The 70,981-nt window shown below is 50.7% G+C and overlaps 1 protein-coding gene across 1 annotated transcript; it reads left to right on the top strand.

Annotated features, from left to right (window-relative positions):
- Positions 1–26,884: 26,884 nt before the first annotated feature.
- QSOX1 (quiescin sulfhydryl oxidase 1) lies at positions 26,885–59,836 on the top strand. Its single transcript, XM_039249507.1, is given in 14 exon segments — positions 26,885–27,065; positions 27,068–27,112; positions 27,115–27,477; positions 34,275–34,375; positions 42,517–42,562; positions 43,120–43,222; positions 45,757–45,847; positions 47,899–48,044; positions 49,623–49,757; positions 51,738–51,867; positions 53,426–53,548; positions 54,355–54,502; positions 55,858–56,037; positions 57,960–59,836. Coding segments are annotated over 14 exon segments (2,520 nt in total). The 5' UTR covers positions 26,885–26,899; the 3' UTR covers positions 58,703–59,836.
- The last annotated feature ends 11,145 nt before the right edge of the window (positions 59,837–70,981 follow it).

Below are 70,981 nucleotides of genomic sequence, written 5' to 3'. Positions count from 1 at the left end.
ACCACTCTCCTGAACGGAAACATTGGAAACCATAAGAAAATACAACAGAATTTTCAAAACTCAAATGAAAACTGTTTTCGTGCAAAAGTCTGCACACAGCCAAATCGTGACTCAAGCATTAGGGTGTAATGTAGACGTGTGTGGGGAAGTCCTTACTTCTCACGCATCCTTTCATGGGAGGCATAAACCCTGAAAGATGAAACCTTGAGATCCAGAAATGGCGGCTCCACCAGGAAGACTGTGAGGGAAATCCCCAGGGTGATGGCCGTCTGGTGCACCCAGGAAGTCATCCAACCAGAGTGGAGCAGAGGGACAGAGAGCTCCGGAAGGAGCATTCCCAGGTGGCAGGGAAGGGGAGGAGAGAGGAGTATGTTTTTTAACAACGTGAAAATTTTAATTGAGAAGCTGCTGGAGGACAAGGAAAGACTGAGTAATGGGTTCAAGGAGTGAGTAATGAAATATGAGGAAAAGCAAAGCATTGTGTGAGTAAGAAACAATCACAATACACTTCTTGGCTCAGCTATGAACAATATTTATAGTTACAATAATGTGAATGCTGTGATATCACTGAATTGAGAGGATGAGGACAGGGAAGGGAGGGAGGTATCAGGGAGCTAAACCTACGTCTACCCATATAAGGAAGTGTGATGGTTAATTTTCTGTGTCAACTTAGCCAGGCCACAGCACCCAGGTATTTGGTCAAACACTGGTCTAGATGTTTCTATGAAGGTATTTTTAATACAAGATTAACATTTAAACCAGTAGGTTTTGAATAAAGCAGGTTACCCTTCATATCTCTCAGAGTGTGGTGGGCCTCATCCAATCAGGCGAAGGCCTTAAAAAGACTGAGGTCCCACAGGGAAGAGAATTAAGTGCCTCCAGACTGCCTTTGGACTTGAGCTGCAACATCAGCTCTTCCCTTGGTCTCCAGCCTGCTCTGTACATTTTGTGCCTGCAAACCCCTGCAATCGCAGGAGCCAATTCCTTCCATGCCTGTCCCTCTGTCTCTCTCTCTCTCATGCCCCTTGCCTTTCTCCTTTATTTTCTCTCTCCATACACAACCCATCTGGGTTCTGTTTCTCTGGAGAGCTTAAGGAATATGGGAAGTCAATAGCTAAAATATAAAACCAGTGATTTAAAATATAGCATATTTTCTTAGATACAGAGGTAAAGACCAGAACAAAGATGCTGGAATGATTGATTCAGAATGGGTGCCTCTGGCTGATGGAGGAGGAGAAAATGGGGCTGAAGACTACTCATGTGTTCCACAAATGTGTGTGTGTGTGTGTGTGTGTGTGTGTGTGTGTTTAATTAATAACTATTTTTTTTGCTACATACAAGTATCATCTTGGTAATAAAAATTAATATTCCCTCTACCCAAAACTAAAGCATCACCAAAAAAGGACCAATTCAGCCTCTCTTCATTGACTTCTCTGCTAAATGTAAAGAGGGCATATTTAGATGGGATTCTAACCCTCTCCCCTTTCTCTTGTAACCTCAAAGCTATTCCAGTACTACTTTCTGTAGAAGCTAAATTTGGGTCACAGCTTGTCAACCTAAATATTTTTCTATTTCAAGTTAGAACTAGATTCAAAGTAATGAAAATATTCAAAGTAATATTTACTTATGTTAAATACATCACAATTTAAGTGATGCATTTAACATTAAGTAAAAGTATTTTAGGGGGGCCGGGGCCACTCAGTCGGTTGAGGGTCTGACTCTTGATTTTGGCTCAGGTCATGATCCCAGGGTGGTGGGATCGAGCCCCACACCGGGCTCCGTGCTGAGCATGGAGCCTGCTTAAGATTTTCTCTCTCTCTCTCTCTCTCTCTCTCCTTCTCTCTGCCCCTCCCCCACTCTCTCTAAAATAGAAAACTTTTAATAATATTTTAGTACTCCTGCATATTAAAAAAGTTCTTTAAAGACACGCATTTGATGGTAGGTAGATGGTGTAGGGAAAGGAATCATTGTATCTTAGCATTAACTAGTGGCCTCGGTGAGTCAACTTGCATGGAGTCGGAGGTCGGCGTTTCTCTTGCATCTATAACTCTATTACCTATTCAAATTTATTTTGTTGACATGACACTGGCACCTTTTACAAGCAGATATCCAACTTCCTTGTGCCTTTGTTTCCAACAAGCACACCACTGAAAAATACATTACATGCAACTTGTCTTCCCACCTGAAGAATGCAGGTCAGGAAACTCAAAACCACTCTTTTAGCTCCAAACACATGCCAGGATTCGGAGTTCCCGCCACACAGAGAGGCATGTGTGATGACCCATTTTAAGTACGGCCAGAATATTTTTTTAAATAATAATCATCTGAATAACTTCCCTGACTGGTCTGTCAGTATGATTGCGTCTATTTTGAGAAAATTAATTCAAACAATTAGATGAGCAAAATGGAATTATAACTCCAAATTCTTACCACGAGTCCCAAGCTTGAGTTTCCTCGGAGAAAAGGGGCAGAAAGGGCTTTAGTCAAGAATTCCTCGGGAGTTGCAATACTGATTAATCTCTGCTTCTGGCCTTCTAGGTCATTACCTTGTTAATTCTACTTTCTGAAAGTAATACTGCCCAAAATATACATAACAAGAGAGTTTGTCTTAAGAAGTTTCTGTGCTATTTTTAGTATTTTGGAGGCCCGGAATAGAAGAGAGGAGAATCTACTAGTTGAACCATTTAAGAGTTTTGTTCTTCTGAGAGGAGCCAGTGAGTGGAAACGAAATCATTTTGGTTTCTACATCCTTACTTATAGAAAGAGCTAAGAATCTCAATGTGTGAAATAACCAATGTGAAAAGTAAATTTTACTAAGAACTGTAGCAGCCAGGATGCACTTGACTGCAAGGAACAGAACACTTAATGAAAAGTAGTTTGACAGTTGGAGCTCATACTTGTCACATCACAAGGAATCCAGAGGCAGACAAAGTCAGGGTTCGTCAATGCCTCAGAGCTCTCTGTCAGCGACCCCTTGACTCTCTTGATCAGGATGGCTAGAGGGCTGGAACAGCTCCAGGTACCCTGTAAATTTTAACTATTTACCCTTCCTAAAATTTACCATTTTAATATGTGAATTGTAAAAATAGTTTAAAAATTATTTCCATAAGTCTTCAGCGAACTTGCCTCTGGTGTTGTTGGCAAAAATGTCCTCCTCGAGTTGTAAGAGAAACTCAGAAAGCAAGCATCGAGAATTTTCAGCTTCTGAAGGCAGGTCCCATGAATAAAGAAGAGTGGGAATATGGCTCTTTATTTCACAACCACCAGTGTCTGCGAATGTATTTGTGCTGAGCTGTTGACTTCCTTGGAGAAATTCTGAGTTTGTGACTAAAGAGAGGTGTAACTGAGGAACACTGATGGCCTGTTCCATCACCACGCCGACGCCCTTCCGTGGGCTCTGTTATGACCTGAAGTACGTGAGGAGTCATCTTCCCCGTCCCTCCACCCTCGGGCACAACCATGTGCCCAACAGCCAAATGGGACTATTTCTCCAGCTTTAAAAATGCTCAAGAAGGAGCCATCATTCTTGATCTCATTCCTTAGCTAGAAGGTCTTCAAATTTCCCTTGTACGACTTCAGATGAGGATGTGGAGACAAAACACACACAGGCAAATAGGTGAGGGGCACCAGGAGGCAATATCCATCCAGGGCTGGGTTCAGCCCTCCGTTCATTCATTTATTCATTCATTCATTCGTTCATTCATTCACAAATATCTACTTTCAACCACATTAGCAGATGATTCCTCTTGCCAGTTCCTGAGCAGCCACAGGGTGATGGTTATCGGCTGGGGGAGGGTGCCGGGGGGAGGGCAGGGGGGAATGTGAAGGGGGACCCAGTAATTTACTACAACCAGGGCTCTGTTCCCCAGCCTGAGAGATTGAGCAACTGGGAGGTGCCAGGTCTCCCAGGGGTGCACAGGAACTCTGGAGAAGTGAGAGTAAGTCTCATAAATTGGAAGAAAAAACCAGAAAGCCTTCTGACTAACTTGAAGTGGAGGCATCATTTTCTCAAGACCCACACGCTCCCATTTTCTATCTATAGCTACACCCCCTCCCCTTGTCTCTGCCCAGAGGTTGTTTCGTTAATGGAAAGCAAGTTTGATGAACATGTTAAGGAGTCTAAGTCTTTTTCCCACTCCTCTCCCTCTGATGCTTTACCTACATTATTGTATTTAACTGTTATAAAAATCGGTGAAGCAAGCACTTTAATTCGCGATCGAGAAACAAGAGACTCAGACGTGGTAAAAGTCAGATGAGTAGCAGACAAAACTCCCGCATCCTGTTTCTGACCCAACCCTTTCTCTTGTTTCCCTGTTTCTGTTTTACTGAGGTATGATTGACACACAACGTTATATTAGTTTCAGGTGTACAACATAATGACTCGACATTTGTGGATGTCTGGAAATGACCACCACAGGAAGGCTGTCACCACACAAAGTTACAAAAACTATGGGGTTTGTGTGTGTGCGTGTGGGATGGGAACTTTTAAGCATCTTCTTAGCGTCTTTCAAATCTGTAATACAGGATTATCAACTCTAGTCAGCATGCTGTCCCCTGCATCCTGTGACTTTACTGGAAGTTTGTGCCTCTCCATCCCCTTCACCCATGTTGCCTACCCTCTACTCAGCCTCCCCTCTGGCAACTACAAATCTGTTCTTGGTATCTGTGGCATCTTGTTTCCCCTTGGATGATTTATAATAATGATAAACAACACGACTGAGTATTTACTCGTTAGTAGCCATTCTAAACACTACGCATCTAAGTGTTTACACGTGTTAATGTACACTAATTTACTTAATCTGAAATTACACTATGAAACCGGTACTATTAGTAGAGCCATCTCATAGATGAGATGATTGAGGCACAGGTTGAGTAATTCACTTGCCCAATCTCAGCCAGCCAGCCAGTGGTGGTGCTGGCCTGGGATCCCAATAATCGAATTAAAGAGCTCTGTGCTGCGTCTGCCTGCAGACGCCCACTGCCATTAGCTCCCAGATCCTGAATGTGGTTGCTTATTTTCTTCTGAATACAGGCTGCTGCAGCCTGACTTCTGGGTATCGGTGCAAAGAGAGAAAACCATGTGGGCGTGGGGCCAGCACTTTGACCAGGCCCTTCAGAGAGTCTCTGGGCCCCGGTTAGGACCACACAGGTTCAATTTCTAGGGATTCAGATGCCACCTTTGCCCACACAGGGCAAAGGAAGGAATGTCAGCTTTAGCATCCTATTCTATGGAAACGCCTGGTGCTTTCCTCCCCAGCCCCACCCTTAGTGACATCTTACTTGCGGAGGGCTTCATGATGAGTTAAAAGGAAGCCTTCCTTTCTCAATAAGAACATTAAATTCTTGTCAAATGATGATCTATATTTAGCAACTAAGAATGACTTCACCTAAAACGGTTTGATGTCTATGGATGTGTGCGTGTGTGCGTGCGTGTGTGCGTGAGTGTGTGTGTGTGTGTGTGTGTGTGTGTGTGTGTGGTTCAATCATTCTTAGTAAAGGAGAAGGCCAGAGACCTTCGCAGTTCACAGGAAGGAACATTAAAGGGGAAAAGAGAGATCTGAAGGGGAGGTGAGGCCCGAGAGCCCCACAGGATGCTACTTGCGAGCACTGCAGCGGACCACACCCCACACCACTTCCAGCTCAGCTGTGCCCAGGCCCCAGACCTAACCATGAGGGGTCTCTGTTGCCTGTTACTTGGGTTCCTTGCCAGCTCGGTGCTGGGGATGGGTTGGGAGAGCCTCCCGGAGAGGCCGCTGAGCTCTATCCCCTGGGCCTCTGAGCAAAGGGTAAGAGGGGATGACGGTGATGAGAAACATTACCGAGTGTGTAGACTTTCCCATTTCATCTTTGAAGGTAGAACACAGAACAGGCCAAGGGTGACATAATTCGCCCAAGGTCACACAGCTTATAAATGGCAGAGCTGGGATTTGAACCCAAGGCATATGCAGCACCAGGACACCAGCCAGAGCCGGCCTCCCTAAGCCTTCAGCCTCGGGGGGCACCAGTGGGAGTATCACAAGTTTTGCGGATACAGTGATGGCCGATATTGGAGCTCCCTGGGGAGGAGCAGCTGGAGGACAGGACTGGACAGACTGGGCCAAGCTTCCCTGGAGCTGAGGGTCCAGACTCTGGACGGTGCACGGGCTCAGAGCACAGAGGCTTCCCAGTTACACCTTGGGATGCAAGCCCCAAGCCAGACTGTCTGGGGTCCACTCAGACCCACCCCCAACACTTGTGCGGCCCAGGCAGGAGGACAAATGGAGGCATGGACCACATGTCTCAGTACTTCTGATATTTTAAAGTTATCAATCCAGTCAACAAACTGTTAAGTAAAATACGTTCTCTCCTCCCATCTTGACACAGGAAGCTTCACAAAGACCCAGAGGCCGGTTTGGCTTTCGCACACTCGAAGTGCACTCAGACTCTGACTGGGTGAGGAGCTGTGGGGAAAGCGGCCCCCTCTCTTTGAGGCCCTGCTCTGCCGCACCCCCTAAGGGCCCTTCCCCAAAGCATGTGGATGCTGAGCCTACATGTTTGAGCTCTGCCCATGCTTCATACAACAAGCCTCCACTTGGCCACCATTTGGGCCCGCTCAGGGGCGCCGTCCACCCTCAGGAAGATGGAGCCAGGAAAGGGGCATCTGGGCGGGCAATTCCACAGTCCCAGGTGCCCAAGCGTGGGGTGCAAGGCAGGGGGTGGGCTCTCCCCTTGGCCCCCAGGGTTCTGTGCCCCGGGAGGCAGGGATGGTTCCAGAGCAGGGCCTTCTAAAGCCTGAGGCCCAGGGAAGAGGTCCCTCCAGTCTGGGTCAAAGGATGTTGCGGCTGCCAGTCCTTATTGTGAAACTTTGAGCGTGTTAATTAATTTCTCTGCACCTTGTTTTCCATGTCTGGAGAATGGAAATAATGTCAGTAAGGGATAACAGGAATAAGTGAGCTTCTGCAGGGGTAAAGTGCTTAAACAGTAAGTGTTAATTAGGTACTGCCCACTAAGTGTAATTAGTATGTGGACTCAAGCATCCTCAAAGTTGTTACCAGATTAAGTGCTGCAAGAAACCCTTATTTCCTGACTGGTGATGGGCAAAAGCTATTTTGGAGACCTGGAGTATTCCAAGAACCAGGTAGTCTGGTTACCTGATCTGGCCTCAGGCCAGAGCTTGTGAGTAGAACGGAAACTGTGGAGACGGGGAACAGAGGAGAATGGGACAGAAAGAAGGGCAGAGTTTTTGCTGCCAGTTTATTCAGAGTTTCTTGGGCAGATACTTTTCCAGGCACCAGATAACAGGAGTGAGCGAGACAGGGTCCCTGCCTCCATTCATCCTACCTCCTTGGGGTTGGGTGGGCAGGGGGGATAGACGGAAGATGTGTAACAAGCAGCAAAGAAATAAACATGTGCCTTACAGAGATAAGGGGAGTGAAAGAAATCAAATAGGATAAATTGAGAGTGGACGTCTGGTGAGGGGAGATGGTGAGGGTGAACTACATGCAGTAGGATGCTCCCCGATGGCCTCTGATGAGGTGACATTAAAACTAAGACCTGAATAATTAGGAGGAACCAGTGGTATAAAGAATCAGGGAAAGGATGTGCCAAGAAACAAAATCGGCTAGTGCAAGGGCCCTGAGGTGGTTGTGTGCTTGACATAATATGAGAAACGGAGAGAAGGCCTATGTCCCTTGAAGGCAGTCACTTAGCAAGGGAAAGAGTGACAGGAAACAGAAGACAGAAAAGTAGAGAGAGACCCAGTCATGCACTTCTCACAGTTTAAGATGCCCACAAAGCGTCTGGGGTCCTGGTAAAGTACAGATTCAGATTCAGAAGGTCTGCGGTGGGGGCCTGAAATCCTGTGCTCCTAACATGCTCCCAGGTTGGGCCAATGCCGCTGGCCCGTGGACCACACTTGGACTAGCCGGGCTTTAGGCAACAGATAGTAAGCAGAGATGTGACTCGGTCTGGCTATATTTTTAAAGCCTGCTCTGGCTGCAGTGTGGAGAATGGGCTGGGGGTACGAGAAAAGGCTGGACACCAGCAGAAGAGCAATGACAGTGGCCCTGGTGAAAGGGAGAAGCAGCTTGCATCGGCGGCGGGAGGCAGTGAGCCAGAGAGAAGTGGTGGAGAACAAGTCAATGAGCCTGGCTACTTGACTGCATGAAGGGGTAGAGTTAAACACTGAGATCCAGGGGCGCCCGGGTGGCTGCCGGTTAAGCTTCCAACTCTTGATTTCGACTCAGGTCATGATCTCATGGTTCGTGAGTTTGAGCCCTGCATTAGGCTCTGCACTGACAGTGTGGAGCCTGCTTGGGATTCTCTCTCTCTCTCTCTCTCTCTCTCTCTTTCTCTCTCTCTCCCCTTTCCCCCCACTAGTACTCTCTCTCAAAAAACAAAACAAAGCATTAAAACACAGAGAGAGAGAGAGAGAGAGAAATCCAGCATGACTCCTAGGTTTAGGCCCTGAGCTAGAAGCTAAGTCAATGCCTTCAGTGGTGTGGCCAAGGCTACAGCATTAAAAAAAAAAAAAAATACCCAGAGTTTCAGTTTGAGATGGTAGTCACATACTCAACTGAAAATGTTGAGTCAGATAGATAAATCTTTATTTTTAATTTCCCTTTTTAATGTTTATTCACTTGTGAGAGACAGATTGAGCAGGGCAGGGGCAGAGAGAGGGAGACACAGAATCTGAAGCAGGCTCCAGGCTGAGCTGTTAGCACAGAGCCTGGTGTGGGGCTCGAACCCACAAACCACGAGATCATGACCTAAGCCAAAGTCAGATGCTCAGCCAACTGAGCCACCCAGGCACCCCCAGATAGATGAGTCTTGGACTCAAGAGTGAATCTGGGGCTGAAATGGCACTGAAAATAAGCATTTAGGAGCATTGGTTTTCAGATGGTATTTTAAAGCCACAGGACTGGAAGGGCTTGCTTATGGAGAGCAGGTAGCAGATAAGAAGATCTGAGAGCTTAAGCTGCAGGTTGCTAACATTTCGGGGTCACAGGGTGAAGAGGAGCCAGGAAAGGAGAGTGAGAATGCGCTGGTGATGTAGGAGAACAGGCGAGTGGCCTGGTGGGCTTAACAGTGGACATCCCCTCCCTAGTCCACGGAACCTATGAATATATTATCTTACATGGCAAAAGGCACTATGCAGAGCAATGACAGACAAGGAATTAGAGGTGAGAGATTATCCTGGATTATCCAGATGGGCCCAATCTAACCACCACAGCCTTTAAAAATAAAATGGGGGGCGCCTGGGTGGCTAAGCGTCCGACTTCGGCTCAGGTCATGATCTCACAGTTTGTGGGTGCTGACAGCTAGCTCAGAGTCTGGAGCCTGTTTCAGATTCTGTGTCTCCCTCTCTCTCTGACCTTCCCCTGCTCACACTGTCTCTCTCTCTCTCAGAAATAAATAAAAAACATTAAAAATAAATAAAAAATAAAAATAAAATGGAAGGCAGGAAAGGGGGTCAGAGATATGTGAAGATGGAAGAAGACACACAAGAGATTTGAAACACGAGAAAAACTTGACCTATGGCTGCAGGCTTTGAAGACGGAGAAGCCAATTCCGGAACATAGGAATGGCCTTCAGTGGGCAGCTAGCAAAGACATCGAACCCGAGTCCCCCAACAGCAAGGGATGAATTCTGCCAACGACCTGAATGAGCAAGGCAAGGGTCTCCTCTAGAACTCCCGGAAGGGAACATGGCACCACCAGCACCTCATGTCAGCCAGTGAGACCTGCGCTGGGCTCTAACCTACAGAATTGTCAAGATAAATTTACATTGTTTTAAGACACTCAGTTTGTGGTCACTTGGTACTGCAGCAATAGAAAATGAATCCATGTGGTTTAGAAGCCTAAGGAGAAATGGTTTCGAGGAAGAGGGAGCCATCAGCCGTGTCAAAGGCTGTGTGAGGTTGAGTCAGAGGAAGACAGGTGTGAGCTTTGGATGGGGTAACACCGAGCTTGCTGGCAGCCTGGACAAGCAGTTTCAGTGGCATGGTGAGGTCAGAGACCAGGCTGGAGTGGGTTGAGGAATAAAGGGCAGGGCAGTGAACACAGACGACTCTGTTGTAAAGTTTGGTTGCAAAGAGAAGGAAGGAAATAGGATGGTATCTGGAGAAGGGTGTGTCCATCAGGTTTTGTTTTCTTGGTTTTAGTGGGAGCCAGAGAACATGTCTGTTTGCTGAAGGAATCGACTGAGCGAGAGTAGTTAGGTTTGCGGAGGGTGTGGGTGAGGGTCAAGAGTCCCTGAGTGATAAGAAGGGCCTGACCCAAGGTACATGTGGAGAGAAGAAGCAGCAGGAAGGAAAACAAAGAAGGCAAGCACAGGTGCGTGGGGGGTGGGGGGTTGTAGTTTGGTGGAGGGGGAAAGGAGTTCTTGTCTGATGGCTTCTACTTCGTCACCAAAATGACTGAAGTGAGGTCTCCTGTGAGGGTGTGAGGAGAGGAAGGTGTGCCGGAGGTTTGAGGAGAGAAAAAAAGACATGGTCTCTCGTGAAATGTGGGAAACCACCTGATGACAAAGTGGAGCAGCATTGCTCCAGGAAGGAAGTGCCTCTGTCACCTCCCTTCGGGACCTGATGCTCGGCCTGGGGGGGTGGGGGGCATCTGTTGGATCTACTTTGGGCCCCAGGGGATGTTACTTAATACACAAATAACCCTCAGCAACTTTCTTAGCTGCTGGGGCCTCCGTGTTTTCAGCTTCACGCTTGCCCTGCCTACTTTCATCAAAGGAAACAGCAGGTGCCAAAGTGTTTCATGGCCTGTCAAGCCCTGTCTTCCTTTATGGGCGGGGTCTATCTTACACTGCCCGGCCACTGAAGGCGGAGATTCCCAGAAGGCTGGAGATGAGTGTAAGGGGGGGATGTCTGTCCAGCAACAGCTCTGCATTCCGAGATCACTCCCTTCCAAGGCATGAGCAATTCCTTCCACCTCCACCCAGTCCCAAGAAAAACTCAGGCTTGAGTTTGCTGTCCTGGTACCTGGAACAAAGGGAGTAATAATCTGTGTTGGGGCTTGCTCTCCTTGGGGAGCTCCTCCAGCTATAATGTCTGCAGCTGTCCCCTGGCTGGCCGCTTGCTCAATGTCTGCTCCCTGGAACTGCCCCAGCGTGGCAATATGTAGTCTAACTAAGCTTCCCTGTGAAAGCTCTCTGGTAGATTAGGACTCGTTGTGTGGGGGGTTTGGAGAAGGGCTACTTTAGAAAACTTAAATAAGCCTCACCGATGAGAGAGAGAGCGGGTTCTCCCGGTGGAAAGCAGGGATCAGAGAGCAAGGGGACACCATCCAGGGTCAGACACAGCTCAGGTGAGGACCTGGGAGTCCAGATGAAGTCTATTTGACTCCAAGCTCATGTTTCCCCCCCACCATATACCACTGCCTTCCTGGATCCAACAAACCTGCCTGCTTCCAGGGAAGGGGGGTGATGGGTAAGCACCAGCATTTACAGAGTGCTTGCATACCAGGGGTCAGGCTTCTGTTCTGGCTCTCTCTGCAGGAGGGCAGGGGGAAGGCACAACTCCGGGTGGCTGAGAGTCTCTGTGTAACACAGACAGAGGTCGTTTTGTGACTACCCCCCGGCAACTGGAGGCCTATGGGAAACTTATGCTCTGGCACAGAAGCCATGCCGAGCTCAACATCTGGTCCTCGTCACCTAAGACAGAAGAACCAGGAACAACAACAGGGCACCATGTTCTTTTCTGCAACCACCTTCTCTACCCCTCCCATCTGCCCTCCTAATGCCATAAAAATGACCCATTTTTTCCCTCCAAAGTAGGAAGAAGTAGACAAAAGAACATTTTTCAGGGGAATGAAGATGGGATGGGACGCCTTCAAAACTCACAGAGACATTCAAGTGGTAGAGATGAATGTAAAACTGATTTTGAGCTGATTCCCAAGATAAAGTGTCTGTAGTTTGTGTCTGGCCAAGTTGATGACTTGCTAAAACCCAGAGTGTCAATAAAAAAAAAAAAAAAATCAACTCTTTGGAGGAATACATTAGAATCCAGAGTCTCTAAAGCATGATATTCACAATGTACAGAAGATAATCCAAAACTTTTGACTTGTGAAGAGATAAGGAAATGTAGCCTATTCTCAGTAGAAAATGACCACAAAGGACTCAGCTGCTGGAATCAGGAAACAAGACTTCAAAGCAACTATATATTTGTGTTCAATGATGTAAGGAAAAATACGCTTGCAACTAAGAGAAAAGCAGGGAACCCAGATATCATAAAATGTAATAAAATGGTAATTCTAGAACAAAAAAATGCAATCTATGAAATAAACTAAAATTACAGTATCTGGAACAAAAACAAATTATGGAATGAGTTTAACAGCAGAATGGAGAGGACTAAAGAAAAATTCAGTGAACTCAACACAAGATCAACAGAAATTAATCTAAGAACAGAGAAGAAAAACAAATTTAAAAAGAAATCAGAAGACTTTCAGAGATCTGTGGAACTCATGGAGCACATGTCTAACATACTTATAAGTGGAGTCACAGCAAGAAAAGAATGAGAGAGTGGAGCAGAACAAAAATATTTGAAGAAATAATGGCTGAACCTTCCCCAAATATGGTGAAAGACATAAATCTATAGACTTAAGAAGCTCAGTGAGCCTGAGGCAAGATAAACATGAAGAAAACTATGCCTGCGCACATCAAACTGTTGAAAAGCAGAGAAAGAGAAAACAGTCAGAGAAAAACAATATGTTACATACAGAGGAACAGTGATATAAACTACTGCTAACTTCTTGCCAGAAGCCATGGAAACATCTTTAAAGTGCTGAAAAGAAAAGAAAAAAAAGTAGATTCTAGAGCTAGTGAAAATATCCTTCAAGAATGAGGGCAAAGACAATTTCAGATAAAATTAAGAGAAGGACCTGAGTGGCTTGGTCAGTTAAGGGTCCCATTCTTGATCTCAGCTCAGGTCTTGATCTCAAGGTCATGAGTTCAAGCCCCACAGTGGGCTCTGCATTAGACATGAAGCCTACTTTTAAAAAAAATACTAAAATGAAATAAAAAATAAAAATAAAGTAAAAATAAAATTAAGAAGACTCATTGACAGCAGAGCTCCACTCTAAGAAATGATAAAATTCTTCATGCTAAAGGAAAACAATACCAGATTGATATTCAGATCTTCTCGAAGGAATGCAGTGCTCTGGAAATGTAACTAACTAGACAAATAGAAAAGCCTATTTTTCCTCTTAATTTCTTTAAAATATGTATGACTATTTGGGGCACCTGGGTGGCTTAGTCGGTTGAGCGTCCGACTTTCGCTTGGGTCATGATCTCACGGTTCGTGGGTTCGAGCCCCGCGTCAGGCTCTGTGCTGACTGCCAGCTCAGAGCCTGGAGCCTGTTTCGGAGTCTGTGACTCCCTCTCTCTCTGACCCTCCCCTGCTCACGCTGTCTCTCTCTCTCCTAGAAATAAATAAAACATTAAAAAAATTATAAAAAAAAATATGTATGACTATTTGAAGCAAAGAAATATTTTCTTGTGGATTTTATGATATAAGTAGATATAAATAATACCCATCAATACAACATAAAGCAGGAGATGGCACACTTCTCCTGTAAAGGGCAAGAGAGTAAGTATCATCGATTTGAGGGCCATGGGATCTCTGTCACAAGTGCTCAACTCCACACTGGAGTGTGAAAGCAGCTGCAGATAAACATAAGCGAATAGGGGTGGCTATGTTCCAATCAAACTTTATGTACAAAAATAGGCAGCAGGCTGGATCTGGCTCACTAACCACAGGTTTGTCAACTCCTATAAAGGAACATGGCAGTAGGATGGTAAAAAGACATATACAATGGTAAAGTTTCTGCATTTAAATGAAATGGTACAATATTAATCCTAAGTGAACACTGAAAAGTCAAGTGTTTCTCAATAGTGGCAATATTGACCTTTCTGGACAGATCATACTTCATGATGAAGTGTCCAACTCTTGATCTCAGCTTAGGTCTTGATCTCAGACTCATGAGTTCAAGCCCCAAGTTGGCCTCCATGCTGGGCACAGAACCTACTTAAAAAAATAAAGACTACCAAAAAAATAATAAAAGGAAAATGAAAGACCTGTACCACCAAAACTATACAATATGATGAAGCTGAAGACAACACAAACAAATGAAAAGATATTAATTCCATGCTCATGACTGAAATAACCAATAGTGTTAAAATGTCCATACAACCCAAAGCAAAATATAGAATTAATGAAATCCCTATCAAAATATCAACATTTTTAGGGGTGCCTGGGTGGCCCAGTTGGCTAAGTGTCTGAAGCTTGGTTTTGGTTCAGGTCACGATCTCATGGTTTTGTGAGTTCGAGCCCTGTGTCAGGTTCTGTGCTGCCAGCACAGAGACTTGCTTGGAATTCTCTCTCTCCCTTTCTCTTTGTCCCTCCACCACTCACACTGTCTCTCTCTCAACATAAATAAATAAACTTAAAAAAAAGAAAGGATATTAAAAAATGTTTCAACATTTTTCACAGAATGAGGCCAAATAATACTAAAATTTTTATGTAACCACAACAGACCACAGATAGCCAAACCAATCTTGAGAAAGAACAAAGCCGGAGGTATCACAATCCCAGATTTCAAGATATACTACAAAGATGTAGTAATCAAAACAGCGTGCTATTGGCACAAAAAACAGACACATAGGCCAACAGAATAGGCTAGAGAGCCCAGAAATAAACCCATGCATATATGGTCAATTAATCTATGACAAAGGAGGCAAGAATATACAATAAGGAAAACACAGTCTCTTCAACAGTGTTGGGGAAACTGGACAGCTACATGCAAAAGAATGAAACTTCACTAATTTCTCACACCATATACAAAAATATAAAATGGATTAAAGACCTAACTGTGAGCCCTGAAACCGTAAAATTCCTAGAAGGCAGCAATTTCCTTGACATCAGCCATAGAAACATTTTTCTAGATGTTTCCTCAGGCAAGGGAAACAAAAACAAAATTAAACTACTGAGACTACGCCAAAATAAAAAGCTTTTGTACAGTGAAGGAAACCATCAACAAATAATGAGGCAGCCTACTAAATGGAAGAAGATATTTGCAAATGATGTATCCGATAAGGGGTTAATAACCAATATATGTGAAGAATTTCTACAACTCAACACCAAAAAACCAGACAACTCAGTTAGAAAATGGACAGAGGACCCAAATAGACATTTTTTCCAAAGAAGACATATAAACGACCAACAGACACATGAAAAGAAGTTCAACATCACTCATCATCAGGGAAATGCAAATAAAAATCTCAGTAAGTTACTACCTCACACCTGTCAGAATGGCTAAAATAAAAAAGACAAGAAATAACAAGTGTTGGTAAGGATATAGAGAAAAAGGAACCCTGTGCACTGTTGATGGGAATGTAAATTGAGGCCACTGCTGTGGAAAACAGTATGGAGTGTCCTTTAAAAAAATAAAAAATAGAGGGATGCCTGGGTGGCTCAGTCGGTTAAGCATCTGACTTTGGCTCAGGTCATGAGCTCACAGTTCATAGGTTCAAGCCCTGCATTGGGCTCTGTGCTGACAGCAGCTCAGAGCCTAGAGTCTGTTTTAGATTTTGTATCTCCCTCTCTCTCTGACCCTCCTCTGCTCACGCTCGCGCTCTCTCTTCTCTCTCTCTCAGAAATAAATAAAACATTAAAATTTTTTAAAAAATAAAATAAAATAAAAATTAAAAAATAGAATTACCATATGATCCAGTAATTCTGCTTCTGGATATTTACCCAAAGAAAATGAAAACACTAACTTGAAAAGATATATGCACCCCTATATGTTTACTGCAGCAATATTTACAGTAGCCGAGACAGAAGCACCCGAACTGTACACTGACTGATGAATGGATAAAGAAGATATGGTGTGCATACACAATGGAATATTACTCAGTCCTAAAAAGAATGAGATCTTGCTATTTGCAATAGTATGGATGGGGCTACAGGATATAATGCTAAGTGAAAAAATCAGAGAAAGACAAACACCAAATGATTTCACTCATATGTGAATTTAAGAAATAAAACAAATGAAAAAAGGGGGAGAAGAAAACAAATGAACCACAGAGGGGAAGTGGCGGGGGATGGGTGAAATAGGTGAAGGGGATCAAGAGAACACTTATCATGATGAGCTCTGAGTAACTACAGAATTGTTGAATCAAGTATTGTACGCTTGAAACTAATATAACACTGTGTGTTAACTATGCTGGATTTAAACTTAAAAAAGAAAACTGCATCAGTGAGCACAGACTCGTGGCATGGCCAATGAGGGGCACAGCAGTAGGGGTGGGAGATGGGGTCTGAGCCACACGTAGTGCCTTTAAGCTGAGGTACAGATGTGGATTTCCTAAGTGGATGGGAAGTCACTGGAAGGTGTCAAGCAGGGAATGAGGCGCTGTGGGAAAGGTCCAGAGGACAGAGTCTGGGAAGAAGTCTGAAACACCCTCTCTGCCTCTGTCCACAGTATTTGCTGACAGCAATACCATCATGAAATAAGAATGTATAAAATAACAGTTGGATGCTGATAGGGTCACCTGGGAACATAAGAACACTCAATATTTCATTTCGGTGACTCGTACAACAAGCACTGAGAGCCCCCTGTGGGCTAGGCAGATTCTTGCAAGATATTCGTTCTTCTTTACATAAGTTTCTCCTCATTTTTGCACCTAAATGCTTGAGCCAAGTTTATCTGGACACCTGAAAATCCCTGGGACATTCAGGATACACCTTGACATAGGTATTGTGATCTCCAGGTGTACGCAGACTTCAGCCTTCCCGACTATTTTTAAAAACAACAATTAGTTGACCCCTACTGTCCCAGGCACTGTGCTAGACCCTCACATTCTCCCAGGTGATCCTTACACTCTTACCTCCTAGCGATGGCCATCGTCTGCCTTGGTCTACACAGCCCCATCTGACCTCTTTCCCACATGGCAGTAATCCGTTTTCTCTAGAAAACTCCTTTCTTACTCCAGACACGTAGTTCTGGTTGGGGCTGCCAATTAATTACTGTGCTCACCCCGCTACCTACAGGAATGGATACACTGCCTGGGATGAGCCAGAGGTGATACCCCATCTCCCTGATCACAGCGACTGACCGGGGATGAACACATAACCCAAGCCTGGCCAGAGTTTTGCCCCAGTATTTTTCAAACTAGGGTCAGGAGAAAAGTGTTGTCTTTTCCTCCCGCCCCCAAAGATGAAAGCATATGACTATAGTTCTAGACTTTTGGAAGCAGCCAGGCTAAGAGAATAAAGCCAATGTGGAGACCAGAAGTACAGAGAGAAGGATGGAGCTGTGGTAGCTCTGGGGCCAGATAGACCCTTGCCCTACTCTCGATTTGGTTCCTCCAGGCAATCGGTTCCCCTTTCCTGCTTTTGCAGTTCAGGTAAGGATTTCATTCAATGTAACCAAGAGTCTTCTGAAGGTGTTCTTTGTTCAGACAAATCCCAGAATCTCAGGCAGCCCCTGCAGTTGACCAAGAGTCTTAGATCTTGTTCCTGTTGAGTTTTGACATGCTTTTGAAATCCTCCTGCTTCCTTGAAAAGAGCTACCCCCACCACACTGGCTAAGCTCGCAGCCCTGGCTTCAGCTCATAGCACTGCTAAGATACGCTTTTTCAAAGACTTGACTAAAATTCTGAGAGGTAACAGCAAGCAAATAAATAACATGAGTAATAAGTGCACAAAACAGACATGATTACAGAGCAGAAGTCTGCAGCTAGTTGCTTCAGGGCCCGCAGACCTATTCTGTTGCATGAGCTATACTGAGATTGCTTCAGTCTCACCCTCACGGTGTGGCAAAAGGCTTTAGCAATCCAGCCTGGGATCCCTGCTTCTTAGTCTGATTACATATAGAGCATTGCTTAAAACATTAGCTAATTTAAAAAATTAAAATGTGGCAGACCAAATTGATTTATAGATGCAATGCAATCCTAATGAAAATCCCAGCAGGCTTTTAAAAATTTTAGAATTGACAAGCTGATTCTAAAATTCCCATTGAACAGGAGAAACTTAACAGAGGACCATAGGGGAGGGGATGGGGGGAAAACAGTTGAGAGAGAAGGAAGCAAACCACGAGAGACTCTTAAATACTGAGAACAAATTGAGGGTTGATGGGGGATGGGGGAGAGGGGAAAATGGGTAATGGGCATGGAGGAGGGCACTTGTTGGGATGGGCACTGGGTGTTATATGGAAACCAATGTGACAATAAACTATATTTAAAAAAAATAAAATCCCTATAGAAATGTAAAGAATTAGAATACCCAAAATAATTTAAAAAAAAAAGAAAGAAAATCAGGACTTCTCCTAATTAAAGAATTCCACAAAAAGTTAAATATATGTAAACAAATGTAAAAGCTAAAACTACAAAACTTCTAAAAGAAATTCAGAAGGAAACATAAGAAAATCTTTGTGACTCTGAGGTAGGCAAAGATTTCTTAGGACACTATCAAGAAGACGAATAGGTGAGCTATTGGTTGAGAGAAAATGCGTGTAAGGTATATATCTGCAAGGATTTGCATCTAGCAAATATGCATATATATATATATGCAGAACTCTTACAACTCAGTAATAAGTCAACCCAAGCTTTAAAAAGGTCTACAAAACTTCAATACTTCATACACACAAAAAGATTTAAGAACCACTATGTCCAACCATGAGTTACCAGGGAAATGCAAATGAAAACAAAATGAGATGCCACTACCCACCTACCAAATAGCTACCATTAAAAAAGGCGGATACCACCAAATATTGGCAAGAATGCGTGCAGGCTGGACTCTCATGTTGTTGGTGGGACTATCAAATGGCACACCACTTTGAGAAAAGGTCTGGAAACCCCCAATCTGCCCCCCATTTCTGCAGGGGATTTATTCCAAGACCCTCAGTGGATGCCAAAACCACTGTACTCCATATATGCCATGTTCTTCCTATACATACACATCTATGATAGTTTAATTTAGAAATTAGGCACAGTAAGAGATGAACAATAATATTAGATAGAACAATTGTAATAATATACTATAATAAAAGTTATGTAAATGTCTTTCTCTTACTGTACTGTACTACTCACCCTTCTTCCTGTGATGACATGAGGTGATAAAACGCCTACGTGATGAGTTGAAGGGAGGGGACAACCCAGGCCTTGTGATGTAGCGTTAGGCTACTACTGACCTTCTGACCATCAGTCAGAAGGAGGATGATCTGCTCCTGGCTCCTCTTGATTGCAGGTAACTGAAACCATGGAGAGGAAAACTGTGGATGGGGGCTTGGGCCACTGTGTGTACACCGACCCCATGACACAGAAATTCCTCTCCCCATGTGGAGGTTTCTTGTGCCAAGAGGCTGAGTCTCCTCTGAGATCTGCCAGCCTGTGGGAGGGTATCTTCTCATCCACCTGGTCAGCTTACTAGACAGGCTCAGCCCCTGTAGAGAGGGCCTGGGGTTGGGAGACAGCTTTAATTCTAAGGTGAAGTATAAGGAACACTTTACGGACACGGCAAGCACGCAATGATCGCCAACAGGGAGATTACTACTGTTAGCTTTCTGCTGAGATCCGTGCATAAGATTATGCCTTTCTCTACAGCTCACCAGGCTGCTTTCTCCAAGCTCCAAATTCCAGATTGGGGAAAATGTCTTTTTGCAGGTGGGTAATTGGCACCAGAAATGCCCTCACCCTGATGGCGAGACGGGGCCTCTTACCTTTACCCATTCAACAGCAAGTCGATCACATAAGGTGATCACATGAGGTTTTTATGGGCCACCAAAATTCCCAAATTATTTGAGGGACCAAAATATGGTGACAACAGGACACCTGGGTGGCTCAGGTGGTTGGGTGTCCGACTTCAGCTCAGGTCACCATCTCCCTATTCATGAGTTTGAGCCCTGCGAGCCCTGCCTTGGGCTCTGTGCTGGCAGCTTGGAGCCTGCTTCTGATTATGTGTCTCCCTCTCTCTCTCTCTGCTTTTCCCCTACTGGTGCTCTATCTCTCTCTCAAAAATAAATAAACACTAAAAAAAATTTTTTTTAAATAGGGTGCCAACTTAAAATTTTTCCATTAAGGATACATTTTTTTAGTTATCCATCTGCTATATCATTTTATTCATTAAAAAATTTTTTAATTTATTTTTGAGAGACAGAGAATGAGTGGGGGAGGGGTAGAAAAAGAGGGAAACACAGAATCCAAAGCAGGCTCCAGGCTCTGAGCTGTCAGTACAGAGCCCAACGTGGGGCTTGAACTCATGAACCACAAGATCATGACTTGAACCGAAGTCAGACACTTAACCCATTGAACCACCCATACACCCCTCATCATTTCATTAAAAAAAAACCAGATAGTATCTTATTGAGCATTTTAGCTTCACAGAAGAATTCAGCAGAAAGTACAGAGAGTTCTCACATACCCCCTGTCACCATGCATACCACCCCCACCCCCATCAACTTCCTGCTTCCTGGGTGGTACATGTGTTAAGACCTATGAAACCCCTACAGCACATCATTATCACCCTAAGTCTACGGTTTACCTTAGGGTTCCCTCTTGGTGTTGGGCATTCTGTGGTTTTTGACAAATGTAAAAAGACAAATATCCACCCCTACCATATCACACGGAATAGTTTTACTGCCCTCATAGTACTCTGTGCTCATCTATTCAGCCCTTATTCATTTCATTAAAAAAAAAAAAAGCACTTAAGAAATTGAAAATTGGAAAGGTATTTCAAAATAGAAACTTTTACCACTTGGACTGGTGAAACTAGTCTGAGGAGCGGTGGAACCACAGCTGAGTAAGAAAATCACAACGGGGGGTGGGGGTCTCAGTTGGTTAAGCATCTTACTCTCAATTTTGGCTCAGGTCACGGTTCAGGAAATTGAGCCCCGAGTCAGGTTCTGTACTCAGTGTGGAGCCTGCTTAGGATTCTCTCTCTCTCTCTCTCTCTCTCTCTCTCTCCTCCAACTTGAGTTCTCTTTCTAAAAAGAGAAAAGAAAAAAAAAAAGGAAAGAAAAGAGACAATCACCACCACATTCATAGACAAGAACTCCAAAACTCAGGTACTCTCTACGCCCATTTTACAGATGAGGAAACTGAAGCTCAGAGAGGTGAGGGCAGTTGCCAAGGATTGAAAGCAAGTATCTTCACTCCAAAGACCAGGTGCTTATCTGTCATACCCAGTATCTTCCAAAAGAGTTCCCAAACTAGTAGCTTTGAGGTAGAAGGAGGGTGTCCCCACGCTAGCCTCAGGTGACTGCGGTCGTCCAGCCTGTGCCTGCTCTTCCTGTTCCTCCCTCTCCACATGCACATACAGCATTCAGCTTCCAACATGTACGATATGTATTTGTCCTCTCATCAGGCAAATTCTGCAAAGGCTTTTGTTATAAACACAGTTTATAAATTCTGCCCCTTCCCAGGACTAGTGTTTTACTTTATCATTATTTATATTTATCTGTTATACAAAAACTATAGGACACACCCTTAAGCCACAGCAGATAATATTTTTTTTAATTTTTTAATGTTTCTTATTTATTTCTGAGAGAGAGAGACAGCTGAGCAGAGTAGGGTCAAAGAGAGAGGGAGACACAGAATCTGAAGCAGGCTCCAGGCTCTGAGCTGGCAGTCAGCACAGAGCCCGACGCGGGGCTCGAACCCACGAACTGTGAGATCGTGACCTGAGCCGAAGCCAGACGCTTAACTGACTGAGCCACCCAGGCGCCCCAACAGCAGATAATATTTTAAATTAGGTCACCTACTCCAGAAACCTAAAGTTCCCCGCAAATAAATCTCACAGTATTACAAAGTTGGCCAAATCTCCAGAAGCCTTGTAGGGGGAAGACTGGGCAGTCTCCTTCCCAGCACTCAGGATATGATCTTCTGGTCTTCTTGCCTTTGACCTCAGGTCTCATTTGATGACTTGCAGGTTCCCAAAATGTTTCATTCCTGATATTAGTCAGAGAACCCAAATAAGGTCTTGAGTTTATAGACTTTCATCTCCATTCCACTTTAAATAGTTTCCTTCTGGGGGGGGGGGAGGGGAGGGCCATGTGTGTGTGAAAAGGCTGGGGCTGCCTGTTCCTTTTGATTGCTATCAAGTGACCTAAGGACCGGGGAAGCTCTACATGAACACTGGGTTCTAGCCGAGGTATACCATTCACACCTGTCCTCTTCTCAATACTCCACCAGCCATGTTGGAAAGCCCAACACAAGTGGACTCTACCATTACCGTGCTGTTGAGGAAGGTCATCAAAAAGATGTGACTGTCGATTGCCTCATAATCTGGACCCGGGCACTGAGAGGTTCCTCATCCCCCACCCCCGTCCTTGGAATGTGGGTTCTGCTTGCCTTTCCGACTCCGAGGGGCTCCCCTAAGGACATAGTCTTGAGATAGTGATACGGTGTGAAGAACACCGACGTGGTTTATGTGACTGAACCCAGTTAGAGGCTCTTAAGATTTGGCAGGCGAGCGCCAGAATCCATTAGTCATGCTGCCGCCCAAGACAAGCCTCCTATGTAGGTTCCCTTTGCTTATTAGAACGGCCAGCTGCCAACCTGGAGTGGCCGCCTCTTTCTTCGGTCTCTCCCTGCCCTCCAAGTATAGGGGCCAGTTTCAGAGTACTTCAGGGAAGCTCCCGGGAGGGTTATGAACCCGTATCGCTGTGTGGCCTTGAGCAAATCCCTTCACTTTTCTGAGCCTCTGTCTCCTCTACAGATGAGAATAAGACAACAGGACTAAGTGGGGACAGGGTGAACGGGGAGCCGGGAAGGAACTGCTTAGCAGCCTTCTTCCAATGGCTTTCTCTCCCCAGCGGTCAGGTGGGTCTCTAGCCTTCTGCTCCCACCCAAGAGTCTCACAGAAGGACAGTCAGGCATTTGTGTGTTTTCCATTCGCATTTCTAAGGCCTGAGAGACCCACATTTAGGGACCCTGTACTAGGGCATCCTCTACTAGTGGTATTCTGTCCACTCTCCACCCTCTTTCAACCTGCCTTTTATCTTGGAAACCAACTTCCATGGACCATTGCCAGGGCCTCCTTCCACTTCTGGCTTGGATTGGGTTTGGCCAACGGGAGGCACTGTGAGAGGACTAGAAGAGAAAGAGGTAGTAGAGGTGAGGCTCTCCTGGTGCCTCGCTGCTCCCCTCCACACTTCCCTGTGTTCCTGACATGTTGCAGTTACGGCTGTGGTTGGGTGGCTCCTCTTCCTCCCACAGGTTTCCCTCACAAGGTTCCTTCACCTTATCTCCCCCAGAGGAGGGGGACTAAAAAGCTTTCTGCTAGTTGTTAGTCTCTAGGGACCTCACAGGCCTTGTCAGTTCCCTTCACCCTGCACACACCTCTGTAAAGTCCTTCCGTTAATGAACCCTTCAAATGTGCTTTCTCTCTCCTGCCATACCTATCTGACAGACTCTTATAGGTATATAAGAGTATATAAAACTCTTATAGGTTCATCTGTAAGACCAAGAGGTGTCTCAGAGGGACCAAGCAAAGGTCCCTGGGCAGCTGGGTACTTGCCTTCCAGCTGCACACACCCTTTCTCATCCTCGGTGCAAATGAGTGAGTGGGAAGTCATCTAATGGTCTGCTACCGGGTGACATGTTTTGCCAGACACAATCCTGTTGCTCACCATAATTATCTGTATTTGTGTGTAAGCTGCATTCCTCTGACCATCTGTCTTATTTTTGGTTGACAGACTCCCAAATTCCCTCTCTTTTATTCATGCATAATACATGAATGATTCACAAGTGGGAAAGTCAACAGGGCTCCTTCTACCTCAGTCTCCTCATCTGTATAAATGGGATAATAATACTATCAACCTCATAGAGTTGGTGTCAGGATTCAATGAGTAATGTCTGTGTCTAGAAAAGCAGGTGCAGAGTATTGTCTAATACTATTACGATACTCTCTCAACTGGTTCCTTTTGGCTCACTTTCCTACAGCTTGTATGTAGGAAGGGGAGCAGGGGACCTGGGTAGAAATTCCTAAGCCCCCCCTGACTTTCAACATTTTCCTCATCTTTCCCCTCCCCCTCCATACCCCACTTCCGAGTAGATCTCCTTCTTTACTATCTATTTATCCCAGGAAGTTTCTGGAAGGGCAATCAGGGCAAGTTGTGATTCTTATGTTTTCTGCTTCCACTTCTAGACAGGAGGTTTAGATGGTGGTCCAGAGAGCCCTGGGGCTCCCAAGAAGCCCCACAGACCACAGAAAGTGGGTTTTGCTCTAGGTCACACCCCTTAGCTTGCTTTTTTATCTGTTTCCTTTCAAGATTCTGTTTGAACATAGGCTTCCAAGATGTTAAAAAGTTGAAAATCCCTATTCTGAGATAGCGAAGCCTTAGATATGACAACTCTCACTCTTAACTTCTTTGACCCCCATTGCCAAGAAACTTTCTCTACGTCATTCAAGTAGTTTGGATTCTTTTCCACTTCTGATGCTCTGAAACAGAGATGTCAACAAGCAAATCTTTGTGTACTCATCTGCAGTGTTCCTGCCAGGTGCTCACCATGTTTAGCAGACATTGTCTCCTTAATTCTCAGGCCTCTGGGGGAAGATAACTACAGCGCTGTTTAACAATAGACACATTTAAAGGCACTTGGCTTTTACTGGCACCTGATGTAGCCACTGGAATACTTCCAACCCCAGGAATCGAAAGACGATTAGGACTCTATCCTGATGACCCTGGGCCAGGCCTGGTCCTCACGGCTGTGAGGAGTGAGGGAAGTGGGGAAGCAAAAGCTGGTTCAGGGACGGGCAGGGAGGAGTACTCAGCATCTGGAACTGGCTGTGGGAGTTTGGGGAGGTACTACCACTCCAAGCGGTCAACATATAATTTCTTTATGCAGTTCAAGACGTTGGGCATTGAGACTATGCATACAGGAAAGGAGCAAAAGCCTTTACCTCCAGATCTCCGCCTGGAATGCTCTTAGCCCAGATTGCCACAAGGCTGCCTCTCATAAGTCATTTGGCTCAAATGTTACCTCATTAAAACTCCTTAAGAAGAGGGCAAGGGGCGCCTGAGTGGCTCAGTCAGTTAAGCGTCCGACTTCAGTTCAGGTCATGATCTCAAGCTCGTGAATTCGAGTCCTGCACTGGGCTCTGTGCTGTCAGCGTGGACCTGGCTTTGGATCCTCTGTCTCCCTCTCTCTCTGCCCCTCCCCTACTGGCACTCTCTCTCAAAAATAAGTAAACATTAAAAAAAAAAAAAAAGAGGAGGGCAAGAGAAGCCTCTACCCTGGGTTCTGAGCTCTTTGGCCTGCTTCTTTTTCTTTCTTTTTAAATATTTATTTATTTTTGAGAGAGAGAGAGAGAGCACAAGCAGCGGAGGGACAGAAAGAGAGACAGAGACACAGAATCTGAGCTCCAGGCTCTGAGCTGTCAGCACACAGCCCAATGAGGAGCTCGAACCCACGAACTAGGAGCTCATGACCTGGACCAAAGTTGGACGTTCAACCAACTGAGCCACCCAGGCGCCCCTCTCTGGCCCTCATCTAAGCACACCCCTTTCCACAGAGCAAGAAGTCCACACACCAAGGGGCTGTGCCCACCCAAAGCTTCTGCTCCTCACCTCTTCTCAGTCAATACTGTGCATACCTGAGACCCTAGAATTCTCTGTCCCCATAGCACCGGGCCAGCTTCTAGAGACTGTGTCAGCTTTTCTGTCCTCTGGAGGAGCGAAGAACAGCTATTTGTAGGTGTGGGTGCACAGACCCAGATATTATAGGTGTGGGCACACGGCCCCTTGACGTACGGGACAGAGCTGGAGTGCAGAGTAGGAGGGCTAGGGACTGGTTACCACCTAGGCCACCCCAGTCCAGTGCACATCTTGGGGGAGTCAAAGAATCCTAAACCTAAATTTGGTCTTCCAAATTATGATGAAGGTATACTTGGCACAATGAGAGGATAGGAATTTTACCTACCAGTTTAACTTGGTTTATACTTTTTCAAAACGTATGCATTCGACATGTGGGCCTCCATTTGTGCTGCTGCCCATGGCCCTGTGCATATTAGGGGTAGGCCCATCCCTGACCACACTGTCTAAAATAAAATAGCACTTCCTCTGTCACTCTATTCCCACCCTGGTTCTTCACAGCACTTGTCACCATCACATCTACATCTACTTTTGTCTCATCTGTCTGTCCCTATCCCCACTAGAATGTAAGCCCCTGACTGCAGAATCTCGGTTTTGTTTACGGTCTTACTTTTAGTACCTAGAGCAGTGCCTGGCACAAAGAAACCACTCAATAAATGTTAAATGAATAATGAGTCCAGTCTGACGCGGCTCACAGATGAGTGGGCTAACCCCACAAATAAAGGAAAAAGATGATATGTGACAACTCTCCCAGGAGTTCTTCCTCCCGTAAAATAACTCAGTCTAGGAGGTGTCTACAAAAGGTGAGCAGGGGGGGAAATTAACCATTAACACCTTAGGACACACGAACACAAATTCAGTTATCAGGTTATTTTCCAGACGGACACTTGAGTAGCGGGGGCTTCCAGAAGGCTGGGGAGTTAGATGTGGGGGGGTCCCCGGTGGCTGGCAGCCCCCACTGGAGAAACCCCCTCACCAGGGTGGCCAGGCCTATGTGCTGAGGATATAGCCCGATTCCACCGCAATGGCCACGCCAATCCAGCCTGGCGAAGTGTGGAGAGGGGGGCTTCTCATCCACGACTAGGAAGCCCTCAAATACGGTTTCCCTTGGACGGTCACAGATCTCAGGAGTGTGGGCACATCTCATCCCTGTGGGGTCATGATGATCACAGACTCAGAGACCTTCCCTCTTCTCTCTCACCTGCTTCTAATTCACGTCATTTTGCGTGGAGGGATCCCCAGAACTTTCTTGGTACAGCATAAACCGATCCAATCTATTCCAACTTACTCCTTTTCCGTTAGATACGGGGCTCGTGAGAAGCCAAATGACCTCCTCGAGTCCCCAGCAGCGACGGGAACACCGGTCGGGGCCTCTGTAGGGCAAACACCCCTCTCATTTGGGGCTGGGGAAGGGGGACTCGAGGGCCGGGGATTGCGCTCCCTGCCCCCCAGCCGGCGGAGAACACTCCAGCGCTGACTCGGAGGCCTCTGCGGACACGGGGCGGGGAAAGGGGCGGGGCCTGGCTGCGGGGGCGGGGCCCGTGGCTCCTCCCCACGACGGACGCCGGAGGAGCGGCGGAGCCGCGGCGCGCCGACTCGTCCGAAACTGGTGCGCAGTGGTGGGCGCCGCCGCGGAGGATGGGCTGGTGCGGCCGCCGCTCGGGGCCGCCGCCGTCGCTGCTGCTGCTGTTGCTGCTGCTGCTGGCGGTGGCCGGCGCCGGCGCGGCCCCGCGCTCCGCGCTCTACTCGTCCTCCGACCCGCTGACGCTGCTGCAGGCGGATACGGTGCGCGGCGCCGTGCTGGGCTCCCACAGCGCCTGGGCCGTGGAGTTCTTCGCCTCCTGGTGCGGCCACTGCATCGCCTTCGCCCCGACGTGGAAGGCGCTGGCCAACGACGTCAAAGGTGAGAGGCGGGCCCGAGGGCCTCTCGCGCCACCCCCCACCCCCCTTCCCCCGGGGCCGACCCCTTCCACCTGTCCGGCTGAGGGCCTCTCCCGCCGGGCGCATCGCCGCGCCCACCTCTTTTCTCGGCTCCCTGGCACTTCTCCCCGGGTTCCAGCCTTCAGCTCCGTTTTTGGCTCCCGCGCCTCCTCGCTCCCCTCGGCGGGCGTGCCGAGCTTCTCTCCCCTCCCGGCGGCCTGGGCCCTCACACCTGCTCTCCTTTCTTGCCCGTCCCCTGCCGGCTTACTGCCCCCATCCCTGCGCCGGGGTCCTTTGTTCCTCCTCTTGCTCGGCCGACACCTTAAGGCCTCTTCTCCCGTGGCCGGTGGCAGCCCCCTTCCTCTCGCCCAGGGACCCGTCTTGCCTTCCTGCGGAGTTCCTGGGCTGCTGTGGGATCGGCCCTGGGGTCAAAAGGGACTGACACTCCGTCTGCCGCCCCCGCAGCCCCTTGGCTAGGTGACCCAGCTGCTACATAGACTTCTTCTCGTAGTTCTACTTTGGAGACAAGAGTTTTCCTGCCTGGGTTCCAGGCCTCGCCTGCTGCCTCCGGTTCATTAGCTTCTGGGCCACATCCTTCTCTCTCTTCCCCTTGGCCATGCATCCTTCCACACCCTTCTGCTTTAACCAAACGAACTCAGAGGCCTGACTGAAGACAGCCTCTGGGTGTATGTTTGGCCCTTGCTCCGCGTTCTTGTTGGCTGGGCTGACCACTCGTCCCATATTCCCTTGATTCCCTTGATTCTAAGAGCCCCTCATTCATTTACTAACAGCCTGAGGGGTAGATAACAAAACCACTAAATGTATAGAGATTTAAAGGTGTACTCTGTTGCAGAAATGGTAAATTTTCTAAAAACAAGACTAGAGCTGAAAAAATATGGTAATAATAGTCACTAATATGTACTGAGTGCTTGCCATATGTCTGACACCTTCCTAGGTAAGTACACAACACACATTATCTCAGTTTCCTTTCCACAATTTAAAGATCTCTGTGCGTTCACACATCTGCCCTGCCCAGGGTAGTGGGTGTTTGGTGAATGGGATGGTAGTGATTTGCTGCCTCCGAATGGAGCTACTTCCTGATTGTGGTGCTAGGGCCTCGCAGGGCCCCTGAAGGAAATGGTCACTGAAAGAGGGCATCTTGGGGAATAGGCCTCTTTCTAGAGAGAGAACTAGAACATTTGTTTCCTTGTTGTGTTGTTGGTATTTCTTGATAAACTCAACCATTCGCGGTGGAATGGTGCATTTGTAGGTGCTGGTTTTCAAACCGAGGGCACCACTCCCCTTGAGCAGCTTGCATAGCGGTGACTGAAGTGGCTTGCTGGAGAGGTGCATACATACACCTGTTAGCCATATGGTCGCAGAATGCTATTTTTAATAAAACTGATAAACCGTTTTACCTCCAGTGTACATGTAGTGTACATGCCTCTCTGGTCCCATCAGCGGAATGTGCCATTTCTCAGCAGCTCTTCGCACTCTTTCAGTGATGTCAACACATCTGGTCAGGGCGGGAGGGAGGAAGAAGAATGTTGAACATGCAGCTGGCTGGGACACCTCAGGGGACGTTAGGTGTTCAGGGAACATTGTGGGCTTGAAAATCACAAAAATCCCCAGATCAGTTTCCATCTTGAGGCTGTGAGAGGTCTTTAATGGCTGCAGATGAACCCAACCTAGAAGACTCTTCTATCTTAAGAATGTTGGAGGGAAGGTTTAGCTTCCAGCTGACTCATGTGTTTGGCCTCTTGCAACCTGGAGTTTTCCAATGAATTGCATAGCCAGACACTGACCCAGCTTACTCCTGGATGAGGGTTGCCACTTCCAAAAGGGGTCTTTCCCTAGTGCATAGAGGGACAGCCTTCCCCTTAAAAACGCGAATCAAAACTTAATCCCAGCAAGGAAAATGGAAGCCTCAAAGTGTGTGGAGATGAACCGCAGTCAGTGGGAAGTAGGAAATTGAGGTAGGAACCAGAGTTCTCCCATGAGCCACGGGGATGGGTCACCCCCCCTTAACAAGATCGCGTGGGAGGATAGCAGTGGCCGAATCTGGTGTCAGCCAGCTGCCCCACTCCAGTCCAAGGGGGAGGCCCTGCTGAGAAGCCAGGGTTATTCTCACATCATCTCTGTGTTCCCGAGGTTCCTTGAGAAAATGGTTGTGGGCCAGCAGAGGGCTCAAACACCATCAGGGCCTGTGGGAGTGTGGTCCCTGCCTCCTGCCAATGGGATGAGTATCTGGGGTAGGAGCAGTGAGAGTACGGAAGGTCAAGGGTTGGGGGGAGTTTGCAACCCTGCCCAGCTGGCCTCAGGCATTTCATCTGACTGGCTGGGGCTCCTGTGTTCGATGACTTGTGGGAGAGGTTCTCTGGGGCGGTCATTGCCATGGGCCAGCACACTGGCTTCTAAAGATCCCGCTTGTCCCTTCCTATTCCCAGCAGCTCTTATTGTGTCACCATATGTTTGGGAAACGGACTGTGTTCATTCTAGATCTTCATTACTCTTCACCGGCTAATCAATGAGTAAATATCTGTTGAGTGGCCTCTGTGTGCAAAATGACCTCTGTTGTTTAGTTTGGGTTTGGGAAGTGAGCTACACACAGTAGGAGAACTGGCAACAGTAAGAATCTGTGTTTGAAAAGGGACAGGTAGTGGCTCAGCCATTTGTTGTAGGCATTGATGGAAGGAGGAAGTCACAGAGGCTAATCTGGTTGCCAGAGGCCATGGTTTAAGCAGTTTACAAACTTAATAAGCCTTACACACTTTGCTAAAGGCCGCTATTACCTATAATCTTTATGAGAAAATACTGGAGCAATTGATTGTTTTTCGTTTTTAACAGATCAAGTAACTTGCCCAAGACAGTACAGATGCTGGAGGAGGTTCTTGAGCCCATCGCTCCCTCTCTAGAACCTAGGCAGGGGGAGAGGTGGGTGAAGGAGGAAGGGTACAGGTGGGAAAATGGCCTCTGCAAAGCCACCGAGATGACATTTATAAGGCATGGATGTTTGAGTGACTCTGAACATATTGGTTTGCCTCTTTTTTTCCCCGTGGTGTAGACCACCTCTCTTGCTGTACCCCCGTGATGCCTTAGTGCAGAGCCTGGCACAGGGTCGGAGCCCACTGAACACTCGCGCAGGCCAATGGCAGGATTCCTGTGCAGGCCTCACAGGATTCCAAGTGAGAATGTGGTGACCAGGCCTCCTGCTGATGCCGTGGCTCTTCTGGACTCAGACCTGGAGTGTCAGCCGGGTATGAGGTCTAGGAAAGGCATTTGGTCTATCCCGTGACCTCACTGCCCCAAAGTCTGCAACGGGGAGGCAAGGATGCAGTGGTGACAGCATGGCACTGACTAACTCCCTGTCAAGAGGACTCCCAGAGACTTGGACTTGGATGGGGGGTCCCATTCCAACCACTCGACTTGACTGGCTCTTGGTGGTTTGGGTGGATCTGGCCTCTGTCTTAATAGGGGCTTTCTTAACACTCAGGGGACCCATGGCCATTTTTCTTGGCAAGAGTTGGTTGCTATTGAGCACTTGAACAGCTCTTGAAGCTGGAAAAGAGAGGAGAGACCATCCACCCTGGCCCCGTTTGACCCGTGAGGCTCAGGAAGAAGACATGTGCAGCTCTTGGTGCTTTGCCCACTTATAGCAATAAGCAAGTCATGTGGCTCTGGGTCCATCCCCCTTCCTGGACTGGCGAGTGGGTGCGGGAATACTGCCTAGCACTCCACAAGGAGCCCATGATCCCCTCACTACAGGGTGTCCCTTCACTCACCACCCCAGAGACCATAGCCATCCTAATTAGGCTTGTGTCCCCAACCTCCCCTCTCCATTTGCTCATTTACTCTGTTGTTAATAGAGAAATTACTTTGCCAGGGCAGTAATTGCACCAGGAAACGTTTTTATCCCCAAGAGTGGGGCTGGGCTAATACTGCTAATGTTAGATATTAAGCCTGCAGATTGCCGTGTTTAAGTCACCTGACACTTTAAAAAGCCTCCCTCGCCCAGTTCTGTTCCTCTTTGACAGGAGTGCACTTTACTTAAATGCAGCTCTGCATTACGGGTGGAGCACCCAGATAAGGGTCCTCTGTGTTCCTTGTACTGTTACTAGAATGATGAATGGTCAGGCCTGTGGTGATTAGCATCAAACCAGATCATTATATGTCTTTATGGCTCATTAAGGTATTGACATTGATATTCCTGAGAAACCTGCCTTAGCTGGGACTCTCGCACCTGACTGGCCTCAGCCTACCCCTCCACTTCCCCTATGGCTGAAGAGGTTCCATTTCATGGGGGAGGTAGAGAATCAGGGTGTAAAGAGAAGGAGTCAAAGCCCTGCCTGGGAGCAAGGGGCTGAGAACTCCCAGGCATCACCTGTCCCCCTTGCCTCCACTACTAACACCCCCTCCATACCACCGTCCCTGGGCTTCCTGGTTGGGAGGCCAACAGAGCAGGTCTCTGTTCTGTCTTGGGCCCTCTTGAGATCAGAAGAGAGGCTTGAATCCTGGGTTCAGATCCCAGATCTACCACTGATTCCTGTGTGCCTCGGGCCCAGCTCTCTGATCTTTTCTTACAGTGGATACCTTCTCACTTCCCTCCTGGGGTAGTTGCACATTAACTAGATAAATTAGGCACACAATGAACTCTTCGTAAACTCTGTACGTATGATACCATCTAGGAGGTGAGAGTATGTGATAGTGACTGAGTGTTTGAGTTAAAGAATTTATTCTACTTGAAGACAGCGTTGTTTTTACATTCTCTCTTTCACGGGGAAGGTTGTGATCAGAGCAAAGAGAAAAAATAGAAGGGTCATATGCTGACCCCGGTGAGGTGGAGAGGGAAAGGAAGTGGGTTGGAGGCTGGTAGCCTTTGGACAACTTGGGGACAGCTTCAGTTGCTTTCCTCATTTTTAAAAAAATATTTATTTATTTTTGAGAGAGGCAGAGCATGAACAGGGAAAGAGGAGAGAGAGAGGGAAACACAGAATCCAAAGCAGGCTCCAGGCTCTGAGCTGTCAGCACAGAGCCCAACCTGGGGCTTGAACTCACAAACCACGAGATCATGACCTGAGCTGAAGCCGGACGCTTAACCGAATGAGCCACCCAGGTGCCCCTGCTTTCCTCATTTGTAAACTGGGGGAAATGATGCCCCCCTCCAGTGGCCTTGCTGGAGAGAGGGGGTATCGTGGATGCTCACTGAGCACCAGCTTTCTGTTCTCTCCCTTCCCTGTCCCTTCAGTCTTCGTGTCCCAGGGGCAGTGGGCACTGACTCTGGCCCAAGGGACGGTGGCCTGTACTCTTGGAGAAGAGGGGAGCAGTTGAGGCCTTCAATACCTGCTCAGCCTGCCAGGTGGCTTTGTGAGACCCCTACCAGGGGCCCTCACCGGTGGAAGGACATGAAAGTGCTTCTCTCCCACGCTTTTGTCTGGTTGACTTACTCCTTTGAGAGTAGCCAAGTCTCCCCTGTGGGTCTCCCCGCACAAGGTGAGCAGAGTCCGAGATGCAGAACAGAAGGCGCCAAGCCTTGAGTGTGCGGATGGCCATAGGAGGCCACCGGAACTTCCCACTCTCCCCTGGGCCTCCCTTGGGCAGGGAAGGAGCCGTACGAGGGAGGCCTGGGGTGCTGTCGCCTGTGATCCAGGCAAAACCCTGTACCCGGGGAGCTCTGCTCGTGTGCCTTCTCGGGTGACTGGCATTACGCTCCCCCCACCTGGGCCTGCTCGATTGAGCAGAGAGCGGAGGGCCAGGGCCCATTGTGTAACGCCGTCCGTGCTCCCTGAGCACCTCTTGTGTGCTGCGCAGTGGGGAAGCTGGGCAGCGAGGATACAACGTGAGGAGGCGCTTGGGGCGGATGGGCTTGTGACCATCGTGGAGACACGAGCGGGGCCCTGTGCTTATTGCTCGCACAGGCCCCTGTCAGCCAACTGACAGGCTTCCACTCCATTTCTGCCCTTCCAGCGGAGCCCATGCTTGGTCCCCAGGGCTGGTCTCCCGTGTGTCCAAACCCCGTGAGAGCTCCCTGCCACGTGCCTGGTAGAGAGGTTTGTTTGCTGTTTCACAGATCCTGGGCTGTGGCCCAGAACCGGGCCATTATTTTCTCTGCCTGTAGGTTTCGGCGGAGGGGGGCTTGTGGCCTGGGGCCTGCCGAAGGAGCCGGTGCCCAGGAAGCTTGGGCCTTCCAGACTCTGGCCTCAGGCCTCTTTCCCTGCGGTTCCTGGATTCCAGGTGCCTTTCCCTCCCTCCCCTGGCTTTCCTGCCTCCATGTCTGATGGGGGAGCCGGTTCTCACCACCCCGTGGGCTGCCCAAGCGAGGCGGGCGGACAGCCAGGGCCTCTGGCCTCAGAAGCCTTCTCTGATCGTCCACCAGGGAATTCTAAACCTCCCGGGGCATGCTCTCCGCCCTTCTGGAACGGATGCTCTCTAGAGGGCAACCCGTGTCAGGGCTCTATCCCAGGGGGTTCAAGCTCATCTCACATCTTTCTTCAGCCCCTGCAGCCTCTGTGCCCCTCCCCCACTGCAGAAAATGGAGGAACATAGATGCCATTACAGGACAGTGTCGCGTGTGCTGTTTCACCGTGTCCTAAGCACGGGCTAAGTGCAAAATAACCAGACGATCTCAGAGACCCTTCCTGAGGAAGGGGTGACCTTTCTCATGAGAGCCTTAGGGGCAGGTGCTCTGGGCGTTGGTGAGGGTGGAGGGTTACGTGTGGGAAGTAAGCAGGTGGAGGTGGTGGTCTCTCTTCCTTTACCTGATTTCTTTGCTTTTCCTTTCAGACTGGAAGCCGGCACTGCATCTTGCTGCACTGGACTGTGCTGAGGAGACCAACAATGAAGTCTGCAGGGACTTCAACATCCCCGGCTTCCCAACCGTGAGGGTGCGTGACAGGGAGGGGAGAGAGGGCCTGGCGCTGGCGGCGCGTGCCACCAGCTGCGCCATGCTGCCCCAGCACCCGAGCCCCATGGCATCCTCTGATGCTTCTGGCCTTGATCTGCTTCAATCACGGCCCCCGGAGCACCGTCCCTGTGCTTGAACAGACACCTATTGCAGAGGCAGAAAGGGTGTGAATTGAGAGGTTCGTTTCATCTGGCAAGTTCTGCCCTTTATAAGGAGGCCAGGGACTGATTTCAACCTCTCTGATTTGAGCTGTGAGGTGGTTCTTGCCTAAGCTGGTGAGAACCCTCAGCTCCCAGGAACCTCTTTCCAACTCCTCTCCCTCCCGACCTCCCAGCCTTAGAGGTCTGATCTAACCCTATAAAACCTGACTGGGGCTCTGACCCGCCCATGGGCAGCATCTGCCTCAGGGGGCCTGATGATCCTCCAGAAAATACCAGCAAGCTTCATCCTCATCAGGCCAGTGCCTTGAGTCCAAGTAGCTGAGAAGTGACCCGTCAGGGTAGCCTCACCCCATGGTCAAATGGCGCTGCCTCAGGCCACAGCGATCCCCATCATGGGAGCCAGCGCGTGAGGGCTCCGTCACCCCGGAGCTGGCTGAAAATAGCCTGAGCTCTCCAGCGAGGCCTTGCCTGGCAACCTGCCCACTGTGGGGCAGCAGCAGCTTAATTAACATCTGAACAGCTTCCAAGGCTCTCACGTAGGAGGTTCTGGAAAGCCCAGAACAGCAAGGCTGTGCAGTTATACTTAGTGCCGTCCCCAGGGCTCAGCCCCAGCTGTAATCCAGTTAGTTCGCTTCCACATTAAAGAATCAGAATCTCTCTCCCTACCTCCAGCTATAAGTAATTAGCCTCCTTCTACCAGAATGGCATCTAGAAAAGCATTTCCTCTATAACCATGAAGAAAGATCAGGAAAGGCCTCTCAAGGTTAAAATGCTAAGCATCGTTCCTAGAACAAGATATCCAAACTCAGGCGCCTCAAGTTCCAGGCAGAACCACCAGCCACGCTTCGGCCTAATGACTCCAAGAGAAATGTGTCTAGAAAGCAAGGCTCCAGACTCCATCAAGAATGTCCCACTCGACCCCCATGTGAGCTTTCTGCTCCTCACACCCAGTGAAATCCTCCTAGGTTCAGGGTTTCCACAGCCCAAGCGAGCTCCCCCGCACACTGTTGTTCCCTCTGGGGGTCAGGCCTAAACCCCAGGTGTAGCCGAGGCTAGGCCTGTGTGGGGAACGGCGTGGTGAGCCAGCACCTCCTGCCGTATCATTAGTGACAGTGAAGATAGTGCTTACCAGTCATCCCTTGCAAGTCAAGGACCTCCCTGGCAGGGCCATTGCTTTATCCGTGTCCTGAACCATGTAACTGGAAATACTCAGAATTACTTTGCGGGGGGTCCTCTGTTCCTTTGGCTGAGCCAGGGTGAGCAGCTAGTGTGGAAAGTTGTGGGAAAACGAGTGTGGCTGGAAGCGTCCTCGTTCACAAGGCCCAGCCCCTGCTCAGCCCCTGGGAGAGGGATTGGCATCAGTGCCAGGCCGCGTCAGGACCTCCTGGCAGTCTTCTGTGGGACCTGGCTCCCTTTGTGTTTCTGCCTGGGAGAGGCTGGGGCTCAGTGGGTGTGAGGGAGGCGGCCCAGGCCGTCGGGAGGCCCCCGGGCTCCCAGCGCCCGGCCTCCCCAAGTCACGCAGCACACGCAGCCCGAATACCTCAAGAGATTAATCATCTCCTGCACCGCCCTGCTGGCCGTGGGAGGGGAGCTGCTGGGAGGGAGGGCCCCACGCTGGTCGTCGTGACCTTTCCCAGCCTCCACGCGGGCAGTGCCTGGCTGGGCCCAACAGTCCAGTTGCAGCAGGGAGAGGCACTTAGTGTCCTGTCGTCAGGACTCTGGCCCAGGGGAACAAGTGGTTCCAGCTCCCGGTGGGTCTCTGCTCTGAGGCACCGGCTTTCAAACCTTTTGATGTCATCTACGATAAGACATGTACATTTTCCAGTGAGATCCAGAAGTTGCTTTGTATGTGATCACTAAAATGAAAATTCCATAAAACCGTATATACTCTTCCTAAACACAGTACCTGCTACTATATTCTGTTCCGTTTATTTTTTTTAACTGCTAGCTATGATTCACTGAATCGATGTCCCGTCTTACTACTTACTAGGTTGCTCCAAATGTTTGGAAAATGCTACTCAGACAGATTCCAGATCTCCAGAAACTCTGGCCCGTCTAGAGTCTGGTGTGCCTCTGGGCATCCCAGCTGGACTCCCTAGAAAGCAGAGCAGAGCCTAGAGGTCAGCCTAGCTACCAGCGGGCCAGAGAGATAGCCCTGTGCCCCGCCTGCTGCCCACCCCCCACCCCCCGGGCTGGACCTGTCTACACTCCTACCTCTGGGCTCAGGGCAGAGAGAGAGTATCGCTGGTATGATGGAGGCAGACACACATAAGAGTCTGGCCACCCTCAGTTACATGTGTCATTGTCCCTTTCTTCTGCCTCCTACCCATTTGTCACCATTAGCAAACAGTGAGCTTCTACTAGCCCAGCCTGTTTAGCAAACATCTGGCCCTGCAGGGCAAGCTGGCTGTGTCGGGTGCCCATCCGACTGGAGCCGGAGCCCAGGTGGAAGAAAACAAAGGTGTGGGGGAGGGAGGGACTAGTTGGCAACAGGTTCTGGCTGGCGCTTGGAGACCTAGAGGCTGGATCTGGGGGGACAGGGGCACTGCCATGGGCCACGGGAGTGCCTTCAGGGGTATTCTATCAGGACCCCTTGTAACCTGGGGTCAAGATTACAGAGAGCATCCTCATTAGGGTGGGAGAAGACAAAAGCCTCCCCCTTGCAAGATTCTGAGGAAATACTTGACGTGGGTTCAAATCCTGGTTCCACTGCTTTTTGTCTATGACTCAGAAAGTTGTTTCACCATGCCTCAGTGCCAGGCCTCATTTTCCTTGTCTGTAAGAGATGGGATGCTAATACCTCCACCTAACAGGATCGTGGCCAAGTGTGAAGTGAGGTCTTACACGTGAGAGTGCCAGGGCATCATGGAGGGTCACTTGGAGTTCAGTAAATGTTACTTGGCTTCCTTCCCATCGTCCGACCTCCTTCCTAAATCATCCCATGGAGCTCCCGGTAGCCCCTCCGTGGGCACCGCCTTTAGGCAGCCCGTCCAGCAGCAGCCACTGCGGGACTGTCTGCCGGGCGCACGGCACTGTGCTTGCTGTGGGGGGACACATCGAGCTCACCAGCTAGGTGGCAGGCAGTGGGTGACCTGTGGGCAGCAAACGCCAGAGCGTCCACTGGGCCCCCTGAGAACCTCTGCCTCACACGTCAGAGAGGGTTCATGGAGGAAGGGGACTTCCACTCGGTGTTGAAGGACGCGTGGGGTTCGGCTGGGAGGAGAGCAATGCGGGCAGAGGAGGGGTAGGAGCAGAGGGGGTGGGCAGAACTGTGTGACACGTTGAGAAGGCTGGTCTGGCTGGAGCAGGGGCTCCTGTGTGGGGCTGAGGCAGGGCTGTGGGGCCCAGGAATGGCAGGCGCCTGAATTCGAGGCTGGGAATGTGGACACCCTGGGAGGGGGGAGGGGGTACCGAGTCTGGGCTCTTACCTTACTGGCTCTTGCAGGAGGGTGGGATGTCAGGGAGGGGGACGCCCGGCTCTCTCTGGAAGAAAGATATGGGGCCCCAGTCAGCAGACGCCTGCTCTCCTGCGGCCCCTCCACATCCAGGCCCCAGCGCAGCAGTGGTTAGGCCTGTGGATCCTTCTGGGATCACCGTAAGATATTTGGAGACTGAGTCATTTTCCTTGAAACTTGCTTTAAAAGCTTGGATTCAGTGTTATCGATGGTCACCACTGGAGTGTGTGCTTTCCAGTCAGCCTTATTTGACCCCTAGAAAGGCAGTTACTCCCTGATATTGGTGTTGCTTCTTGACAGATTGGTAAAGACCCACCTGAAGCCACTTGGCCTCCTTCCTTTGGGGAGATGTGGAGGCCTTCCAGGGACACCAGAGTTGGGGAGGGGGCCTGTGCGATGTGAGGGAAGGAAAGGGACCGGGTGCTGACTGCTCCCGGAAAAAAGAAAGCTCCCTGATGATGTCTTAATGACCTGTTTCCAGGAGCTGTGGTGGTTTCCCTTGGGGAGGGCACACGCCTCCTCCAGCAGCTGACTTAAGAAGGATGCGTTTTAATAGGAGCACAGAAATGTGCCCTGACTAGATTTTAATATGATTTTCACATGGGCATCTAAGATGATCAAAGGGCAGAGGTTCTCTGCTCAGCTGCACAGATGTCTTCTGGGTACTTCCATGTTCTTGACACCGTAGGGCTTGCAGAGGTGCCAAAGCACAGTCCTGTCCTCGAGAAAGTTCAGGTTTTGGGTCCGTCGTAGCTCAAGTGTAGGGAGGAAAGTGGGCAGTGGGAGGTAGGTTTGAGTCAGGTCCTGGAAGGTCTCGGACCCAGTGGGTTTAGCCATTATTCATCGGTAATGGGGAGTCATGGAAGGGATTTGAGGGAGAATGACACGATCAGACCAGAACTGTGCCACTAAGCAAAGTGGCAATGAGGAACATAGTTGGGGAACGCAGAGGTTGAGTAGATTAAAATGTCTGAGCTCACAGAGGGACAGGTGAGGACTGTTGCGTTAGTCCAGGAAATAGCGGGTAAGCCCTGGTGTGGACCAGGGCAACTGGCCCAGAGGACTGGTGAAGAATCACAGAGGTCAGAGTCACAGAACTTGTCCACTGACTGGCTGGTGGGGTTTGGAGGAAGACAAGATGCTGGTCTGGATAATGGGGGGAGAAAGATGCACATGGGGTGAAATAGGAAAATAAATGGAGAAACAAGTTGGGGGAGGGGCGACTCAGTCTTAGAGAGTTGGGGGAGGGGTAGCACCTGTGTGGAGGGCTTCGGGAGAAAACCGAAGTCTAGGACAGGTGAGGACCTGAGACAGAGGTTCAGATTGCAAATCATTTAGACCAAGCAGATGACATTGGCAAGGGAGACAAACAGTAGACTTGTTCACTCATTCACTCGCTCTTTCATTCAGAAGTATGGATTAACCCTCTTGTTTATGAGAATGCCTCCCAGGGCTTTTTTTTTTTTTTTTTTTTAATGTTTATTTATTTTTGAGAGACAGAGGAAGGGCAGAGGCAGGGGGTGGGGGACACAGAATCCGAAGCAGGCTCTAGGCTCTGAGCTGTCAGCACAGAACCTGATGCAGAGCTTGAACCCATGAACTGTGAGATCATGACCTGAGCCAAAGTCGGACACTTAACCAGCTGAGCTACCCAGGTGCCCCTCTCCCAGGGCTTTTTAAACAGAAGAGTGTCAAGAGCTGATGCATGGCTGACGACTGGGTACGGGAGTTGGTGAGGGCAGGGGACATGAGAGGGGAGTCCAGGGCGAGGCCAGAACAAGGGTGAGGGGAAGGCTGTGAAAGTGGCGAAGAAGGTCTGGTCAGTGTCAGGCAAACCAAGGGAGGTGGCAACATGAAGGCTAAGAAAGAGGATGTCAGGAATATATGGTACCAAAAAAAAAAAGGCAAAACCTGGCCATGGGGCAAAGCACACACCGCAGAGAAAGCAAGGGGCTAGAGAGGTCATTGGATTGGCCCAAGGGGTCGGCTGAGCAGTGGGGACACATGCCACAGCCAACCAGGCATGGGAGTGAAGCGAGGGGCAGTCAGAGAGGGAGCACAGACCCTGCTTTGAGAGGTTTGGCAGTGCAGGGAAACGGGAAGTGCCATAACGAGGCGGAAGGAGGGCTTCTGTCTATTCTCATCCGACCTCCCTTCCTGTCCTTTTTTAAAAGAAAAATTAGAGGAGGAGGATTGGAATCTATTCGTAGGCATCAAGAAGTTGCTGGCAGGAAAGGGGAAAAAGACGAATTAATAGGAAAAAGTTCCTAAGAGCATGAAGTGTAGGAGCCAGAGCCCCAGTGGTGACATCGTCCTGGAAGGTAGATGGGAGGCAACTGAGGACAGAGGGAAGGCTGTGTGGTGGTACAGGGGCACGTGAAGGGACATGGGAGGTCTTCCTGGGGGTGTGTCCCAAAGTCCCTGTGCATTCCCCTGGGTCAGTCTTGCTGGGGCTCCTGTCTGACTCCCCACTGCCCATGGCCGGCGCCTTCAGAAGGCTCCCCTGGGGTCCAGGGAGGTTGCCTTTTGATGGAGGTAATGTGCCGGCCCCTTTAACTAAGGCACCTGCTCAGACCTGGGCGACCTGGTGGTTGATGAAGGAAAGTTGCCATGCTACTTCTCATAGCTGAAAATAACACCCGTAGCAGTGTTTGTCCATAAATGCCTTCGCATGCTTTCTCTGCTCGATCCCATCACAATTCAGGAACTTTGTGATTGTTTTTACAGGTGTTAGGATAATGTATAATTTCACTCAGAATTTATTCAATAACCGCAAAGAACATTATTATAAATATATGTGGTGGGGGCGCCTGGGTGGCTCAGTCAGTTAAGCGTTCGACTTCAGCTCAGGTCATGATCTCACAGTCCGTGGGTTCGAGCCCAGTGTCAGGCTCTGTGCTGATAGCTCAGGGCCTGGAGCCTGCTTCAGATTCTGTGTCTCCCTTTCTCTCTGCCCCTTGTCCTCACAGTCTGCCTGTCTGTCTCTCAAAAAATAAATAAATAAGCATTAAAAAATAAAAATAGATAAATATATGTAGCACGTCTCCTCGGATGGTCTTCACCCAGAATAAAAGTTCATATTAATGGTCTTGTCTGAAATGAGGGAAAGTAAAGCAGTGAGCAGGAGTTAGGAGCCAGATGAGATCAGAGAAGGAGAAGGGTGTAGGCAGGAAGAAGTGAGTGGCTTCTCCGTATCTTTGTTTTTCCTCATATGGGAGGGTGGGCTGGTGGCCTGTGGATTTTAGCTTTCCGCCTACAAGTGGCTGGAATAAACACCTGCTAGCTGATCAGTGTTTCCTAGCGTTTAAAAGGTGGAACAAGGCAAGGAGACGATAATAATCCTGCAGTTAACATTTATTGATCCCTTACTGTATGCGTTGGACACAAGCACTTGAGGTGTATTATCTTTGACTCCTCACAGCAAGTCTTCAAGGTCATCCTCATCTTGAAAATGAGAAGGGAGAGAGGGGCTAATGGATTGCCCAAGGTCACACAGCAGGAGTAGCAGAGTCAGGTCTTGAACCCGGGTCTCGTAGACCACAGGGCCTGCACTCAACCACCAGCTTGGGGTGAGGCCATATGGCCATGCTGTTGCAGACAGAGGCCCAAAGGCAGCTACAAGTGGCCCCGGAGGTCCTCAGGAAGAGGCCTCTTCCTACCAGCAGGCCCTGTCCCAGGCCTTTAAGTTGCTGTCTGTCTGTCTGTCAGGACAACTGAACTTTGTTCCCTCCTGAGCCCAGGGGGGCACGGGCCAGAGCTCTGCCAGCGGCCTTGGCACTGAGGCAGAGGCCCAGATTCTGAGGACTTGTCCCCTGTTCTCTCTGTCTTCTTGCCCAAGGAGATGATAGACTGAGGCTGCAGTGTCATTCGTATAAATGTGGGGAAGAGAACAAAGTGGTGGGTTAAACTGACCTGTCTGTAACAAGACTTGTTTCTTCAGGGGTCTTGGGCTCGCCCTCCACCAGGACCTGAACTGGAGACCCCTCCCCTCGTGGAGTGTCTGCTGTGCCAGGCTGGGCGTTCCCAGGGGACAGACAGACACCAGCCTCTAAGCACAGACCACCTCAGAGGGTCGCTTACATTTTCTGGAGGAAGTATGAAGGGACTTTGTTTATCCAGTTGGGTTTGCCGCCTCCTTTCATTCACGCAGCGAATGTTTTCTGGTCATGATGTGCTAGGTGCCGGTGTGTTAGGATACCACGCATGGCGAGTACAGTGTGTAAGTGTCCGCTGCTGCCCGTGCGGCCCTGGGTGCATCAGGGCCATGGGGGTAGGGATTGGACACGGAGACGGTGGGGACAGGAATCCGCGGCCAGGTCCAGGGGCAGAAACCCTCCTGTTCCCCTTTTACAGGTGAGGAGACTGAGGCTCAGAAAGGTTAAGTCATTTGCTCCAAGTCAGCCCCTTGAGAAAGTAGCCAGGTCCTAGACACGGATCCATCTGGCACCGCTGTTGTGGTCTGGGCTCTGTGTGGTACTGACTCTTGCCTGTGTGTTTGCTTCCAGTTCTTCAAGGCCTTCAGCAAGAATGGCTCGGGAACAGCACTGCCAGGTGGGTGTCCTGAGCCCAGTTGCCCACGCCTTCCTCTTTTTCTTTCTGCTGGGTTTCGGCTGAGGTGAGGAGAGCCTGGTAAGGTCTACAAGGTGAAGGATGTCCCAGGGGAAAGTGGACTTTGTGTTCTCCTGTGTCCTTCCCAGCCAGCCTGGAAGATACCATCAGGAAAAGGAAGCTGGAGAAGCCCTCTGGTTTGGCCCGTTCGGGATCCTGGGAAGAGGGGAGGGTCACGGTGTATCCACGCTAGCCCTTCATGTCAGAATGGGGTTGGCATCCAGAGGGACAGACATGATAGCCTCCAGGGAAAGCCCTCACGGGTCCCAGGTCTGAGGGACTCTTTCCTGTCCCCTCAGGGATGGGTCTCCTTGCGTAACTTAGGGCCACAGAAGAAGACCTCACCCCCAGTGCAGAGGACTGAGCCATGCTGTGTCTCTCAGAACCAGCCTGTGCCCCGGGCCCTTTGTTTCAGTGAAGCTGGCAAGGGCGCTGGGATTCATTCTCCTTCCCTCCTCATGCCGCCACCTCCCCCCCCCCCCATGTCCGTCTTCATCCAGTGGCTGGTGCTGATGTGGAGACGCTGCGGAAGAGGCTCATCGACGCCCTCGAGTCCCATAGTGACACGTGGCCGCCCGCCTGCCCCCCACTGGAGCCCGCCAGGTATTCTGGGTGGAGCAGACCTGGCGCAGTGTGGGCCAGGATCACAGGCCTGGGAGTGAGAGGGTAGAGGGGACAGCTGGGCAGGGGAGGTAAAGGCCTGTGTCTTAGGGGCAGACACCTCTGTGGGCTAGAGCCACTCCGGGGCAGCTGGGAGAAGATTCCCTGTTGCTGGAGGTCCTCCCCGGCTGCCGGGTGCAAGGGTCCGTCCTGAGGGGCGGGAAGGAAGGGACGAGCAGGAGTTCCCAGGTCCTACCTGCTGCTGCTCTTCATAACCGGACCTCATGATCTGTTCACGTGATCTAAGCTGGAGAGGGCACCGAGAGGGTGGACGTGGGGAGGAAGAAGGTAGGCTCAGAGGAAAAGGGAAAGTGGTTCCTGTTAATGGAAAGTGGTTGTCTCTCTGAGCTGTGGCTGTGACTGGGGGTGGGGCGTGTGCCTATTGTGCCGCAGAGCGTCAGGCATGGTGGCTGGTGGCGCGTATCTGCCTGCCAGGCAGGCTTCCAGGATTGTCTGTTCTAAGAGAGGCAGGTGCACCGTGTTTTGCTCTAGCTCGCCCGCAGAGGGTAAGTTGAGAACGCCGGGTCCCGCCCTCCCCGATAAGCTCTCGAGACCGGATGGAGCCCACCTCAGGGACTCCTGCCAAGAAGGAACAAATCCAGAAAGCAGCAGGCAGTGCTGAGAGGAGCCCAGCCTTAGAGCACGGGGAGGGTTCCAGGGGCTGAGAAGGCCTCGCGAGACGGGTGCTGGTGCTGCGGGCCCTCCATGTTGGTTTCATGATGTTCTTCAAAGCCCTGCTGAGAGGTTGTGCTTCTAAGCGTCAGCCAACCCACGATGACTTTTTGTAATCTCCCCCAGTTGTCCATCCTCCCAGAGGGCCCCGCAGAGACCCTGGACCCAGCATTAGTCTGCCATAGTCGGGGCTGCACAACTCGACTCCATCTCTCCAGGAAACACCCAACCAGCCTGCTCCTTACTTCCATTTCCCAGTGACTGTGTCTGTCTTTCTTACGCACACACATCCCTCACGGTCCATTTTCAGCCCCAAGGGATCGCAAAGGCAGCAAGTCAGATACCCCTGCCAACCTCCCTCAAAGTGACCCTCCTAACGAGCTTTAGGAAGGAGGCAGAGATGTATGATGAAAGGTGAGCTGCCTCTTCCGGAAGTCTGAGTGGGAATGGATGGGCTGGGGGATGTTGGCCACCATGTTGCTCTTCTGCCAGCCGAGGGGAGGTCTGGTGAAGTGGTCTGCAAGGCTGGCGGAATCCACAGCTCTCCTTTTCATTCCCCCGCTGGGGTGTACTCTGGCCCCCCGCCTCTCTAGCATATCCTTTTGTATTGTCGCTGGGCTGGGCTCCCGCATCGGCCCCATTTTGTGTGTTCTGTTTGGGTATGATTGTGCTGCATCTGTCACTGGATCCACTAGAAGGAAATAGGTCATCAGGTTAGGGCTGAAAAGATACAGTCTCCCAGTGCCTTCGTACGTGTTGGCCTCTTAAGCATGTGTGACGATGTGCTGTTTTTAATTGGCATAAGGAAACAAATCACTTTTGTGCAGTTATTTTCTGCCTCCACTTTGAGTTTCTAAAACCATTTGGAGCTAATTCTATGATTTGAGGTGATTATAAAATTTATCTTCTTATCAATTTCCACCTTTGTTCTGGGTCTCAGTTTCTTCAAATTAGAATAAGAAAGTTGGATTAGATAGCTTCTAAGGTCTCCTGCACCTGGGACTTTCTTTAATTCCCTTTGAAGGCCTCCTCCAGGAGAGGAAAAAGCAGGTCTCCCCATTGGTAGTGACTTGCTGCTACCAAGACCAATGCTCATATCTGAATGGTGCTAAACACTGGTCCTTAGGGGACAAATAAAAACCATATTCTCTAAGCCTGGGCCTTGCCCAGAACAGAAAGAGCACTAGTCTCAAAGCAGTGCTTCCCCATCCACATCCTGCTCCCCAGACCACCTCGTAATCACTGTGGATTATTTTTTTATATACAGTTTATTATCAAGTTGGTTTCCATGTAACACTGGATCTTTAAAAGAAACAACAACAAAAAAACAAATCAAGGGGCACGTGAGTGGCTCAGTTGGTTGGGCATCAGACTTGATTTCAGCTCAGGTCACTATCTCATGGTTCATGGGATCAAGCCCCACCTCAGGCTCTGCACTAACAGTGTGGAGCCTGCTTCTCTGTCTCCCTCTCTCTCTGACCTCCCCCCGCACACTCTCATGCTCGCTCACCATCTCTCTCTCTCTCTCAAAAATAAATAAACATTAAAAAAAACAAATCAATAAACAAATGGAGAACCAGTGTGAGGTAGCAGAGGCAGTGTGCTCTGAGCCTAAGGGTTTGGCTTATCTCCCCCCCACCCCCCCAAGGCTGGCGGGGGGAGGCTGCCATGGAGCTGCCTGTGGAAACGGGAGGAGGTTTATGTGGCTGTGCTCACAGTGCTGTGCTGGTCGTACCTGTGTCCCCAGCGGCTCTGCTTTACTGCCACCAGCTGTGGACGGTCACTGCCACTGTTATCTCTTACAGGCTGGAGGAGATTGATGGATTCTTTGCGAGAAACGACGAAGAATACCTGGCCCTGATCTTTGAAAAGCCAGGCTCCTATCTGGGTAGAGAGGTGAGCTGCCCCCAGGGTCCCCGCAGCTCCAGAGGAGCCCAGGGAGTTCAAGGGCAGAGCTGTTCCCGGGAATTCTAGGCTGTCGGCCCCGTACACTTCTTAGCTCAGCACTGGCCTGACCCCTGCTGGGGGACTCAGGAAGTGTGGGAGCTGGACTTTTTTGTTTGAAAACCTTTATGTCTGTTTTTTACCTCCCTCACTGAAACTGCACATATATCACCTCCTGTCTCCTGATTGCTGGCACACGTAGTCGAGTCGCTAATCTTCAAAATTAAGGTACATTAATCAGGTAACACATTGAGGATCCCACGGCCAGTGAACTGGTGGAGTAGGGCTTTGAACCAGGTCTGTGAGGCTGGCGCCTGTAGAATTGGAGTAGAAAACTTGGGTGGAGGGAAGGAACATCAAAGCTCATGCAGTGCCTCCTAAGGGAGTGAGATCCCTTACCAGGTGAACAGGTTACTGAACAGGCAGGTCTGACTTTCCATTTCGTGATGATCTGTGATCAAGTTACTTAGCTTCCCGAAGCCCCATTTCCATCTATAAAGCAGTGATAATTACCTTTCCTCCGAGTATTGCTGGGACAGTCCAATGAGGCAGTTTAGGTAACGGGCCTGGATCGGTAGCTGGCCCAGAATAGTGCTTTTGACAGATCCATGCCCCTGGCCTCATGCAAGGAGCCCTGCATTCTCCCACTGGTGCACAGACTTCTGTAGACCACTTGTGGGCTTTTTCCCAGGTGCAGAGGTGGGATGACGGGCCAGAACATGGGTGAGGTGCAAGGCAGGACAGCGACATAGAGGAGGCATGAGAGTGGGGATGAAATTAAGTATCACTGTTGGCTCTGAATGGCTTTCCTCCTGAAACTCAGCAAGCACAGTCGAGAGGGCTCTGGGCTGTTTCCAGGCCTCTGAGCCATAAGAGGAGAAACAGAGGGAAGCAGGGAGGGGGTACAGAGTTTTGCCAAAGGACTGCCTGACCCTTCTGGGGTCCCAGTCCAGGCCTGGGGTCACGCTTGTCATGAGGAAGTGATTGTTAAATGTTCATTGGAATCAGCTTCTCTTCCAGGTGCCCACACCCTAATCCCCTGGGAAACCAGGGTCAGGGGCCCCTGTGGACTGAGTCTGGCGCCCTGTGTCCACACAGAGGTGCTCAGAGATGGTTCGTGTGAAAAGCAGGAGGACACAGTGACCAAGAGCCCAGGCTCTGGAGCCAACTGACCTGGATTTATTGCCCCATTCAGGCTCTTGCTAGTTAGCAAGGATGCTAGCCAGTGTGCTACATATGACCTGGACGCTTGACTTCACTTCGAAGCCTCAGGTTTTTCATTTGCAATAGGCATTTATTTTTTTAATGAACACTTATGTACCTACTATGCGCTAGTTGCTGTTACAATTCCAATTTTGTTACATTCCAGTTTTGTTAATAATCCAATCGTTGTTTCAATTTTGCAAGTAAGGAAATTGAGTCAGGGGGAGGCTTAGGCCACTGGGATCAGGATGCATGCCTGGACAGCCATAGTAGACTGTGCCTCCTGGCTTGGTCTCCTAACAGTACTTCCTGTTTCTTAGTCTTATTTTGAAGATTGAATGAAGCAATGTGTATACAGCACATCATAACTACTCAGTAAAATTAGCTCATACTATTTTTCCCTTATTTCTTTCTAAAATTAAAATCACATCTAATATGTTTTCTCATTAGGAATATAGATAGAAAGCCTTGTATATATAAGAATAAAAATGAAACCACATTTTATTATGCCTACCACAGATTGTTTTCATGGGAGAGAAAATTATATTATATTGGACTGCTCTAGGAAGTTCAAGGGGTAGGGTGTGCACAGTTCCAAGGCCCCTTCTCCTGGGCAGTGCTTGACTCTTGTCCCCTGTGGGGTAGGTGCGGTTGGTGGCATGAGACTCACTCAGCACACTGGTCCACTCTCTGAAAAGTTGAGAGTCTGGATGGAGCATGGCCGCCGCCAGGTACCCGCCCGGGGCTCCCTCTGCCCAGTGGCTGGACTGCACCCCCAACATGTCTGTCTGTCTCTGCAGGTGACTCTGGACCTGTCCCAGCACCAGGGCATAGCGGTGCGCAGGGTCCTGAGCACGGAGGGTGATGTGGTGAGCAAGTTTGGGGTCACCGACTTCCCGTCTTGCTACCTGCTGTTTCGGAATGGCTCTGCCTCTCAGGTCCACGTGTGAGTGCAGTGCCCTTCTGTCCCCTCCCTCCCGTCTCCCTGTGCCCCTTGTTTCTTCCTGCACAGAGGGGCTGCTGGCCTCTTACAGGGGCTGACAAGCTCTTTCTCCTGCCCTTCTGAGGAGCCCCCTCTGAGACAGGCAAGGAGCACCCTGGTGGAGGGGTGGTAGTCTGCCTGTGGGGTTGGGCAGCACCGTGAACATGGCCCCCGGGCCCGGCTCAGCGGTCCTGCCTCGGGTTCCTGGCCCTGTCACCATCAGTGCTTCTGCACCAAGGCCACCACAGCCCCGGCCCCGCTCCCCGTTCTCCTCTGCTCGCAGACTCGTTGGCAGGCTGCCGGCCTGGCAAGCTCTCAGATATGCCTGACCCTCCCTCCCTTTGGTTTTCTAATTGCAGAAAAGTTCATTAGGAGCTAGACAATAGCCAGTTCCAGAATGCCAAGAGAAAACAATCAGGCCAGCCACAGCCCTCTGTCAGGCTCCTGCTGCTGAATGGCCCGTTAAATGGCGCCAGATGGTGCCGGGATGCCCTCCCCGGGCAGATGATTGATGTGGCCTGGCCCTGCCAGCAGGAACTCGAGGGCCAGGGAGATGGAGACTTGCCCGAGGTGCCCAGTGAGCGGCCCTGCGGGCCCATTAGTGCCATCCTGCGTTGAGGCTGGGCAGGGCAGCCACTCGCCCTTGCGGGCTCCAGTCACTGGACAGCACTGGGCTGGGCCTCGTCAGAGATCTGCTGGGGGAAGGAAGCCTGGTGTCTGCAGGGGGACAGAAAGTGCCAGTCCTAACGGAGAGAGGAGGCATTGTTCCCTCACTTGGAGCTGGTGGAGGGGAAAATTGTTTGTGACGCCGCCACTCCTGAGCCATCTGCTCACCGATAAACATTGGGCCAGGACGGCCGAGTGGCGAACAGGGCTTGCCGATGTCAGGTCCCCTGGGCGTCCCGTCCTGCTGCCGCTGGTCCTCACACCCTCCTCCAGGTGGCCGGGACCAGGAGGTGTCACCTGCCCTGCAGGACTCCCTATCAGAAGAGAGAAAGAAATCAAAAGGATTGTAAAAGCATTTGAGAATGTTCGCGTTTCCGTTGTTGTTGTTACTACCTGCTTTTGAAAAACTGAGTGTCACACTCCCGTGACCTCCCTAGAGTGACGTCCCCTCTGGTCCCTCCGAGCCAGCTTATGAGCAGGCAGCTTCCTCGCTCTCTGGGGAAGAGAGTCAGACCCAGTCCTCGGGCGGGATCAGCAGCGGCCCGCAGACCTCACCTGCTCCTCTGTGCGCTCCATCCCCGCAGCCTCTCCGGGGTGGGCTGAGACCTTCTCGGCCCTGCTGCTTTTCCACATGGGGTTTTAACATCAGGCTGGTGTCCAAGAAACTTTCCATTGCATGAGCAGTGGGTAGAAAGGCTGAAGTGAGGCATGGGTGCCTTGGTTTTGACCTCGCTGAAGGTAAAACCCAACCAGATTCAAATATTTAATAACCAGTTCTGTCAAGTGAGCCACCTACCTCCTCTCCGGACATGAGTTCGCCCAGGGGTCTGTTTCTCCAGACTCACTGCCTCTCCTCTGTGCTTTCTTCCCTCACAGACTAAAGGAATCCAGGTCCTTCTACACCGCTTACCTGCAGAGGTTCTCCAAGACCACCAGGGAGGCTGCCCCCACCACGGTTGCACCAACCACAACTCACACAGTGGCTCCCACTGTGTGGAAGGTCGCAGATCGGTAAGGCCACGCCTACACCCCAGAGTCCTTCCCTCACCCCAGCCTTCCCTCTGTTCACAGAACCCGTGTCTGCCCACCACACTCCTTCCTTGAGCTTAGCACCTGCCTTTCCAATCCCAGACCCATTAGGGCTGACCTTGGCCTTTGGGCCTCCCTGGCTGCTGGCCATACAGGAAAGAGTTTCAGATGTGTGGGAGCAGCACTGGCTGTGGGTGGTGCAAAACAGCATGTACTTGTATCCTTCATGATTGAATGAGTACCTTCCTGTGCCCACATTCCTTAAGCTTGATGCTATTCAAGAACAAGTAGAATCAGCTTAGAAGGATAATCTGTGGCCTTCAAACCAGCTTCCTACCCAAGCATCTATGTCTTCAGCAAGTAGTTTTGAGTACCTGCTATAGACTAGACCCTGTAACACAGGCGTGCGTATGCAGCCCCTTCCCACAGAGAGTTTACATTCCATTCTAGGAAGACATTGACCTCATTTGAGTGCCTCTGGTGCTGGGGAGCTCACTACCGTTTGAGGTCGCCTGGATCTCTGCACAGCTGTAAGCCTGAGGAAGCTGCTCCTGCAGTAGAATGTGTGCATGCTGGGCAGATGAGGTTGTGCACCTTGCACTGGTGCCCAGCAGTGTGCCAGGTAGAAAAGGCTGGCCTGGGAGCTCAGAGCTGCCTTAGGAAGGTGGCCCCTCCACCTGCAATGCAGGGAACTGCATAAGAGAACTGGGGGAAAGGTCTGCTGATTTCTAAAGGATTTTGCATCCCTGCATGAAGGATGTTAAGGGTCAAAAGTGCTAAGGGAGAGATTTTTAGTAAATCAGGCAAGAAGGAAAGAGAGACTGAGAGGTGGGAGTGAATGGTCATTATGGTCATTCAGATTATGATGATTCAACTCATTCAGATTATAATGGCTGACACCTGATGTGCCAAACTGTGCTGGGCACCTTCCATGCATTATCTCCTTCAGTCACCGGTGGGTGGGAGGGGGGGACACGACACTTCTTGAGGCAGACCATGGGAATGGTGAGGTACAGAGGCCCAGGACGTCACAGTGGGGCACAGAGAGGGGACTCTGCTATGAGGGTGAAGTGCAGGTGGTCATAGGCTCACCCCCGTTAGCTGACCTTGCCGGCTCCCTGCAACCTGAGGTGGTGGGTGCGGCAGGAGCCATCAGTCCATCTTACAGGTGAGGTCACTGAGGCCCCAGAGTTAGCTCACTGTAGCACTGAGGCCAGGACCCAGGCCTCAAGAGGCAGGGGGAGGAGGAGCCCTTTGCTTCAGAAGTCCAGGCCCCAAGCCTGATGCAGGGTGCAGGGTAGAGCAGCCATGTTGGAGCCTTCAGCCCTTCCGCTGGGGCCTGAGGCAGCACAAGAGGTGTGAGATGGAGCCCCACCTGCTACCTGAGGTCTGGCAGCTGCAAAGATGTCAGCCCCAAAATAAAAACACACACCGCCTCTCCTCCTAACCCCTCAGCCCCGGCTGTGCCCTGACTTGATGGGCAGCCAGACCCATGGTCTTTCAGAGAGGAGCCAGCTTTTCATTGGTCTGTCTGTTCTTCGGAGTCTTTGTTCAGAACAGAGGATGAAGCTCAGCCTTCCACCAGCAACCTGATCAAAGCACCTTTAAGGAGTCGTGGGTAGGAGGGGCCCTGAACCTACAGAGGGGGATCCCCTCCTCTATACCAGGAGCTGCTGAGGGGTTTACCTTTATGCTTTTGTTAAATCCTCTTAGCAACCTACCCGTGAGCAATTAATTATCTACTTGTTATAATAAATGAAGAATTGAGGCTCAGAGAAGTTAAGTCACATACTCAGGGTTACAGAGTGGGTCAGGGGCAGAGCCCAGCACTAACTTACAATGCTCTGTGACCATCAGAGATGGCCCACCCCTTTTCTCCCTTTAGCCCTGGGCGCTTGTCCTCAGCCGCTGCCCTGTGGCTAACATCCCTTTATCTCGCTCTGCCTCCCCCGGGGTCCTCAGCTCCAAGATCTACATGGCTGACCTGGACTCTGCACTGCACTACATCCTGCGGGTGGAAGTGGGCAAGTTCTCCGTTCTGGAAGGGCAGCGCCTGGTGGCCCTGAGAAAGTTCATGGCAGTGCTGGCCCAGGTGAGTGGGGCCCCGGCCTCCCTTGTCCGTCTTCCCTCCACACCTGCCTCCTCCTCCCCGCCTGCATCCTTCTGTCTGGTTCCAGGTCCACTGCCAGCGCTGCCCTACTTAGAAGTCCAGGGCTGCGGGCTGCTGAGGACCGCTGAGTCAGATGCGGGCTCTGGCCTCCTTCCGAGCCCAACTGCTGACTCAGCCACCCTCAGCTCTGGAGTGCCAGGTCCCCTCCTTCTTGGGGCAGGTCTCTGGGCAGCTGGGGCTGCCTCTGGGGGTGATCTGTGCCTCCCCATCGGGAACTGCTTGCCAGCCTGGTCCCCGGGGCCCCACCCCAGCCACGCCCGGCCTTCACGCCCACCTGGCTCAATCTTGTGCTGGTGTGGTGCTCTTACAGCCTGAGGCCAGAGCCTTGGGTCCCTCCCCAGCGACATCCCTGCCTCCTCCTGTAAGCAGCTGGTGGGACTGGCCACTGGGTGGCGTGCGGTCACCAGCGTTTCCTGCTCCAGCCAGAGGGTGACTCCCTGTAGTCCAGAGCCCTTAATTCATCCTTCTTCCTGACACCAGGGCCTTAGAAGGAGGAAGGGTCTAAGTCAGGATGACAGGCGAAGGTCAGTGAGAAATGCTGACTTAAAGCTGTAAAATCATGTTGGGAGCCCAGAGGCCTGAGTGGGCTGACCCAGAGGGAGCGTGTCAAAGACAGGATTCTTCTGGCCACCTCTGCCTCAGGGGCAGCATCAGCCCTGGAGGGTAGGTGGGAGTCTGTCATGGCTCTCTCCCAGGGCCGGCTCCCCTGGCTGGTTTTTCTGTGTGTGTGGTGATCCCCCTTTTTTCTTTTTCCTCTGAAAATTTCCCAGTGTCGTTGTCCTCTTGACCAGTGTCTCGGTGGCTTTATCTGACCTGCTCTGCTGGCATCCCCCTCTCCTGCCCCCCGCCCCTGGGTGTGTGTGCACGCCCCCGTGCACACACATCTGTCCTCCTCCCCAGAGTCCTGTGGCTTTAAAGTGCTGATACTAATCAGATTTCAGCTGACTTATTGTCAGAGTAGCTTTTCATGCTCCTCAGAGACTCTTGGGAGTTACCATCAAGGTCTGGATCTTGCCCATGCGCCCCAGGGCCACCTTGTCCCCACCAGCAGCCTGTGGAATACAGATGGCGGCTGTTCCCCAGCCTTGCCCGGCAGTCAGTAAGTCAGCAGGTCAGCTGGTCTCTCAGAAGATCACCTGCAAAGAGGACTGTGTGGCCCAGGCGCCCAGCAGCCCCAGGAAGCCACGCAGGTGCCCAGCCTTCCTCCCAGGGGCAGTGTGGGATCAGGGTCAGCCTGGAGAGGGAGCCTCAAGGACTGAGCCTCACTCAGAGCCTCTGTCCTCTCCCCAGCCCTTCCCTCCCCTTACCCGGTGCCCCAGAGCAAAGGTAGTAACAACACACGTTTACATCTAAGGCGGAGTGTTTTCCTGTGGTTTGGGGACACTTCACGAAACTGTTTAGCCCCCTACCCTCCTTGGGCCTGCAGGGCTCTGGGGGGACTTGCTTTTCACTCCCCAGCTTTCCCTTGTGCCTCCCACAGTACTTCCCGGGCCAGCCCTTAGTCCAGAACTTCCTGCACTCCATGAATGACTGGCTCAAGAGGCAGCAGAGAAAGAAAATTCCGTATGGTTTCTTTAAAGCTGCCCTGGACAACAGGAAGGAGGTGAGTGTGGGGACAACTGAAGTCCTTCTCTGTGTCCTCAATAATGTGGGAGTGGAGGGCGTTAACCCCGTGCCTCCGACCTCCTTCCACAACTTGCACTGGGGAAGGAGTCCAGGATCCCGGGTGGGTCCTTCCATTCATGATGAATAAACTGCTACTTACTGAGCTATGTGCATGCCCTGTAGCCCATCTCATCCTCCCAGCTTTAGTGGAAGGTAGCTATTATCCCCATTTAGCAGATGAAGAAACTGAGGTTAAGAGGGATTGTGTAACTTGTCTGAGATCACAGACAATAGGTAGGTAATTGGGCTGGGATTTAAGTCCAAGTGTGAGATACCAGCCGTGAGCGAGTTTGTACCCGCTGCTCCCTGTGGCCCGCAGGCACATCGGGCTTCTCTGGCCCTCTCCAGGGGCACCTTTCTGGGCTCCTGTGCCTGCCGCTCTTTGCAAAGGTGGGCCGCGGCAGCCAGCAGAGGTGCACAGCCGTACAGATCTATAGGGTGCCAAGGCTCAAAGGGACCTCAGAGGCCAGACCCCTCATTTCCCATTTTACAGATGGGGAAGCTGAGGCTAGACTAAGGATGTAACTCAGTCTGTGTCACAGCTTTTCAGACCCGCTCCTCTTTTGATGGGTGTAGCCAGTGGAAGGGAAATACCGCCTTTGAGATGAGCGACTGAGAAAGGGACCTATTATGTTTGTCTTAGGGCTGTGTGCTGACCTTTGAGTCTCCTGGAAGCTTCTTTCCTCACCACCCATCTCATTTTGCTTTTCCGTGTATGCTCTCATACACATGTGTGTTCCTTAGGGCGCCGTGATCATCAAGAAGGTGAACTGGGTTGGCTGCCAGGGGAGCGAGCCGCACTTCCGTGGCTTTCCCTGCTCCTTGTGGCTCCTCTTTCATTTCCTGACCGTGCAGGCAGCCCGGCACAACTTAGAGCCCTCACACGAAGCAGGTGAGTCTGGGGCCCGCACACACCCCGTGCCCCAGCCCTGCCTTGTGCAGCTGGCCGTGCACACTCAGTGCAGAGCCAGGATGGGGAGGACTTGGAGGAGCCGCCCAGTCCTGCTCCCTACCCTGGGGTGTGCAGCATCTGGGCCTCTGACGAGGAACAGGAGCCAGCAAGGGAGACTGGGAAGGAACAGCCACTGGGATTTCAAAATACAGTGTTTGAAGAAAGAGCGTGTAGTCAGCCGAGTGGGGGGCGCGGTGCTCTCCAGCAAGAGCTGTTGCAGTGGAGTCCTGGAGAGAAAGGCCTGGGCCGACTGGGCTGAAGAGAGAAGGAGGCGCAAGAAATTGGAGATAATGGGGAAGTATCAGGGGTCAGAGAAGGGCCGTCTTTACCAGTCAGAGGGATCCCGTATTAAGGGCCAAGTGGATGCTGCAGTAACGGGAATATGTATACAGGAGTGAGATCCTGGCAGAGGGCAGAAGGGGTAAGGCCTGGAGCCCAGAGCGGGAAGAGGCAGCATGGACAGCTTCAGGGTGGGCAGCGGCCGGGAGGGGGCAGGAGAGGGCAGCGCCAAGGGGGCCGAGGACAAAAGCAAGGCCTGGCTTTCAGGGGCGCTCAGGTTGCCAGGAAAGATGGGGGGATTGGTCGAGAACAGGACAGAGTGGCCTGCTGAGGTCCTAGTGGATGGAGGGGTGGGGCCGTGGGTCTGCTTTTGAGTGGCTGGGGCTTTGCAGCAGGACAGAGAGAGAGTTTGGAAGCAACCAGCAGCGAGGAGGGTCCTTCCGCCCCCCGCAGCCCTGACCCCTGAGGTGTGTGGAAGACAGAAGGGTTTAAGAGGGCGTGTTTGGGGGAGCCCAGTGTCAGAGCAGGAAGGGGAGGGGAGTTTTCAGAGGTGGGCACTGATGCCAGCCCCGGGGGCCCGGGGGAAGGGAGTGGGGGGTGAGGGGAGATGGAGACAAAGTGGCGGATGTGCAGAGCCTGATCGCAGGGACCCCTGATGCAGTGCCTGAGGGAGCAGGAAGCCCAAAGTGGGCTGGGCTCAGGAGGGGTGCCGGGGAGGGGTGTGGGCAGCCTGGCCCCTGCCTGCCTCTCCAGACACGTCCCAAAGAGCCTACAGTGTCCTGCTGACAAGTTTGGGCTTTATCCCAAGTGTCAGTAAGTGACAGGGACCTGGATGAGTGGCAGAGAAAGGAAACTGGGAGTTTGGGAGGAGATGGGGTCAACTCTGACGTGACCCCTGGAAGGTGGACAGGGGTGCAAGGAGACCCTGGGCATGAGGAGCGGACAGTGGAGGGTCTGGCGGGCGCGGGCAGCCGGAAGGGCCCCTGCGACGGCAACAGCAGCCCCTCTCCCTGCAGCCAAAGCTCAAGAGGTCCTGCAGGCCATCCGGGGCTACGTGCGCTTCTTCTTCGGCTGCCGAGATTGCGCCAGCCACTTTGAGCAGATGGCGGCGGCCTCCATGCACCGGGTGAAGAGTCTGGACAGCGCCGTGCTCTGGCTCTGGTCCAGCCACAACAAGGTCAATGCCCGCCTCGCCGGTAAGGAAGGGCCCTCTCCAAGGCTGGCGTCACAGACACAGGGCGGTGGGGGAGTTTTAGGGGACCTGGGACAGAGGTAGGGACGGGACACTCATCCTCAAAGTAGCATCCCCACAGTGCTTCACAGTGCACAGTGCCTTTCCACACGCTCTGCCTGCCCTGCTGAGGCAGTCATTGCCCTTAGGCCCATTTTCCAGATGAGGAAGCTGAGGCTTTGACACTCTAGGACTGTGGGCTTCCAGTGTCACTGCTCACTCTTTCCCCTGCACCAGGGCCCCTTCCTCAGAATTCTCAGTGTCCCTCTCCTGCCTTCTTTGTTCTGCTTCCTGGCTCTTGGCTCCTTTCTTACTCACACCAACAGGGAGAAGAGAGCCGGGCTTTTCCACCCACCAGAGGGGTCTAGCAATGAAATGTGCCAGAAGAGAAAGATCTAGTCGTTCCTAGAAGAAACCAGGGACTGATTCCCACAGGGGGAGGCCTTGGCTTCTGAGTTTCCCCATTTGTAGTGTTTTCTGTTCGTGGTACACAGGAGTCTGATGGGTCCAGGAGGCAAAAACATTAAACTAAGGGGTGACCAGAAACTGGCCGGTGGGGAGGGAGCCATCTGTAGTCGGGAGCCTGGGCGTATCTGTGGGGAAAGGGTAGTGGCCGACAGACCTCCTCGGGGTGGGAGCTTTGGGGATGAGGCCTGGGACTGCCAGGGTTCAAGGAAAAGGAGCCGAATAGTGCAGGTGGTGGCACAGGCCACTCGTCTCCTGGGACCTCCTGGTGGACTTTGAAAAGAGGACACATGCCCATCTCTCCTCTCCCTGCTTCCCTCTCTGCTGCACCCCGTCCCCTGCCCCCACATGCTCCATGTGACCAGCTGGCCCCATGACCTGGGCAGGCTCCCCGCTTCCCTGGGGGCCCAGCTGCCGCCAGAGGGTAGATCTGGGGCTTCTCCTGGCGGGGCCCCCAGGAAGGCGTACCCTGCCCTGTGTGGTGGGGTCCTTTCGGATCAAACTAGGAACAGTAGCAAGCAGGTGCCAATCCAGCGCTCGCTGTGCCAGGCTGGTCACTACTACTTCTCGCTGGACCTTTGGAATCGACTTGGTGTCTCCTCCCCACAATAACCATTTCAGCTGTTCCATCCCCTGCCGCTGCTTCGTTCCGGCCAGCACCTTTCCTTCCCCCTCTTAAGCCCCTTAGGAGAGGTGCCTCCTCCGAGAGATCTGGGCTGACTGCCACTCCCTGGGCGACCCTGGCCCTGTAGGGCCCGACCTGGGGCTCTGGCCACCATGCCAGCCATCAGGGTAACTCCCTGACCCTCCTGAGTGCCCTCTTCCCCATCCAGGCCCCCAGGCGCCCCCTTACCTGCCCTTGGAGCCCACCAGGAAGGAAATTCCACCAGCCCCCGCATACCCTGGAGGGCTGCCGTGGCACGAGGAACACCTCTGCATTACCACATGCCACGGACTCTGGTTATAAAAACTATTTTCCCTTGAACTACCAAAGTGATGTTTTCTTCACTGTATAAAACGGGAAAGTTCAGAAAAAGGCCGAGAAGAAGATGACTAGCAGACCAACCAAAGACTGCAAGACAGATAATATTGAGTCTTCTAACCCTTTTCCAGGCCTGGTTGAGGGGTACAGCCCAGCAGCAAAGTTGACGGAGGGGCTGCAGGGGGTGATCACTAGGAGGCTGTGTGGCTGGTGGGGGGATAGTCTTCTTCCTGCCCTGCGCAGCTCCATGCTGGCTCCGCTGGGTTGGGGGGAGCCTCCATGCTAGGTTTTTTTCACCTGGCTTCTCATACCCACCATTGCCAAGGGCAGCAGGGAGCCCCTTTTGCAGATGGGGAAGCTGGCTTTCTGAATGAAGAATGAGCTCTGGGCTTCCAGGCGGGCCCAGGGGTCACAGCCAGCCCGTGTGCTTCCCTCCCCAGGCGCCCCCAGTGAGGACCCTCACTTCCCCAAAGTGCAGTGGCCGCCCGTCGAACTCTGTTCCGCCTGCCACAACGAACTCCGGGGTGCACCTGTGTGGGACCTGGACAACACCCTCAGGTTCCTCAAGACCCACTTCTCCCCAAGCAATGTCGTCCTGGAGCTTCCTTCAGCCGGGCCGGGCCCACGGATGGTTGCCCGGATGATCGCAGCCAGAAATTTTACCGTGGGCCCTGAGAAGGTGGGGATCGTGAGAGGGCCAGGAACCACTGACCCCAGAGTCCCAGCAGAGAGACTCGGGGCAGGTCACCCCCAGGATGTGCTCATTGGCCTCGGTATGACAGCTGAGCCAGACCAGGGACCTCCTGAGCATGTAGCAGAGCTTCACAGGGAGAAGTGGGAGCAGCCACAGGGGCAGGAACACGTAGCCAAGCGAGACACAGGAGCCGTGTTGCTGGCTGAGTTCCTGGCCGAGAAGCACCTCCCCAGAGGCCCTTCAGAGCTGGGCCGGGTGGGCCGCAGCTCAAAGCAGGTGGCCGCCATTCCCGAAGGGGAGCCGGAGGCTGGGCCCATGCGGGGCCGGGACCAGTGGCTACAGGTGCTGGGAGGCGGCTTCTCCCACCTGGACATCAGCCTCTGTGTGGGGCTCTACTCCCTGTCTTTCATGGGCCTCCTGGCTGTGTACACCTACTTCCGGGCCAGGATGAGGGCATTGAAGGGCCACGCTGGTCACCCCGCAGCCTGAACCATTCGCCTTGTGAGCCGTTCACGGCGCTCTGCCAGCCCCCTGCTCCTCTCCCCTTTCCCCTTGTTCCTTGTCCAGGGAAACCCAGGGAAGCCAGTTGCTCCAGTGAACCTTCTCAGGCCTTCTAGGAAGGAGGTTCCATAGCCAGGAAAAGTGTGCATTGGGCCCATGTTCCTCTGGCAGCAGTGGGGGCGAGGCGGGGGGCCATGGCGGACAGCAGTGGCCCTGGGGGTGGGAGGCTCGGTCCCTGGCCTCTCGGCACCACATTCCTTCTGATCACCTTATTTGAAGTCCTGCTCATTCTCACTGAAGCTTCTCTGTCTCCCACCTGGTCTTGGGCCTAAACTGGGGCACGCGAGGCCACGGTCCCCCAGGTCCCCCATCCAGAGGCACGTTCCCAAGGCTGGCACACTAGAGCGGAACTCTTCACTGCGCCTCGGGCCCCGTCCATCCCGCTCCCTTCTGGATGCAAAGAGGCCTTTGTGCCAGAGAAGGCAGGGCTGCTTCTGCCCCTCTGTGGCCTGTCCATCCTCCAGCCCCTCATATCTCTGGAGTGGGGTTTGCTTTGGGGGGGCGGGTTGGTATCTGGAAGCTTCTGAATGTCCTGCTGGTCTCCCAGGTGAGGCTTGGGTCAGGGTTGGAGGGAGGAGAGCTTCTGGCTCCTTCTTCAAACCTCTGCTTCAGGAGGGGTACAGGCTAGAGCTGGTGTGGACCTGGATGGGTGATGGCCACGGGGCTGGGTGGTGAGCGGCTGGCTTGGTGGGACCTGATAAGGGCTAGTGTGGGATTTAGGGAGGGTGCTGCTGTCTTTAGTGCCTTGGCTCTGGGCTTAGCTGGGAGGGTAGAGTGAAGCCAGAGAAGACAGTTGCTTCAAATGTGCTTTGTCTCCTCCCCAGTGCGCTCTACCCCTCCTAGAGCTGGGTCTTCTGTCTTTTGATTTTGGCCTCCGAAATAGATGCTCATGTTTGAATGTGGAGGGTGTTGCAGTGAGGAAGCGTCCTCTCTCAAGGCCCCACCTTCCATCGTGCAGAGGTTAAAAGGGTCTGAGGGGAGGGGGACTCTGCACATGCTTGATTCCCACTCTACCCCACTGCTTGGGAGGGTTGTGGAATAAATTATTTTTGCTAAGGCAAAGCCTTGGTGTGTTCTTGGACTTGCTGTTTGGAGGCCTAGTGTCCAGATCTGGACAGAATCCACAGAATCCAGCCTTGGCGGGGATCCAGCCAGACGCGATTGCCCTCCCCCCCCCCCCAGAGCTTCTGCCCCGCAGGGGACCAGGTGCTCTGGCCGGCCCCCTTCTCCTGGGTGGGCCCTCCTTCTGCCCATGGAGCTCCTGTTCCCAGGCCCCGTCCATCTCCATGTGCACCAGGGACAGGCCTCTTGTTCCCCCAGCCTCCCCGCAGCACCTGCCCCTGCTCCAGGAACCCTCCTCTGCACCAGCCTGGCCACAGCACCCCCCTCTCCCCAGGGAGGAGAGCACTTGTTTGTGAGAGCCCGCCTGCCCTGGCTGCTCGGCAGGGAGGAGCCAGCCGGATTAGAGGGCCTGTCCCTAATCCCGCCTGCCAGGTTTTACAAGGATCAGAGCAGCTGATAATGAACCTCATTAAGGGGGAGCAGGAGCCTCAATCCGATTTGGGGTTTTCTCTTTGACATCTTCACTCTGCTCAGACGGCTTTGGCACCCGGGTGGAGCAGGTGGGATGCCAAGCGCGCTCCCTCTGCCTGGGCAGCTGGGATGGGGACACGGGCTGGGGGCGACACCCCCCTCCCTGCGTGTGTCAGCCCTGTGTTACCTGGGTAACCCTGTGTATGCCGGTGGCTTCCAGCCTGGAGCCTGCCTGCAGGTTCCCTCTCTGTCCTGCTTCTACTCATCTGCCTGCCCCCTCCGTTCTCCTAAGCTGGCCCCATTCCTCTCCCCACACCCTGCTGGGCCCCTGCTGGGAGGCTGATGGGCCAGCATGCTGGGCAGTGTGACCCCGGCCTGCAAGATGGTGAGAGAGGTCCCAGGGCCAGTGCCCACGGGGCCACGACCACCTGCCTTGCTCCTCTACTACCTGGTACCTGGCACAGTGTCAAGTGTGGAGGATTTCCATCGGCACGCCATCACAGGTCCTGTGAAGCAGGGCCTCTTCAGTGGGCGTGGGCCTCCTCCTCACAGCCAAGCCTTTCTTGTGCTGTCTCCGAGGCTCTGATTGATAAACAAGGGTGGGCCTCCTCCTTAGCAGGGCTGCTGCCTTTCACCTTGATTTCCCCAGGGCGCTCTCAGCGGCATCGGCATCGATAAACCAGCTTGCCCACCAGCTCGTCCCCTCCCCCAGCCGGTCTGCCAGGCTGGGAGCTCCGGCTTCTGTGACTTGAAGTCCGCTTGCCATTCTGGGTTATACTCTGCTTCTTGGGAGGGCTCCCATGCAGGAGAGGGTCCTTGTTCTGGACCCGGATGGAGAAACCCCCCTCTGCCTGGGATGCTACCTACTGAGCGTTCAGGAACAGTTTCTTAGAGACGCCGCAGCTGAGCTGGCTTTTGAAAAATGAGTGGGTGTAGCAAGGAAAATGAGCAGGAAAAAGGCATCACAGGCCGGTGGGGAAGCACATGCCAAGTCCAACAAAGAGAGAGAGTGAATACAAGACATTCTCAGTAAAAAAAAAAAATAGGCGCTTTTTTTTGTTAAAAAAATTATTTAAGAATTTGTTCAGTGCTGCACTGGGCTAAAGCTGATGATACACAGAAGAAAGCCGTGGCTCCGCTACCGTGGAGCTTTCCACTCAAGAGGAAGACAGAGGAGGAAAATGCGCTCCAGGCTCTTAAGGAGGAGCCAGCAGGGGATGTTAGGGGAGGCTTCTCTGAGACCTGAAGGAAGAGAAGCCAGGAAGTGGGCAGGGGTGGAAGGACCATGAGCCTAAGGGGCTGCTGTGTTCAGAAGCCCCCACCAGGCTGGTGAGGTCCCACGGCGTGGCCCACCTTCAGGTTGGCTCCTTGCCGGCAGCCTTGGGCTGGGTGGGTGGTGGGGTGCCCAGGAGCCGCACATCACCCCCTGGATGTGGGGGTGAGACCTGGGCTCCAGGGTACCCTCACAGCCTTGGCCCTGGAGGAAAGTCACCAGCAGTTGGAGGAGGAGGAGAAGAGATCTGCTTCATTCTGCAGGCTTGGCCACTAACCCGCTGCATGTGACACCGGGTGACCCATTCACCTCTTGGGTCTCCACTTCTTCACCTCTAGGATGGAAGCTTTAGACAGAGCCTCATGGTCCTCAAGGTGCCTTTCCCTTTCTTAGAGTGATTTCAGCTGTTTTCTTGTCAGCCCAGGGAGGGGCCTGTTCCTTCAAGGCCACCCAGGAAGGACGTGTGGCAGAAAGAAATCACAGCCTATATGACTTGTGTCCTTTTGGAAGCGCAGGACAACTATGAGAAGGGAAGGCTTACTCATGCCAGCCCTTAGCCTGCACGCCACCGCCGTCCTCTGCCCCAGCACCGCCTGGGTGCCGCCGGGCTGGCCTTCCCAACCAGCTCCAGGGCAGGCCCAAGCGCCCTCCCCGGCGCCCCTCCTCTGTCCCTTTGTCTCCTTTCAGGGCCAACCTCCTATGAAGGCAAAGCCTGCTTCCTAGATGGATAGGATTTCCCCCATTCCTATATACAGGATTTTAAACCAATTCCAAGAAGCATTTGATTTTTTTTTTTAATGTTTATTTTGTTTTGAGAGAGAAGGAGAGACACAGTGTGAGCAGAGGAGGGGCAGAGAGAGGAAGACCCAGAATCCGAAACAGGCCCTAAGCTCTGAGCTGTCAGCACAGAGCCTGACATGGGGCTCAAACTCACGGACTGTGAGACCATGATGGGCTGAAGTCAGACACCTGACTGACTAAGCCACCCAGGTGCCCCAAGAAGAACCGTGTCCTTTTTACCCCTGATGCCCTGTGCCTGGATTCCCTCCTCCTCAGGCCTGCCTCCGTATCCCCACAACAGTACAGGGCGCTGGATTCTCCTGGGTTTTCCAAGCTAGCCTAGCCTGCCCCTCACACCTGATTGCTCCCTTCCTCTGCTGCCCCCCGGGGATCCTTCACACCCAAGAGGGAAGACAGCTGCCCTTCTCATCCCTCCTGGCTCGGCCCCAGCAGTGTAGTCTCCTCAGTAGTGAGCGCCCCCATGCACTCAAGATCCAAATTCCTGGAACAACTCTGTTCACTGCACTCAGGCCTCCTCTCAAAACCCTGGTCTCTTCTCTGCAAGAGACCGCCCCCTATGAATCGGGGTGTGATGGCCTTCAGGAGGGTAGCTGGAGTGCATGGGGTTGATGGCCCAGTCTCCCTGCTCACCCTCCCTGGCCTTCTCTCTCTAGACTTCACCTCAGCCTGAGGAAGATGTGTACGGGCTTGGGTCACAGATGGGAAGGAAAGAATCTAGAAGCCACAAGGCAAACGTGGGGGACCTCTGCAACATAAGGGGATGAAGTTAACGTGGTCCACGAGGTTGGGGGCACCGACCTTGGAGGAGTCCAAGAAGCATCTGTTTAGATGTTAGGGTGAGGTCCACTTGGCTGGGTTTGCAAGTTTCCAGGTGCTTCTTTAGCAAGACTTGCTTGTGTCTATACTGTGAGCAGAAGGCCTTTCCCTGTGGCTGCTGGGCTCTTTCAGAGGAAAAGGGGCCTCAGTGCTGCCTGTTAATCCACCTTCTTCCACCACCTCCAGGAGCATCCTCTGCCACCACAGAACTGCAGGTTGTGGCTAAGACTACAGATCTCGTCTGGCTGCACTCTGCTCTGCAAAGTCCCCGTCAAGTTCTCAAGCATCAAAGCTTCTGATGCGTCACAGAGTTCTGCCTTGAAGAGGGTGGAGCTGTTTAGCTACTGACATTGAGAATATCGATAATTGGGGGAAAATTCAGCTACGGCCCCACCTTCACACCATACACTAACATAAATCCCCAGTGATGTAAAAAATAAGGCATAGGGGAAAGTGTAGTTGAATACTTTACTGTTTTTGTAAGCATAAAAACAATTGAAAATATAATTGAAGTGAGAGTGTGATCTACTTGACAACACCAATGTTTAAAAATAAGTTAAAAAAGAAATCAAGCTACATGATAAGAAACTGGGAAAATACGTGCCTTAAATATGACAAAGGGAGATGACTATTAAGAAATATGCAGTCATAAGAATGAGATCAGTTTGCACACATTGACATAAGATGTCCAAGAAGGATACATTTCTGTAAACATAAATACCACTATTTATTACTATATTCATTTGTTATTTAAAAACATATGTAGTGAGGTGCCTGGCTGGCTCAATTGGTAGAGTGTGCGACTCTTGATCGCAGGGCTATAAATTCAAGCCCCACGTTGGGTGTAGAAATTACTTTAAAATCTTTAAAAATATGTATGTAGCTATATATAGATATAGAAATGTTAATGTTTGTCGGGGCACCTGGGTGGCTCAGTCGGTTGAGCACCCAACTCTTGATTCCAGCTCAGCTCATGATCTCACAGTTGTGAGATCGAGCCTTGGGTCAGGCTCCAAGCTGAGTGTAGAGTCTGCTTGAGATTCTCCTCTCTGTTTCTCTCTCTGCCCCTCTCCCACTCGAGGGCTCTCAATAAATAAATAAATAAATAAGTAAATAGTAACGTTTGTCCACAAAAAGTCTGACCAGTGGTCATCAAACTCTGACCAGTGGTTATATCTAAAAAGTGAGGCTGTTGTTTAACATAGTGCTGGAAGTCCTAGCATCAGCCATCAGACACCAAAAGGAAATCAAAGGCATCAGAATTGGCAAAGAGAAAGTCAAACTTTCACTCTTCGCAGATGACATGATACTCTACATCGAAAACCCGACAGACTCCACCAGAAGCCTACTAGAACTGATCCAAGAATTCAGCCAAATTGCAGGGTACAAAATCAACGTACAGAAATCAGTTGCATTTTTATACACCAACAATGAAGCAACAGAAAGAGAAATCAAGAAACTGATCCCATTCACAATTGCACAAAAAACCATAAAATACTTAGGAATAAACCTAACCAAGGATACAAGAGATCTATATGATGAAAACTATAGAAAACTTATGAAGGAAATTGAAGAGGACACAAAGAAATGGAAAAACATTCCATGCTCATGGATAGGAAGAATAAATATAGTTAAGATGTCATTACTACCTAAAGCACTCTACACATTCAATGCAATTCCAATCAAAATTGCACCAGCATACTTCTCAAAACTAGAACAAACTATCCAAAAATTTGTATGGAACCACAAAAGACCCCGAATAGCCAAAGTAATACTGAAAAATAAAACCAAAACGGGAGGTATCACCATCCCAGACTTCAGCCTCTACTACAAAGCTGTCATCCTCAAGACAGTATGGTATTGGCACAAAAACAGACACATAGACCAATGGAACAGAATTGAGAACTCAGAAGTGGACCCAAAAGTATACAGCCAACTGATCTTTGACAAAGCAGGAAAGAATATCCAATGGAAAAAAGACAGCCTTTTTAACAGATGGTGTTGGGAGAACTGGACAGCAACATGCAGAAGAATGAAACTAGATCATTTTCTCACACCATGCACAAAAATCAACTCAAAATGGATAAAGGACCTGAACGTGAGACAGGAAACTATCAACACCCTAGAGGAGAAAGCAGGAAACAACCTCCTTGACCTCCACCGCAGCAACTTCTTACTTGACACATCCCCAAAAGCAAGGGAATCAAGAGCAAAAATAAACTGTTGGGACCTCATCAAGATTAAAAGCTTCTGCACAGCCAAGGAAACAACCCAGAAAATTAATAGGCAACCAACGGAATGGGAAAAGATAGTTGCAAATGACATATCAGATAAAGGGTTAATATCCAGAATCTATAAGGAACTCACCAAACTACACGCCCGAAAAACAAACAACCCAGTGAAGAAATGGGCAGAAGACATGAACAGACACTTCTCCAAAGAGGACATCCAGATGGCCAACAGACACATGAAACGATGCTCAGCATCCCTCCTCATCAGGGAAATACAAATCAAAACCACACTGAGATACCACCTCACGCCAGTCAGAGTGGCTAAAATGAGCAAATCAGAGAACTCTAGATGCTGGCGAGGATGTGGAGAAACGGGCACCCTCCTACACTGTTGGTGGGAATGTAAACTGGTACAGCCCCTCTGGAAAACAGTGTGGAGGTTCCTCAGGAAACTAACAATAGAACTCCCTTATGACCCAGCAATAGCACTGCTAGGAATTTACCCAAGGGATACAGAAATGCTGAGGCATAGGAGCACATGTACCCCAATGTTCATAGCAGCACTCTCCACAATAGCTAAAACATGGAAAGAGCCTAAGTGTCCATCAACAGATGAATGGATCAAGAAGATGTGGTTTATCTATACCATGGAATACTACATGGCAATGAGAAAGAATGAAATCTGGCCATGTGTAGCAACATGGATGGACCTTGAGGGTGTTATGCTGAGCGAAATAAGTCAGGCAGAGAAGGACAAATATCATATGTGTGCACGTATAGGAGGATTAGGAGGAACTTAATTGAGGACCAAGGGGGAGAAGAAGGGCGGAAATGGTGGGGGAAAGGGAGAGAGGCAAACCATGAGAGACTCTTGAATGCTGACAAAAACTGAGGACTGATGGATGTGGGGGGGAGGAGGGGATGGGCATGGAGGAGGACCCTTGTGGGGATGAGCACTGAGTGTTATGTGGAAACTAATTTGACAAACTATTCGTAAAATAAATAAATAAATAAATAAATAAATAAATAATAAAAATAAAAAGTGAGGTAGGGGTGGCCTTGAATCAGGGCTGGGATTAGAACGAGGCAAGGCAGATTCCTAGGGTGCAGAATTTAAGGAGACACTTATCCTCAGGGTCAGCACCCAAGAGCAAGTGCCACCCTAAATTTGGGACCGTGGGTGTCTCCATAGCCCCAGGCTAGTCCTGGCTCAGACAGAAATACTTAAATACCTTTTTGAATTTCTGCAATAAGTGCAGAAATTCTTTGAAAAGAAAGAACAAGGTAAATAAATAGGATTAAAGGATTTTAAAGTTCTGTTGTAAATAGGAAAAGCATTAATGCCCTGTTGAAACTAATGGGCTAAAGTATGAAAACCAAATGAGAGATGTCACTTTTTTTATCCTATTGGCAAAATGAAAGAAAAATGGATAATGCCCAGTGTTAGGTAGAGGGGGGAAATGAGGTGTACCAGTTATCTATTGCTGTGTAACAAGCTACCCCAGGGCTTAGAAGTTTGAAACAACAGTCATTTATTTTGCTCACAAATCTGCAATTTGAGCAGAGTCCAGGGGAAAATGGTTCATCTCTGCTCTGTGCAGTATATCTGGATGCGATTCACCTGGGAGCCCGTGCCTCCTGGGGCCTCGGCTAGGCCGTGGGCAGGGAGCTTCGGTCCTTCTCTTCCTAGGTCTCTCCACAGGCTGCCTGGACTTCCTCACAGCCTGGTGGCTGGGCTCTGAGAGCAAGTATCCAAAGAGAACAAGGCAGAAGTGCATGGCATTTTCGCATAAGAGCCTCAGACATCACATAGATTATGTTTGCTATATTCCATTGGTTGAGACAGACAGACATAAAATCTCACCCGGAATGCAGGTTCAAGGGGAGGGGTCCTAGACTCCACCTTTTGATAGGGCCATGACAAGTTCTAGAAAATGATATGAGATGGGAGAGATTGTCAAGGCCAGCTTAAAAAAATACGATCTGCTACACAGCCCTTGTATACTGCTTGTGGAAGTAAAAACTGATACAACCTTTGGGAAATGTGTAATTTGTAATATAATGTAACTGGTAATATGTTTTAAAAGCCTTAAGAGAATATATAACCTTTGATCCAGCAATTTTATTTCTGGAATTTCCTAAGGAAGTAATTGAAGATATTCACTAAGATTTGCTACATGATGAATATTTATAACATCAAAATAAATTTGATCTAAAGTCCATAATAGGAGGTGATTAAGTTATGGTACATCATTACAATGGAATACAACATAACCACTAGAAACGATTTGAATGTGTATTTTATAAGCTGAAAATATTTCCACACCATATTGTTAAATGAAAATATGAAGTTACAAAAGCAGTTCTATATAGTAGGATCTTATTTTTGAAAAAGAGAATACGTAAATATGTATGGATACCGAAGGCATGGGTGAAAACCAGGAACATGTACACAAAAAATGTCAACAGTGGTTAACAGTCAGGGATAGGATTATGGGTGTTTTTATGTACCTGTATTTCCCCATTTTATTAAATACTACTTGTACAATAAAAACTACTTTTTTTAACATTTATTTATTATTTTTGAGGGACAGAGACAGAGAGTGAGTGGGGGAGGGGCAGAGAGAGAGGGAGACACAGAATCTGAAGCAGCTCCAGGCTCTGAGATGTCAGCACAGAGCCCGATATGGGGCTTGAACCCACAAACTGTGAGATCATGACCTGAGCTGCAGTCAGCCGCTTAACCCACTGAGCCCCCCAGGTGCCCCTAAAACCTACTCTTAATGGCCAAGAATATGAACTGTCAATTCACAAAAGAAGAAATACAAAAATCAATAAATATATGAAATAATATTCTTTAATCCACAGAGCAAAAGAGTAATATTTTTTATACATCAAGTAACAATACAACTTGATGCTGGAAAAGTGATCATGTTGGTATTATATTCTGAAAAAGAATATAGCAATATGTATCAACTTTAAAGATGTTAAGAATCAGGGACGCCTGGTGGCTCAGTTGGTTAAGCATCTGACCTCGGCTCAGGGCATGATCTCATGGTTCATGAGTTCGAGCCCTGTGTCAGGCTCTGCACTGACAGTGTGGAGCCTGCTTGGGATTCTCTCTCTCTCTCTCTCTCTCTCTCTCTCTCTACCCCTCCCCCACTCATACTTTCTCTCTCAAAATAAAGAAACAGATGTTAATAGTCAGAAATACTGACCCACACTTGGAACAGCCTCCGTGTCCACCATCAGAAAACCTGCTCCCACTGGGCCCGCTTCCCACAGGGCAACAGGCCACTGGGCCCTCCTCTCAGACCCGCAATTTTCACCTCCCCCTCTTGCAGCCTGAGTGTGGAGGCCAAGGGGCAGTTACCATTTATCACCACACTTGCACTGTTGATTTAGAAGAGGGAAATATTCCCCTGTACTCTTGTTTTTAATTACACAAGTCGTGTTTTAAGAAAAAATGGAAGAGAACCATGCCGGTATGGAAGCGAAGCACATTCCTGTATTCGGGCTGAGCACATCTACGTCTGAGGACAGACTTAGCTCACGTCACTCCTTACCTGGCTGCCTGCCCTCCAGGCATTTGAGTTTTGACATGATTTAAAAATTCTTATTTTTTTTTTTAATGTTTGTTGATTTTTTGAGAGGGGGGCAGGGACAGAGAGGAGACCCAGAATCCGAAGCAGCCTCAGGCTCTGGGCTGTTAGCTCAGAGCCTGACTTGGGGCTCAACTCACAAGCTGTGAGATCATGACCTGAGCAGAAGTCAGATGCTTAACCGACTGAGCCACCCAGGAGCCTCAGTTTTGACCTGATTTTAGATCTCTCTCTCAGATAAGTCCTCCAAGGCCCTCAAGCCTGAGCTGGGTGCACCCTCCCCCATGAGGGCACTTACCACAGGGCAGTGTGGTCACCTGGCTGTCCTCTGTGAGGACAAGGACAGTCTTTCCTTTTCCCTTTGCGGCCCTAGGACTTAACATGGGGCCTGGCCCCTCACAGGTGGTCAGTCAATGTCTTTGAATACACGGGGATGTATTCTAGCATCTGCAATCTCACAGCTTGTCGTTCCTTTTTATACACCTTCAGGGCTCGCACAGGGAGTGCTTGGAGCATTAAAGAGGCTTAATAATGGTAAAATGAGTGAATAACAAACTAGGGATCAGCTACCATTGTGGAAAAGGATGTTTCAGGGTGAAGGAGATGTGGGTTCAAATCCTGATGCTGCTCCTTATTAGCCACATAACCTCAGGTACGCACTGCTCTGAGTCTGAGTTTCTTTTCTTTTTTTTTTTTTTTTTAATTTTTTTAAATTTATTTTTGAGAGAGAGAGAGAGAGACAGCATGAGCAGGGGAGGGTCAGAGAGAGGGAGACTCAGAATCCAAAGACAGGCCCCAGGCTCTGAGCTAGCTGTCAGCACAGAGCCTGATGTGGGGCTCGAACCCACAAACCGTGAGATCATGACCTGAGCCAAAGTTGGATGCTTAACCGACTGAGCCACCCAGGCGCCCCTGAGCCTGAGTTTCTTCATCTGTAAAGAAGGCCATCGGGGATAAGGTGTGACTGACGAGCCCAGCGCATAGTAGGAGTTTGTCACACATTCTCATCCTTGATACCATTTGCCTTCTCTCCTAACTGCAACGGGCCAGAGATTGGGATTTGGGTGGTTTCGGAGCCTGAGGTGGGAAATACCCCTGGGAGTAGTGTGAGCCGTGCCCCTGGGAGTAGGGTGCTTCTCCACACAGGCCCAGCCTCACTCCTCAAAGGCAGAATCGCTATGTCTTCCAAGTCCTTTACTCACTCAAGGTCCTTCACATACTTGGTTGTGGTGTTTTGTTGTTTTTTTTTTAAGATTTGGTTTCCCTCATTGTTTTCAGTAGGCAATACAGGATTGAGGATTCTAACAATTCAAAAGGATGAAGAGCACCTGCCAGGCACTCAGGTCCCCTCCCCGGAAGCCCACAGCACTGCTGGTTTCCCGCGTGTCCTTCAGACCCATTCTCTGCCAATCCAGGGGACCCGCTGCAGTTCCACTCGGCACCTGGTTGTGTCACGGGACGCTGCACGTTGAAGGCCTTCCGCGGCTCAGACGCAGACTGCCAACGCATGCAGCGTCCTGTGTCTGGGGCGCCCCAATCTCCAGCCCTGGGGCGCCCCAATCTCCAGCCCCTTCCAGTCTCCCTTCCGAGCCCCAGCTACATCTTCAGGTGCCGCTGCCTGGGCGCCTCTGGCTCCTCCAACCCCCCGCCATGGCTGAAGTCGACGCTGACGAAGGCTTCCTCTGCACGCCCGCCCCCTCTCTTGGCAAGCCCGAGGGGTTCCCTTCACTCTCCCAGGCCTGGATGCCTCCCCTCGCCCGTCCTGTGCATGGACTCGCCTCTTCCCTGTCGCCTGGCCCACCACTCACAGTCTCTCAGAACCCCCCTCGTATCCACAAGGATAGAGGCCAAATCCCTTAGTCTAGCAGGCGCCTCCCCCGTGTGACCCCCGGAAGGCCCCTCCTCGCTTGTCTCACCTGGAATCACAGCCTGTGGGGGACTGGCTACCTGG

The sequence above is a fragment of the Hyaena hyaena genome, unplaced genomic scaffold, assembly GCF_003009895.1.
Source record: "Hyaena hyaena isolate Hyena2069 unplaced genomic scaffold, ASM300989v1 scaffold_339, whole genome shotgun sequence".
In the NCBI taxonomy this organism is placed as follows: Eukaryota; Metazoa; Chordata; class Mammalia; order Carnivora; family Hyaenidae; genus Hyaena; species Hyaena hyaena.
This window is presented reverse-complemented; position numbering and strand designations above follow the sequence as displayed.